Source organism: Protopterus annectens, chromosome 6.part1 (genome assembly GCF_019279795.1).
Source record: "Protopterus annectens isolate FY-2018-M chromosome 6.part1, PAN1.0, whole genome shotgun sequence".
In the NCBI taxonomy this organism is placed as follows: domain Eukaryota; kingdom Metazoa; phylum Chordata; order Ceratodontiformes; family Protopteridae; genus Protopterus; species Protopterus annectens.
This window is the reverse complement of record NC_056738.1, coordinates 383,794,036-383,866,124: the sequence shown is the minus strand read 5'-3', so window position 1 is coordinate 383,866,124 and position 72,089 is coordinate 383,794,036.

Below are 72,089 nucleotides of genomic sequence, written 5' to 3'. Positions count from 1 at the left end.
TAAGTGTGACACTGAAGGAAAACCTCTTGACACCTGTAACAGTAATACCTCCCCTGTGCATGTATTGTGCATATATCAGCACAGTTGGCAAAGGAAAGAGTCAGTATGCTTTGTAGTGAATGTGATAGTGCTGTACTTCTGTAATAGCTATCATGAGATAGGCAGGTGTTTGATTCACAGTACTGGCATGTGTGAGAGTGTGTGTGTCCATATATGTCACGTAATGGTTGGGAATACATCCCACATGTTTTTCACTCTCCTGAACACTGTTGTTAACATCAGTACAGAGTGAAGTGTAGAAAGAAAGGCATAGGCAGGTGGTTGAACCTCACACATGTGAAGTGTCTTTATGTGTGTGACATAGGTGTATATCTTTGTGAATGCCACAGTGTGTGTGTGTGTGTGTGTGTGTGTGTGTGTGTGTGTGTGTGTGTGTGTGTGTGTGTGTGTGTGTGTGTGTGTGTGTGTGTGTGTGTGTATGGCTGTCCATGTGTATGGCTGTCCAGTCCCTGGAGTGAGGCTGTATTTTACCATAGTGAAATGTTAATGCCCCCTCCCCCCATCCACTCAATGCAATCTAGTATCCCTGTTGATATCATCAATCTTAGATGGGCATTCTAACCACCTGTTAACATGTACACCCTGGGGTGTGACTTGTTGTTACATAGCCTACTGATGAACCCCCCCTCCCCACATACACTCACTGCACTGTAGTATCCCTGTCAATGTCCTCAATCTTAGGCCATTCCGACTACCTGTACATGTGTAATCTCTGTGGCGTGTCTTGCAGTGGCGGCTGGTGACTTCAAATCAAAGGGGGGCTGAATGGGTGGGGTCAATGGGAAGGGGGCGTGGACAAGTAGAAAGGGGAGGAGCTATGCTCAAAACCACAAAAACTAAACTTTAATTAAATATGCTGCCCTGGATGCCAAACCCTCATTATGAGAGTCCAATCAAGACAAATGAAGTATAAAAGGATAAAAATATTTCAATGCATTGGCAGCTTGACAGCTTACTTAATATCTAGATGGAAACAAAAAGGTTGAGAGGCATGAAAAAATAAATTACTTTTTAAATACATTACTGGAATGCCAGTCAAAATCAAGTATAAGAAAAACAAGCAGCACTCAACTCAAACCGCTTCTCCTTGCACTGCAGTTCTAATTATAATTTGTATTGAGTTTTATTAAAGTACCAAGTAACATGCTGAAAGTAGCAATCTCTGTGATGCCCCCACTTGTAAAAATGTTTCTTATCCAAAAAATACCTGCTGCCTGACAACTATCTACTTGTTTCATGGGGAAAACATAATCAAAGTAAAAAATGAAAAGCAAACAAGCTCAAGATACATTGCTTAAAGGATTACTGTACAGGTTATGGACCACACATGAATGGCATTCTGTTTAGTTTATGGGTAAAGCCCTCAGAGATCACTGGAAGTCTCCAACAAGTGTAATGAGCTTCTTAAAATAATGTAATCCTGTCCTTTATTACAAATACTGTCATATGCATTTCAATACCCAACGCTTATACATTATCTAGTTAAGTATTCTCTGCATGGCAACAACAGAAAGGCTTCATTGTTGGCAGGCTTATTAAAGCTTACTTGCATGTTATGATCTCAGTCAAGCTTACCTGATGGTCATTAAAGCATTGCTACTTAAAACACAGAGCAACAGGCACTTTCTGAGTAATAAGCATAAATCAACAGTACAAAAATATGACAGAAACCAGACCATTCTGCAAAATCAAGAAAAGATGAAAAGCCACTGTAGTACTTTACCTTGGATGGGGGGATACCCTGCACATTTACACTGCATAATTGCTCCTTGCCTTGCTTGGGCACATCCAGAGTCACTACATGGGGGAGTGGGGTGCAACAAGTATGTCACAATTTAAAATGTCTCTGGCTGACTGTGATGGCCCTGACACATTTGTCATACCTCTCACCCTCAGAGCAAAGCCATACATAGAAGTGGGACAAAGGCCCAAAAATAAGGACAATTTTTAAATATTGCTCTTATAAATTTAGAAAGATAATAGAATAGTAGGTCTTGCATTGGTATGAATTTTCTGAAGGATATGAAATCTGAAACTCAAATGTCTGTCATTATTTTCTAACTTCAGTCTTTAATGATTTACCACTAATTTGCCCAAAAAAATTTTTTTATGAAAAATGGACCAAAAATGTGATGCAAAAATATAAAATAGCCACACAATACAGCTGGAAACCTGTCAAAGAAGGGACACTTTTTTAATAATAGTACTGCTAACTTGAGCAGCTGACAAAATAAAAGAATCTACATGCATTTCTGAAATAAAAGTAATCTATAACTCTGATTATTACATTTATTTCTTAATTGTAAACCCTCCATGTTTTCTTCCAAAATTGCTATTTTGCGGAGGGATTATTAGGGGAAGAGTAACATTTTGAGCCAAATTCGGGGACAGTTGAGAGGTTTGGCTATGCCTAATTCTATAAAGCAATTTATTTGCATCTACCTCTCAACCTGTTAATGCAATAAATCTGGACAAGGCCAAATATATTGGGGGAACATATAAACAGTACTAAAAAATGCTCTTGTATAAAATGAGACAGTTGATAGAACAGGTCTTACTTTAGCATGCATTTTTCTGAAGGTTATGAAGTCTGAAACTCAGTGTGTCATTATTTAGTGACTTAATTCCTAAATGAGAAAACCACAAATATTATGAGGAACAAGCCAAAAATAAGAAGCAAAAATCTATTAATTCTGTGAAAATCTGGACAGTTGGGAGGTATAGTTCAGCTGGGGCTGTCTTTGAGTTTGCCGCCCTTCCCCCTCACAAAATCATGGTCGAATGGAGCCTTCCCCCCTGCAGCCTTTCCAGTGATCTATTACTGAGCTATTTCACTCCATTTACCATAAACACTAATGTGCATACTGCTTTACTTCTATGATGATTTGGATTTCATTTGAAAGTTTTATTTTGCATTTTACAGCACAAACACTAAGACATCTGCTAAACAAAGCAACACAGTCTCACAATGAAAACAGGCTTAGCATTAAAAACTTCTCTGCCCTTGAAACTCACATTCAATGAAACAGCATTGAAACCCACATTCAAAGAAAATACATTTTGCCAGTGGCAGATAAAGATTAACTTTGGGCTGTTTTCAAATCATAGGCCCCTTGCACATGAAACATACATGTGCTCTTTGATACACCTTCCTGATTCTACTAAATTATATTCCTTGTACAATACAGTACAGTTGTTAGACGGCATTTTAAATTTACTGTTTTGAACATTTTTCCAGTAAACGATGGAACAAAATGCATGCACCAATGACAAAACTACCCAATTCAGAACATTTCCATCATAAAAGTCTACTCAACCTTCTACAGTCCACCAGTATCAGTAAATATGCACAATCTCTAAAGTAGTAAAAGTCATCTAAATAATTCCACATTAAAGAAATCTGTAACAATGAAGAGGTTGCTGCTAGCAAACAACTTTATATGTCACTGTTTATTCATCTACAAATAAAGTGCCTGTTGCCCTTGAGGAATAAATTGCCTATGTTGCATGCATTGAAAAAAATGATAAGCTAGTAATATAGCAATAGGGACTGTATGGCAAACTGATAACAGGTTCAGGTTCATAGTTACTACTCTAGGTATCTTTGCCAAAAAGGACTGCAGCATCCACCCACTTTACAACACAGTACAGTATCAGCATTGCATCTATCTACTGTGGGAGTAGAACCCACAGCCTTCTGCATCAAAAGCAAGTACACTACCTGTTGTGCTATTAATGCAAGCAGAATAAGCAGCACTAAAGTTTTGTTCCCCTGCAGCTCTCGGCTCCTTGTAAAATCTACTCGACACGCAGTTGTATCTCTGAACTTTGCAGCACAAGAAATCTGGAAAAAGCTGAAATTTATTGGGGGGGGGGGGACAAAAGCCCAAAAACCAGGGACACATTTTAAACATTGCTTGTATAATGTTGGAAAGTTGCTAGAATAAAATGCTGTGTTACCACCATACATTTCACTGCCACGTCTTTAACCCAGGGGACCCTGTGCAAAACAGTCAGAGAAACATACCACTATGCCAAATCAGCTGTTTTGTAAAAGAGATGAAGACAAATGTAATTGGCTACCATTTAGTGAATTCAGTTCTCAGCATAGCTGTCAACCTCTTGGCATAAAACACCTGAACAAAGCCAATAATGGGGGGAATACAGCCCTCAAACATATTCAGTGAATTCAGTTCTCACTAAAGCTCTCAACCTCTTAGCAAAAAAAACATGTGGACAAAGCCAGTAATGGGGGGGGGGGTACAGCCCCCAAACATTCAATGAATACAGTTCTCACCATAGATAACTCTCAACCTTAGCATAAAATACCTGGACAAAGCCAATAATGATGAATACAGTCCCAAAAATAGGGACAAATTTCAAATATCCATGTTATAAACTTAGACAACTGCTAGAACAATTTCACACAGAAGGCACTCCAAGAATCAAACCAGAGAACCTGCAGCTGTTAGGCAGCAATGTTACCAGTGCACCACTACAGACTTTGCAAGGAAAATGTAGATACAGAAACCACAGATTTTATGAGGAACAGAACAAATATGAGGCAAAAATCTGCAATTTTCTTTAGAAATGGTGGTGGAGAGGGAATTCAGGTCCTTGCCACCTGCATCCAAGGTACAGGGTTCAAGCTTGAGTATCTCTATCCACCACCATTTGCCCTCTCTAACCACCACACACACACACACACACACACACACACACACACACACACACACACACACACACACACCAGCGACCACCTACCTCCTGAATGAATCCAGCCAGTGACCAAACCCGCCTGCAAAACAGTGACCACCTACATCCTGTATGTCTCAACGAATGAAGCGACCTCCTGAATGAATCCCACACACACCAGCGACCAAACCCACCTGCAAAACAGAGCAATCAAGTGACCAGACCCGCCCGTGAAACGGAGCAATCCAGCCCATACAATATGTCCCGCGAGAGCAGCTCACCTCTCTCAGTCCTCATTGGGTCTTCCAGCTCACCTCTCTCCTCATTGGGTCTGCCTGAAGCCGAAGCAGTCCAGACCTCCTCTTCTGAGTGGTTGTCACTGCACTGATTCCTGGGTGCACTTGCAGCAATGATTGCTGGGTACCTGTGTTTCTCTATCTGGACTGCTGATAAAGGCAGTCTGAGTCTGGACTCGTGCTTTTTTTTTTTTTTTTTTTTTCCAGTTTTGTTTTTTAGTTTTAAAGATTTTTTTGTGTTTTTCTAGGTGGGAGGGCTGCAGTCCAGCAGTCCGATATCACGAGCCTCCCCTGGTGTCTTGCAATTGCGTAGTACTATAATGATGATTTGCACATAGGCAGGGGTTCTCATCCGAGCACTGGCAACTGTGTGTGTGTGTGTGTCAGAGTGTGTGTTACTGTGTCTATGAATCCCTGAGTGTGTGGGTGTGTCTGTGTTTGCATCCTGCCATGGCAGTGGGCATTACTTCCTTTCCAATGAGAAGCCACTATTTCCACTGGCCTTTACCCTTGTCATCCGCTATACCACTCTTTTACCTCCTCCCCGCTCCAGGTAACTATACCTGTGATGTCACCCACTATGGATGTGACAGCTCTGAACACAGTAGCTTACTACACAGCTATCATGCTCTTGGATCATTAGAACAGTAAACTTAATTGAAACATTGGAGGTTATAACTGTGATGTGGAAGCTACAAAGTGCATGCAGGTATTGTCATACAGACCTGTGAGTAGTCAACATGTACATATGTGAAACTAACTGCAAACATTAACATCCCCTGGCATATGCAACTACACCTGAAAGAGGAAGGCAGAACATCAAGATCAACATGCTGTTCGTGTTGTTACACATGATACATACTGTCAAACGTACACAATGCATTCTAAAACTGTAATACATGGTATGTCTGCTACCTGTCAACACTACTCAACAATATTAATCTACAATTGTCTACCTAGTATGTTCACCCTGTGCATCAGACCATATGAGCATGTCCCTGCATCGATAGTGTGGATGACAGGGATGCGGCACAGGCATCATCATATGCACAGGGTGATAATGTTTGCAAGAGGCCTAGGCTGTGCCATTGGATGACATCATGTGTGTGTGTGTTAGGGCCTGTGATATCATTGGGCGTGTGTGGATGTGATGCGTGTGTGTGTTGAGGTGCCCTACATTTGTTTCTGGTGTGTGTGTGTATGCATGCACACAGGTCTGGCATGTGGCTGGCCTACACAGGGGTATTATTGACAGCTGCAGACTGTACAAGGCAGGTTTCACAGTTCATGGTGTCTGGCCATGGCCACATGACCTGCGCCTGTCAGGGGTTGCACGGTCACTACCAGGCAGAGGTCCAGATTGGGTACTGACTGATGACACATGTCCACTGGAATCGTGTCCCTGTTGGGATCGTCCAGGACCATGTGCACGTGGCCTGCTGTGTCCTGGTGTGGACTGCACAGCACCAGCTGCACTGTTGCTGCTACTGCCACTATGGGAGCGAGCATGTGCAGTAGCATGTTCACTTAAACCTTCAACAGGTGATGTAGCTGACCTAGGTCCACTTGCTTGATACCTCACTCCCACCAGATGTTCCAGCACAGACATTCCATGCTCGAGGATTGACATGCCACAGTCAAGGACTCCCAACATATCACCCAATCATCTATGCAAATCATCTGCAGGATGATGGTGAGCATTTGCAATTGCCTGGATGTTGTCAGTTAATAAACAGACAGCAGATGTCTGAAGCCTCAGACTTTCTCTGTTGTGCCATTCAGCACATGCCTGTGCCTCTATTACAGCCCGAAACATGCATCTGGTGACAACAGCTGATGTGGTTTGTCTCACAGGGGCATGTTGGCCAGTGGTCCTCCTATGAGCAGCCCTGGCCACATGCCTGTGTGGGACATCATCAGTCAGTTGACTGGGATCATGGTGTGCGGGCACACCTTCCATAGTCTCCACACTTCCCTGTTCCATGCTACCACCCTCCAACTGTCCTTCCTCTATGGCCATTGGTGATGGGGTATGTGTAGGCAGGGTAACTGTGTGTGAGGATGAGGAGGATACAGGTGGAATGGCAACCAATGGCACAGATTCAGCCCCTGACAACCCTGCCTGTGCCTCAATCATACTTCCATCATCACTGCTAGAGTCTGTGGGGACACTAACATCAGGTGGACTGCAGGAGGGCAATGCATCTACATCAAAACCTGTGAGGGGAAGACAAGAACTGTACATTACAAGTTATACCACACAGACACACACAGACACACACACAGACACACACACAAAGACACACACAGACACACTCAGGCACACAGACATATGCTATGGCACCCAATGGCATGCAACATGCAGGTGATATGGCAGATGGCATTCAGCTTAGGCAATTATAGTGGTAGTTATCATACATCCCTGAGTTGCACACAACAGCATGCATGTGTTATAACAGATGGCATGCACCTTACACAATTATAGTGGTGGTTAGCATACATACCTGTATTGCACCATTTGTGTTAGTAGCTTATAACCCCATACCTGCAACCCAATGCATGCACTATGCACCATTGCATTGCACTGCCATGGTGTGTGCAACATACACCACATGTTAACAGACCATCACTGACCTTTGTACATCTGCCACTGATGCTTTGTGTTGGCCACTGCCCCTATGTGTAAGGACATGAGCAGAAGGATATATCAACTGAATACTATGTTTGCCTGAGCCCTAGCTTGCATATCTCCCCCAAAGCAGTGCATGTCTGTTCAACATTATTCCGCCTACCCCTGAGCTGAGTCTACAGACATTGTGCATGTGGCTTTACACACATGCTTGACATGGCTGTCCCTACTTTGCAATGGTGCCACAGACCAGCACAGGTTTACAGTACACCGGCCTGATGTGTGGCGTATGACCTTGCCAATCACATGTAGTATGGCATGTCTTCTGCTGATGTGTTGAATGACATGCATACATGTGTAACACAATGGTGTCCTTTCCAATCTACAGTACGGTAATGGTGTCCCAATGCAGGGACATGTTATACTAACATGGGCCTTCAGCTGATGCAGTGTTGTCTGTCCACCCTACAAATATGCAGTGACATACTGCACATTGAGCTGATGTGTATAGCCATTGCAGGGCATCATGTGGCTTCACTATTGCTATACAGTGTGAGTTACTGACACAGTCCATAGCCATGACTGTGTTCACATACAGTACATATCTAATGTGGAATGTGACCCATGTCACTGAGGTGTATACACACTAAACCCTAATGTGGAATATGTGACACAGGTCACAGAAGGGTATACGAATGACACCCCTACACATCTGCAACCATATTACTGATGCCTGGCAACTACGCCCACACATGGCTAACTTAGCAGTACTCTATGTCTCACATGCCATCTGTGTACCTCACACACATATGGAGCAGGCATGACAGTGATGTCTGAAACCAGCAAGGTGAATGCACTGTATCTGTGGCCTGATGTGGCTGTTGTGCAACACATGTATGTATTTGGATACTGTATAGGTTAATGCTTTCATGTCGTGACACACTCAAGATGTTCAAGACGTGTTATGTGGTTGTTTCATGTTATGCCTACACAAGCTGTGCACAGCCCTCTATGATGTTTAGTGTTTCACATCTGCAATATCACCATTACACAAAGGCCATAGTTGTATTATGTCGAGCCAATGTACAACAGGGTAAACACACATGTACATCACTTCTACTGTGTGTGCTGCTTCATGTCTCTGGCCATCCTCTATGGCCATGTGTACACATGTTCTGTCCAATGGTTGTGATGGCCTTCTATTTCACATGCCAGTGTTATCCCATATGACATACACCCATAGATGTCATATGCTCCACTGAGGACAGGGTTATGCAGACAAAGGGTGGTATGTATGGGATGTGAGATATCATGTTTTGCCGGATAGTTGAGCAGTGCTGCAGTCAGCCCACTAAATGTCATGGACATGTCAGATAGCACATTACATTGTGTGACATTCATAGCAAGGGTATAATCCACAAGGGGGTATCCTGTGGGCCGGTCATACTCCAGCTCCAACGCATTTAGAGTGTGTGCACACATATGCTCTCTGTACAGTACTGTTTGTATTCCCAACATGTGTAATGCTGATATGTAGTATCTGTCCCTACAGTGAAACACACCTCCACCATTGTATTCACAGTTGTCCACACATCTGGCAATGACAGTTTGGAAGGTTTAGTGTAGGTTTTCATATAGTCTTCAATTGTTTCACATGGGTAACCACTGTGATGCATTGCAGGTCTGACCAGTGTCTATTAACAGGACCATCATAAATTATGTGTATGTGTGTTATGGCAGATATCATGCAATTAATATGATCTGTGCATTATCAAGCCTGGTAAATAGTAACAATCTCACCTGACACAGGCTGCTGTCACTGCAAAACATCAGCGGTACCTAAACAGGAGTGTCACAGCAGTAAGATCATTATCCACACCTGTGTGATAGCTACAGGGTGCAATGTCCATGTTAGCACATAAGCCAGTACAATGCACTATACTATGGAGTATGCACATCTGTGCATACATAGAGTAGCAGACTATAGTATGTGGCATGTGTGCATACATGCCTTGCATATGATGTTACTTTACATATTGTACAGTAACACATGTAACTATGTGAAATATAGTTGTGTTATATATGCAGTACTGACTTACCAGGCAACTAAAGGCTCGGTGGTTGAGAGGCACCCACCTCCACAATACTAGCTAAAGTTTGTGGATGGAGGTCTGCAGGTGTCCCCAGGTTGGCCAGTAGCTCCTCGTTACATGTGAGTGGGGGCTGGGTGAGTGGCCCCCCCACCTGATGCACCTTGTTCCCTGGCGATTGCATTAGCATGCTGTTTTGCCCATCTTATGAGGTCAGTGCAGTGTTGGCGCACCTGCTGATAGGTGCGATTGTGACCGCCAATATCATTTACCCTCCTGCGGAGTTCCTCCCACAAGGCATCCCGCTACTGTGCATCCTGTGGCACATGGCTGAAGAGTGTTGAATGGTTATCGAGGAGGTATGGGATGAGGACCTCATCCTCCAAGCAGGTGTATGCTGGCAGCCTGCTACGCAGCATACCTGGAAGACATAATGATGGAGACAAGTCACAGTAACTCACAGAGAAGTACAGAAGTACAACTGAACATACATGTGTATCACATTTATTAAGATTACAAATAAGTCTTTGCATGTCTACATTTTACTAACACCACTGACATGTTTAAGTCACACACATTTGACACTTACTGGTGATGTGATGTTATCACCATATATGTGTGTGTCATGTGATGACATTGCTCATACTCCATGTGGATGTTGTCTTGACGTGGGCATGTCTTGTGTTTGCCTGTACTGGTGTCTTTACCTATCAGTACATGCCTGGATGTGTTTACATTAATGCAATTGACCTTAATGCTGTGTATATGTCACATATATAGTCATACATAGCCTTTAGGGACATGACCTGTGACCCTGCAGACTTGCTCACAGAATGTTTTACATGTATGTGTTTTGCCATATACATCTACATGGCACTGGACAGCTGTGTAGAATCCTGCCATGTATTGCCTGTGTTGCACATGTGAAACATATGGTACAATAGCTAGCCTGATGGTATTTTCAGGGTTGGATATCAACTATAGCATGCATGGTCATAGTGAACTAGTAGGCTATATGCCCTGGGCCATTTATGAGCCTAGGCAGACAGGTTACCTAGCTATAGGCAACAGACAGGTAAGTTTCAGTGGCCAGTTCAAGCAGTGCCTCAGAACTGATCCACAGGGTTACTGATATATTTGGCATGCAGTGATCACACCATGTCACATAGAGGGGTGATGTGCAGCTTCACTGGACAGGGATGCATAGTATGGCAAGAGTATGTAAAGTGTATGGGACAGAGATCTGTCAGGCATGTTGTGATCCTTGTACTAGAAAGTTGGATGTCCATGAAGTATGTGTTTATTTGGGATCAGGATGTGTTAAGTGTAGCATGTCCAACATCTCTGGGTTGGATATGGCTTTATTCAGGGTAGGCTGCACCCTACATAGTGGAGCTAGGGATTGGGAAGGGCAGTGTAGGCCATCTACACATGGGCAATAACCCTTAAAGGAAATATGTGATCTATTATAGGTCACATGAGTGTTGAGTATGACTGAACAATTATCTCTATATTCATGGATGGCACCATGTCATGATTAGGGGTGCCACATATGACTACCTGACTGGTGTGGCGAAGTAACTATCAAAGGAAAGACTACTGTCCAGCTGCATCCCATACACACACGGTTGCCATTACGTTGACCGCTGCCTAGGTGGTAGTTCATGGCTACAGGCCTTTTAACATAGGGGATGACAATACAATACTTAGCTGTCAGATTGTGGCCATACATCACACACCACACATCTGACACACAAAGACCCTTCTGTATGTTGAACGCAGCACACATTGAGTCAACAATTGCTCCTAGTTCATAGTCATTTGCAAACATCAATAGGCAGATGTTTTCTGTGTTAGTCTGTGTGGTATAGATAACAAAGAGGGGGAGTACCAGGAATGAACCCTGTGTTACTGTGGCTGGCACTGGTTTGATGTGTATTAGTCAGGCACCTTCTGTGATGTTGGTTCTGCCAGCAGTCCAGTTGCCAACCACTTCTGTGACATAGGAATATATACCTAGTTTACTGAGTGTAGCTGGAACACAGTATGGGTGATGGTGTTCTAAGACCTGGCAAGGTCATGATATGCTATGTGAATCAACCTTACTGTCATGTACAGCTGTACTGAGTACATCAAATACGTTGATCCTGGTTCATGGCCTTACAGACCAGACTCAGCAGGGTAGTAGTGCACTATTTCCCATTATCAATGGTGTCTCCTCCTTTGTGGGGTGTGATAACTGTTGCTGTGCACCATTCAGTGTGTACACAGCCTGACATGGAGCTATGATTAAACATAGTGTGTATGTGGAGAGCTGATTGTTCTTACATTTGTGTAGGATACTCCCTGGGATGTTGACAGGTCCCATGAAAGCTGTATGTATGGCTTTAGAGAGTGCAGCTTGTACCTGCGTAGTTGTTATTACAGGGGCTCTGTAGTGTACATGGATATATAACTATGTGTACCTGTTGGGGGGGGTGGGAGTGGGTTTAGGTTCTCCAAGACCCTATCTGGATGAACAGGTGCTAGTTCTGTAGGTGCAGTACTTCCCATGCCATAGTGCTGTGCAGCACGGCAGGTCTTGTCGTTGCCATTATGATTAATGACACAGTTATAGAATGCTCTGTGCTTGGCCTCATAATATGTGGCTGATTAGTTTCACAGTAGCTTTGTGTGGTTTTATATGGTGTATCTGCATCTTACTGAGGCTGACCAGGGATCACCTACACTCATGTGTGTTCACTCTTGCAACAGTTACTACCTTCTGTGGTACAGTTTAAAGCATGGTACCCCCAGTTTGCCTTCTTGTTTGTGTTTGGCTGAATCTTGGTTCTGTTTCAATGGCACAATCACTGCACATATGTGATTGCTTAAGGTTCATTTATATAGGATTCAGCATTAGCACATGCATTGTCCATCTGCATGGGTGCCATGACATTCACCACTTTGCTCTTAGGAAGCATAACATTGGCTTTGGAGACTGACAATGTGTAGCATACTGTTAGCCCTGTTTTGTGTGACTATTGTGATCCAGGTCATTGGGGTTGATGGAATCCAACATGCATTGAGCGCAGGTGTTGGTACATGAGAAGTCTTCCCAGTTCATAATGGAATAGTTGAGAGTTGCCATTATTATGTTTTTCTGTCTCAAACCTAATCTTCCCCATTACATCACATTATGACAGTTGGGAAATCTGCGGCATGATGGGTGATTTGTCACAAGGTGCAATTTGAATTCCACTTTAGCACATAGGTAGTTGCTCAGCATAATGCAACTGATGTTATGCAAGTGCAACTAGCGTGGGGGTGTCCATATCCTTCAGGAATATGGACACACATGCGGCCCTTGTGTTCCAATAAAGGATAATGGCCAAGAAGTGAGGTATGTGTTATAACATGGTCATGCAGGTGTGCTCTCCGGAGCATTGAAACATGTCTCAGCTACTGCACAAATATGTTCTCCATGTTAGGGATTGACATATGTGTGTCTGTATAGTGTTTCTGACATGTATCATTGAGTAGCAAGACCTGCAGTTTATTGCTTGGCTGTCCCTGTAACAGCAGTGGACCTTCACTTGAACTGTGCATTATGAAGGCACTATAGGGGAAGGATGAGCCCTAGGCAGTATCCAGATTTCCATGGGTGACAGGTGCAGGCCTTTTCTGGCAAAACATCATGGTCTGTAAACCATGTTATCCCAGGCAGACAGATACTGGATACCCTTTGACTTGCACCACTATATTAGACAACTGTGGAATACAATCCTTTTGTCCCTGTACTGCAGTATCATTCTGGCCAATGGCAGAATGCTGCCCAGGCCTTGGGACATACCTGCATGGGCTACAAGACCTGACAGTTCCTACATGTGTTTCCATGCAGTCCAGGCTACTTCATCACAGGTCCTGCACAACAACATGGAATATGCCAGAGCCATGTGTATAGTTCAAAAGGTGGTCTGAGTGTATGGGTATGTGGCTAATCATGGCAGACAGACAGCTGACAGTATGTATGCCCTTGTATAGGTTGGTGTGTAACATAGTGCTAGAGTTTGCATTCACAAATGAGTACTGCTGGGCATGTTTCCGGCCACGTGTTCTGAGGTGTGGCACAATTAAGCAAACAATGTCATACAATTTGTGTATTTCATTGTCTTTCTCTTCCAGCATGGGAGGTCACTTGTTTGGCCAGATACTTAGAAGCGTTTGTGAATGTGTGTGATTTCTGGTAGTGTGTGTGGGTGTCCTTACTGTGTTCTGGAAAGGGTATGTGTTGGTTGTGATGATGAGATGCATGTGTTAACCTACACCTCATGACTGTCCAGTCTAGTCATGGCAGTAGACTGGACTGCCTTCCAGCTTACCTCTGTAGCTGCATCTCAGACAATGTGTGGGGTGTGGTGTTAGGTGGGTTTGACAATGTACATGGCATAGAGATTACATTCCCCCAGGATGGCCACATACACAAAGCTGACATTAGTAAACACCACTACCTGACAAGTGGACATGCCTGTATGAGCATTCAGTACTACAAGTACCAAATACTGTATTTAGTTTACTTATTGCTTATGAAGATGTTTTAGACAGTGATGCTCACATGTAAATATTTGTGTTATGGACGTGACAACACTGGCTATTACGGAAACATTGTAGCTACCTTTAGCAGCAATCGTCCTCTGAGGAGCACATCACATCCTGATAGTTGATTACAGATGATGCAAGTGTCTACAGGTCTGTTTCCTTCTCTGGGTATATACTCACATATCCACCAGGACCATGAGCTCTGTTGGGCACAGACACTCACTCCCAAAATAGAGTCATGTATCAATAGACTCTGATGCCACTATCAACATGATCAGGATATAATCAGATAGTGTAAGCCATCACCTATGAAGCGGCTATTACACATGGGCAGCAGTCTCCTACATCTTACACTCCTACTGCAGATGTTACACTGGAGTTAAAGATGATATGCAACCTGTTTCATTACCAGTACTGTGCACTACCTTATATACAGTATATGCAAGTGGCGGTTAGGTTGGTAATGAGAGGTTAGGCTACACAAACCTGGTAGTTCAACCAGTGTGTCTCTACTCTCAATATCCACTCTATGTAGGTGTGCACATAGCCATTTGGTGCAGCCCTGTAACAAGGGTCACTACACATTTGAATAACATGTACACATGCACAGCTGTTATTGCTTGCAAACGATACTAGAGAGGTCCAGCCCTGTAACAAGGGTACTACACATTTGCATAACATGTACACATGCACAGCTGTTACTGCTTGCAAACGATACTAGAGAGGTAGATATTACATGTGTTATGTGCATGGATAGTTACCTAGCTCTTCCAATTATCTTTGCTATCATGCTGCTAAACTGTCAGATGAATACAAGTGATATGTATCCTGTTATTGAGTATTGTAATTGTCAATAGACATAACAACTGTTTGCATAACATAACAGAAATGCTATGTAGAATGGAATACAGATCTGCCTAAAATACTGTACATTACACAGTTATTGGCACAATATTTCACAATGCAAACCATATTTGCACAGTAAGCCCACCTTTGGCATGTTCATCTTAGTTATACACCCATACATATGTCTACTGTTACAATATATTGATATATACTATCCCCTGTTATAGCACATACTTGTTGGACCAACCCTGACACTGACAGTGGCTGGAAGTGAATTGGTGAGTTCCAAGCCCATATCATCCCTTGTGGTGTATGAGGAATTTGCCTTGTGACCTACAGCAGTACACACATAGAATACTACAAGCATTACTACTGCTCAACAATACATCGCTACAAGATAGCTATTTCCACTATATGCATTGATTACACTGTAATTCTTACAGAACAGGTACTACATACACAGACATACTACACGTTATACATACCTTCTTAGTAATTGGAGGTGTTATTGACTAGTATAATACTCGTTTTCGGTTTGTCTTTCAGTGTTCTGTACTGTCCTACAGGTAGCTACAGATGGTTTGAATGTGTGACAAGGCAACCTTTTATAGTTACAGATCAGTAATGTGCTATCCCGATAACCAATTGATGTTCCTAAGTAGCTAATTACATGCACATCAGCTGCGCTGCTGCTGCCTTAGCCAATGCCATGGCAACAGTGGAGTATAACTGAGGACTCCACTTAGGCGTTGTCCCTTTGCCTTAATTGTGAGGAATACAGCCTGGAAGTGTTGTTTGAAATCTATTGCAACAGCTGTATGGAGACGAACAGTAATATACTGTGTGTAATGCCTAGAGGATTTAGTCTAAATGTGAGCACTGCTGTTATATTTCTGAACATTGCTACTTGTGCAGGGTTTGTCTGTACCTAATACTTCTGCATATGTTTCAGTCTGGCCACAATGTTTGACCAGCTCAAGGCCGCATAGCTATGCATATAATGTTAGGGGGTTTACAGTGTGCTTACCAGACATATTTAGTTTGGTGTTAATGTGTAGCATACTGTACTGATAATCAGTACTCGTTAACACTTCCTGGTGTACGAACCTTTCAACCCTCTGAAACGGGATTAGTTCATGCAAACCCTGTAAAATCAGCAGCTGTTCAATTGTATAACAGCAACTATTTCACATAGGGCCATGTTAGTGTGTCTGTGTCCAGGTATGTTAAGGTTTCAGCAGATGTTGTACAGTAGTTGAATAATTGGTTATGGTATGACAGTATGTATTGATGTAATTATTTTGGTTGTGGGGTAGATGTTGGTGGGTGTACATAGCACATGCAGGTGTGTAGGAACCCCTTTTATACAACTTCTGTATGTGTGTAGGTCTTCTTTCCCTATGTGAACACCTATCCCTTAGTGGACTAATACTAATGTAATTGCAGGCTGATTCATTAAGGCACTGTTAAATGCTTCCTGTATAGCATGCAGGTACTGTTAGTCCTTGAATCCTTTTGGCAATACATCAGAATGTAATAAAGTTTTGCTAAATGAAAGCTGTCTGTGTATTTCTGTCATGGATATTTGCAGTCATTGCAGTTGTGTTGGTGACTGTGTCCATAGAACATATTTGTAATAGTGTATTGGCATATACTCTTCATATGTTATGTTCATATTGTTTGGGGGGGGCGGAATGTGTGATTTCTATGGTTTATGTTATACTCAGATATGAACACTTCAGATGCTGTCTACACACATGTATGTATATGTGTGTGTGTGTGTGTGTGTGTGTATATATATATATATATATATATATATATATATATATATATATATATATATATATATATATATATATATACACATATATGTGTGTGTGTGTATATGTATATAATATATAATATATATTATTACATACTTTTATCTGTACCTCCATAGATGTGTAGATGTTTTTAACCTATCTATATATCTACATATATGTCGATCTGTATATATCGACATCTCTATGTATCTCTCTCTCTCTCTCTCTCTCTCTATATATATATATATATATATATATATATATATATATATATATATATATTGTATATATCGACATCTCTATGTATCTCTCTCTCTCTCTCTATATATATATATATATATATATATATGAGCATACAGCTTTCATTGGGTACATGGCAGGTTGTCCTATTTCAACACATTCCGCCCTTTTGTGTTTTAACCTGTCTGCATACACAACTGGGATAGGTGCATCTCAGGTAGCTTAGTGGTAGCCTACTCTGAGGATGGAGTACATGGTTGCAGGTTCTAATCCTAGAAGGTATTATTATTTTACCTCTCAGAGTAGGCACTGGTAGTGAAAGTATGAATAACGCACATTTAAGCTGCCCATGGTCTGTGCAACGGTTAAACCTGTGAAGGGCTTCTCCGTTTACCATATTTAAGCGCTGCTTACCATCCCACAAACCCATGGAAACCTGCTTACAACTGTTTTAATCCACCTGCATCCAAACAGCCCTTATTCTGGCCTTCAGAATAACTTAACAGCCCTTGAACCTGGGACCATGAACACCACAGTCACTGACTTTACCACTAAGGCAATGAGATATGTACAAATGTTATGGTGTTTAGAATATACATTTTACTACAGGCATTTCTCACTACTGAAAACAAATGTGACAGTCAGTTGGTGTGCATATGTCTGATACATGTTAATGTTCATATGTTTGTGAAATTAGGTGTTTCAATGTGACATGACAGGATGTATTATGAATGAGAAAGGTTCTTGTTTTGTGTCCTTTTCATATTGTACCCAAACTCCATGTATACCCCTTCAGTTCACTTATTGAACATCCTACCCAGGCTCTCCTTGATGCATGATTTCATTACTCATCATTCCTCCCCCACCCCAGTCTTCACATACACAACAACCATCCCTTCTATGGTGAATTAGGTTAATATTAATAGTTATAATACCAGAGCTGCATGTGTTTTGTGTACACTTTAATTCCTTTGGATTGCTTCTGTCACGAAGTATGTTCATAGATGTTTATATATATGGCTATTGATGTAACTGTATAATATAAATATATATATATATATATATATATATATATATTTTTTTTTATATATATATATATATATATATATATATATATATATATATATATATATCTTTATATTTATATCTATGTGCAGACATCACTGACATATATATATATATATATATATATATATATATATATATATATATATTTCGTATTAATTTGTAACAGTAATACATATGTAGACTTGTATGTGTTGGTTCACAAACTACAGTACATTAGTACATTAGTGACTGTCCCATTTGTGGTCATTACAGTGGAATGCATATGGTATAAGGTGTAGTCTAAAAAGTGTGAAACATGTATACACCTCAGATGGCTTAGTGGTAAGTCCTATGACTATAGTGTGCATGGTCCAGGGTTCAACACATGCGATGCTTTAAAAATGTTTTTTACTCCAGAATAAGGCTCATTTAAGCAGTTGTAAGCATGTTTAAAAGTGTTTGTGTGACATTATAGCAGCGGTTAAACACAGTTAAACAAACTTTGTAACGTATAACCTGTGTGCGCAAACACGGCCACATCCGCTAACTACTCAAGATATATACATTTCAGTGAAGTAACATCTCACTATGTGCTTACATAACATTACATTCTCTGTTGACTTTACTCTCCAGCACACATGGGTTTATATGGGTGTTCCAAATGTTTATTATACAGACGTTTACTACCTATATATGCAAGCTGTGGTTAAGGTATACTTTTTAACATGATAAACATCCCTGACTTTATTGGGATTGGGACCTCGAATGCACAAATACTATGCAGATGCTGTAACCATTACACTATTGACATTAAAGTTGCTTCCGCCTATTTCCTATTTGGATGATTTCTATGTGTAAGCTAGGCTAAGCAAAGGGCGGAGGCCCCCAAACCCACTGAGCTTCACCTACTCTTGAAATAACAACATATAACAAATGTAATGTGAGACAATACATTACATTCCTAACTACATTAGGCATAGCCTCTCACTGACACACTTCAAGGGAAACCTTGTTGTATGAATGGGTAACAGAATATACACCCCTGGGATCATGTGTCCCAGAACCATACAGCCAGGGGGTGGGGGAGCCCATCCAGTTTGATAGCTGCGAGACCTGTTGGGGAAATTGAATGGTGTTGAATTGTTGCATTAACATGCCCTCTTTAGATCACTAAGTGCCCCTATCATCCTCCACCACCCCAGTCTTCAACAGCTTCCTGCAACTCTGCCTGGAATTGCTTCATTGGCTATGCTTGACAGAGTCTCAGTTACTTCATCAATGGTGCGGAGAAAGCCAACACACTGTAGCTATGCTTCTAATTGCCCTTGGGCAGATAGGTAGTAGGCTATCTGTGAACCTCTAAAGTGCAGGCCATCACAGCCATAATATGTGAACAGACTTTCAGATCACAATATACAGTGAGAAATCACCATGTAGTCAGGAAACAGTTAAGTACAGCAAAAACATACAGAACACTGATACTTAGTCACTCCATAAGCCTATCTTGGAAACTAGAAGACTTGTATAAGTTTAAGGCTTTCTATTGCTTACCAGTAGGTTACCTACAGGAGAGATGAGAAACAAGCACAGATGGGAAACATGCATGCAACAATACCATACCGGCTTATGTGTCAGTCTTAGGCTTTGGAATACTGGCCAAGGCTATTGGCGCCCTCATGGTGCCTTTTTTAGGAGAGTCTCAAAGGTGAATACCAGCTCCATAAACAGCACAATAGCAGAATCAATGAGGGTTATGCTACTCAACGCCAGGGGTTGTGATCACAACATACATGCACTCACAGCACTCCTCAGGATGGACAACTTCAACATCTGTGCAGTAACTGAGACCTGTCTTAAGGCTCCTGAGAGCACACCAGCACTACCAGACTACAACCCATACCACACATTTCAGCCACAGAACATGGACTGACACAGACATGGAGGGGGTGTATCCATATTCATCAGGGATACCTAGACCTCCAGGTTAGTGGGGCAGCATGATACCTCTGAGATCATCCATGTGCAGCTAAAATCAGCCACAACTGCAATGTAAACTGTGGCCTGCTACAGGTCACCCTCCATGACCCAGGACCACCACTCCACCTACCTGGAGACAGTGGAGACCATGACAGTCCTAATGCACACCCTGGCATTGGTCGATGTCAATTACCCTACCATTAATTGGGAAACTTACTCAAGTACTCACTTTCAGGCCCAGCGCTTCCTGGAATTTATTACCTCATATGCCTTGTATCAGGTGATAACCTCCCTAACAAGGGGTTGAAACATACTAGAAGTGGTCATCACCAACATGGGCAACAGGTGCACCACAGCGGAGGTTAATCAGTCACTGGTTAGATCTGACCATGAACTATTCACTGTTTCCACACCCAAACATCTCCCCCACCCATGGAAACCACAGTGTATACCTTTCTTACAGCTAAATTTACACTACTAGTGACAGGGGTGGAGGGTTTCACAGCCCCCACGGTAAGGGGAAACACTGCTCAAGATACAGACAGATTTACAAATGCAGTCTATAAGCACCTACACAGATGTATGGATCATGCCATCGCTGGTAAACTAAGACTCACTCTTTCTAGACAGGGACACCAGTCTGGTGGACCCCTGCAATAAACAGGCTATACTACAGAAGTAGGACAGTGTTCCAGACAAACAGCAAATCCCACGAAGGGCAGACATCCGTGACCCTTATTAGTATGATATGTAGGTCCCTCATGACATCATCCAAGGCTAACATCAGCAGGAAAATACGCAAGGATTCGAAAGATAACCACAAAGCCTTCTTTGGCTATGTCAAGGATCTAAGTGGTGACACACAGATTTGCACTGTGCTGGTGAAAATATGCTGACCTTACTGATATCACCAACATCCTTGCAGATACATTCAGTGCATACTTTACCCCCTAAAGAGCCCACAACACTACCCGAAAGGTACAGTATCCCACACATCAGAGACACACAGGTGGAAATGGCCCTCTCTAACAGCAGAACACAGCGTCAATGGAGGCAGATGTTGTCCCAGACTGCATCTTGCAAACTGTACAAGACAACCTGACCCCCCACCTAATTAAGCTTTTCAACCTCAGCCTCTCCACAGGCAACATGCCCATACAATGGCGCGTGGCAATGGTTAATCCACTCCATCAAGGTGGAATCACAACTGACCATGGTAACTACCACCCCATAAGCCTGACTAGCCTGGTCTGCAATGGTATGGATCGCATCCTCTTGGCACTCATTAACAAAGACATTGGTAACCTCCAAACATGTGACTCAACCCAGGTCAGCTTGGTTGAGTTCAGTTCATGCCTACTGAACCTGTTTGACGTCTTACATACAGTCACCAAAACGTTAGATGATGGGAGAGGTGGTTCACACATGCTACCTGGACCTCACCAAGGCTTTTGACATGATGCCTCACTCAGGTATTATTGATAAACACACCAGCCTGTACATACACCCATACATCACAGGTTGGGTTGCCAATGGGCTTACACACAGAACCCACATGGTACGACTAACGGTCTCCAGGTCCAAGTCTTGACCAGTCATGACTGGTGTCCCATAGGTCTCAGTCCTGGGAGCCCTACTGTTTGGCGCATACTTCTCAGAGGTACAGGCAAACACAGGTGGACTACGGCAGACCATGTTTGGCAATGACTGCGAACTGGGAGCCATGATTGATACTCCAGCTGACACAGACATCCCTCAAGGGGCCTCACAGAGACCAACACAGGGTGTCAACATCATGGCCTCCAGCCAAGTGCCACTAACTGCATGGTGATTCCATTGTGGAATATTAAGCACCCACATATTAACACATAAGTGGCAGCCACTTTAATACGGACGAGGTAATGGGGTATCTGGGGACTAAGGTAGATAGTGATCTCCCTTTTGACAATCATATCTCCAAAGTAGTTAGGACATCCTTATTTGCAGGCCATCTGATTACTAAAGGGTTCCCATCTAGACATACTGGGGTTATAGTGCCCCTTTACTCATCACTCATCAGTCCCATCATAGGGTATAATACCCCATTTGGGATGTACCTCAGAAGACACTTCCAACAGCTGGAAGGTCCATGACTGTACCTCATCAAAGGGATTACTGGCCTCAAACATATCCCCTATGCAGCCAGACTGAATAAACTCCTGCTTTACTCAGTGGCATCTCGTTTACCCAGAGATGATCTCTGCTGGCCAACACAGCCATGTCGAACTCAGGCTTAATGGATATGCTCCACCTATGGGAATCCATGTCACAGTGAGCCACACACTGTAGTGAGCTGAACCTTGCCACAACAATAACTGGAAGATGCTCTAGGGATGGATTCCTGTCACAGACACTCCCCATAATTTGGAACAACATCCCTAACTACACTATACAGAGCCCCTCACTAATGCTCTGCAAGAGAAACCTTAAAGAGTGGATGGGGAACAGTAGATGCACCCCAGGGATCCCGCCATTGGCTCTGCTCCACAGAGGGACAGCTAATGAATCAATGGGATGGCAAAAGCTGACACATTTTGGCTAGGCTTATGAATGGCCTCTGGCAGTTGGCCAAGTACCTACCTATGAACCTATACATACAGTATCAGCACATGCTGATAGCTTAATTTACTGTTCAGGTGTTGACTTACCTTGTGCCAATGGCAGTTGTGTGTGCAATAGTTGAGGGCTGCCTATGTTGGATGCACACAGTAGACTGCCTATACATGACAATTTACAGGTAGTCTTGTGTGTGTGCCATCCATTTTTACTGTGTGTGCAGGTGGAGAAAGGTGTCAGTCCCTAGGTGCCTACATTGTCAGTGTGTGTGTTATACGTTCCCTCCTTGCCAAGGCATCATGGGCATACTGGGCACACCTCTGTCTGCCTACTGGGGCTGGCTCAGGGTGTTCATGGTCTGAGTAACTCTGTGCCTTTGGGGTCCTTGGCAATGGTGGTGGGCTTTGAGGGCCTTCACCATTCCGTCCCTGCTGCAGCTGTTTCCACAGGATCTTATTGTGTAGCATGGCACATACTATGAAGATGTGGGCACACGTGCCTGGAGAGTACTGCAAGGCTCCACCAGATATGTCCAAGCAACGGAACCGTGATTTCAGCATCTCAAACACACACTCTATGATGATTCTGGTTTGTACGTGTGCCTCATTATGGTGTTCCTGCATGGGTGTGTGTGCATTTCTGATGGAAGTCATCATCCACGGTTCATGTGCATAGCCAGCATCTCCCACCAGGTAGCCATTTGGGATGTCCCCCTGGCAAATAACTGATACAGCTGTGAGGCATGCCAGATGTGGGAGTCGTGATAGCTTCCAGGGCTGCCAGCACACACATCCATGATAATGCCCTGGGCATTGCATATGGCCTGGCAGTTGATGGAGCAGTATCCCTTGTGGTTCATGTAGCGCCTACCCTGTTCACCGGGTGGTGACTTGATGTGTATGTGCATGCAGTCTATTGCACCCAGTACCTCCAGGTATTCTGCCACACAGTGGAAGAGATGCATATTGCTGGCCAACTCCTCCTGCGTTTTGGGGAAGTATATGCTCATTGGCATGTGGTAACATGGCATCCAGGAACTGATGTAGTACCCTGGATGCTGATGCCTGTGAGATCCCCATGATATCCCCAGTTGGTCTTTGAAAGGTACCTGTAGCTAGTATTCTCAGGCTTACACATACCTTCGTATCCACTGGGATGGGTTCCCCTTTGTTTGTTCTGGCTCTGAGGCATGGCCGGCACAGCTCCACAAGTTACTGTAGGATGTCCCTGTCCACCCTGTAATGCTCTACTATCTCCAGATCATGTAGCCCCTGGTAGGTTACCCTGGGTCTGAACACTCTCCTTCTCCTCTGGTGCCTGAGGTGGTCATGTGCATCATCCTCCACACCATCTTCAATCTCCAACACATGCTGGTGGATCAAAGCTATGGCAGCCCCTAACATGTACATACTAAAAGTTCCCCGTCTGTATACACCACTGGTGCAGAGTGTATGGGAATGCACAAATGTGTGCGAGGTGCTTTCACACTTTATACTATTGTGCTATGGATGCTGCTGATGTCATTGGGTGTGTATGAGCTATTCCAGCTGCAGAATGTCTTAATTATGGGTTTTACAATGAGTACTGCAAGTGTGGGGCCTTTACTGTGGAGTTATGCTTACCTGCCTTGATTAATCTGTTGCCCTTTAATTCACTTTTAAACCTGGGTCCCCTCCCATTATCAGACGTATCCACCTGCCGTCTTTCTTGTTTTGTACTTTCCCTACCCAGTCATGGCAAAATGTGTCTTGTAGCTGATATACTGCAAATCGGCTTTGTTCTGCTTTGACACTTTACTGTTTTCTTTGCAGTACAGCCCCTCCTCTTTCCTGTTTTGCAGGTAGCTGCTTGCAGCCTTGTTAGCTGTTGTCAATGGCCCACTATAGGCTCCTAGGTGTCCTAGTCATTTGTACTCCAATTTCCCTGCTGCAGCATTTCCTTATTTCTTTCCTATATCCTTCCTGTTTCAGCTACAATGCGCACCGTGCAAATCTGTTTACCTGGTTTACACGCATTTTTCATCTCTGTTCACATGCATACTTGGTTACCTTGTGTACTCTCAGCTAAGCAAAGCTATGAGCAGTTTAACACACCCCTATCCTGCAGCTTTGCCTAGCTAGGGGCAAACCGGTTTAGCAATGCTCCAATGTGCTTACAGCAATGGCGACACACCCCTCTCTTGATGTCATCTTTATCTCAAGGGCACACCTTGGTGTTATAACGCTATGCTGTGAGGTGCATCCTTACACCAGTGGGGAATCTGTGATTCACTATTACTCCTCTCATTTGCATGGCATTGCCTACTAATTCCTAGCTACCACACATAACACTGTCACAGCCCCTTAGCAACCCTTGCGCCATAGTATGGTGTAGCATGCTTACCATTGACTGTTATGGGGAAATCATGATATGTGTTACATTGCAGTTTTATTCTATATTTTTATATTTTCCTTGTGATCCCCTTTGCGCGCCACTGTCCTGCTCTTCCACGTCGCGATAGTGCGACTATATATATTAAATGTTAATTTTATATTTTGTACATTTTTTTTATGCCAATGGCTATATATTTAGCCATTGGCATATATTAACAATATAATACATGTGTTTGGTCAGCTGTCATGGCTCCGATTTTATGTTTGCAAAAATGTAAACCATTTCCTATGGTTTACATTTCTGCATGCTTACACTACACCTGTACCACTTCCTGGATCGCTACATACCTTCATTTGCATGCTACACTGCTGCACATGGGGAAATTAGCATACAGGGCCTGGGAGTTGTGCGGGCATAGCGTACGCAGGTAGTGCACGTGGGAACAGCTTGTACCTGGATCACCCGGCGGCCATATTTGGTGTTAGAATGCTGATGCTACGCCTGCACCTGGCGCAAGCTTTATGAATCCCGTTTTAGCACAGTATATTAAAAAGTTCTCTGTGTCATACATTTACAGCCAAAGACAAAAATGAATATTGGAAATAGGGGGTATATTATACTATTGCTATACTTGTGGAAAATATTTGTTATTTAAATTCTTTTCAAAAGTTAAACTAATTTAAAAGTGATTTCAGATCAGTGGAAGAACTGACACAGTAAACACTAAAAGAGGTTTATGGCAAATGATAAAGCCAAAAAGAGAGAGCTTGGGATGGTATCTGTATTTTCTGTTTATATACCTAACCTTCAGTCTTTAAGACAAATTCTAAACCTGTAGAACTGTACTCTGAATGGATGAAATCAACAGCATCAGCACAATGTGTTTTTACCAAACTAAAAAAAAAACAACAAACTGTTACCGACAAGTGGACACTAGTCATTTTAATAAACAAATGTTAAGCACTTTCAACTGAAAAGGTTTTCATCATAACAAAGTATCAGCACAATAAAACCAATTTAAATATTCTCAGTTAAAATCACATGACACAACAGATGCAATCAAAAATAAATACTTGGCTTAAAACAAACTCACTTACACTTTTTAAAGTTGAATTGGTGCTTTAAAGCCACTTTATAATTGATGTTGCTGTTCATACCTGGTGGGGTGTAAGCATTAAACATAATCTACCACTTGACTTCTTTGAATTCAAGTTCTCCCTCTCTGTCACCATTAAAATCTTTAGTTAGATAGTCAATAACTGTATAAATGAACTTTTTAAAACCTTGACATTCTGCTGAATATTTGGCTAAAGCGTTGATATAATTCTTAGTTTTAATTGCATACTGGTACTCATACATTTACTTCCTAAGCTCCCTTATAGTTTTTCCAATGTAATATGATTGGCATGAACTGCACTCAGCCAAATAAACTATGTATTTGGAAGTGCAAATAAAACAGGTACACTATAAGTTGTTTCCGCCCCACAATATGTAAAATATTGACTGTCAGAAATGTACCTGCACATGGCATAACCCATACATTTAAAAGTACCTCTTTTATTGGTCAGTGTTATATTTTGTTGCACTTCCATTAATGACTTGATTGCATGCTTTTTTGTTTATAAATAAAAGTTTGTCTCCAACAACTTTCTTAACCTCCTCATTAGCTGACAAAATTCTCTAGTTGTTACTTGTAATCCACTTAATAGCATTACTATCAAGTGTAAAAGTCAAAAGCATGGAGAGAAACCAACTTTTAGTGATTTGAGTACTTGCAGGCAAACAATACTTGGTGTCTCCTACCATAAACCCCCTAACTACATCACTGGGATACCCCCTAAAAAATCTGTCATGGAGTGCTTTGGAAACCTATCCAACAACTCACCATTAGTATTAAGACCCCACAATCTGAGCAGTTGGCCTTTTATAATGTATTTCAAATAAGTGAGGTGCATACTAGAATAATAGAGTATTGCATTAATAGAACAATTTTGTAACTAATAGTGGAATATAGCAAACAAGTTTCCTGCTTTTTATGTACTTCCACATCTAAAAATTGAATTCCCATCTTACTAGTTTTGATAGAAATTTCAAAAAACTAGTACTTTCATTCATGTTCTGAATAAAAGTTGCACAATTCAGTCATAACACCCTTCTAAATGAAAAATAAATCATCAATAAACCTATAGTAATGTTTCACTGACTCATATCCAGGTAGGCTAGGCAAAGTAAAGAATTCCCAATCTGCCATCACTAAATTGGCATAATTGGGAGCCATACGTGCTCCCATTGCCACTCATTTTTGATAATAATATTTTCCTTCAAAAGAAAAAACATTGTCCATTAATACTTGATCTATACACTCTACAAGGAACTTAGTTTCACCCAAGGTGTATTGCTTACTTTCTTTTAAAACAAAAGCCACCCATTCCATTCTCAATTCATGTGGAATAATTTTATACTGAATTTACATAAACTGTAACCAATAACTCCTCTTTTCAACTCATATTGTCTTAATTATTTCCAAAAACACACTGTCCATACATACATACATACATGCAAATATTTCAGGAATAGGCAATAATGTCCTTCTAGCCTGCCAATATATCAAAACTGTCATTCCTATAACAAGTAACCTAGTTGTTCTTAAAAATATTTAAACTAGTACTTGCTTTAATATAATTTGTAGTGTATTCCATGCATCAGCTACTTTTTCAGAGAATCAGTACATCTCTGATTACTATATATCTTCTACATAGGATTCCTTATGATTCTCTACTACTTTTTGATAACCTCAATCATTACCAGAAGTAGTTGTTTCTAAATACCATGTATACCTGAATAATGTCTACTCTTAAATATCTATATGAGACAATGTGCAAGTTCAGATAGTTTACGTTTTTTCATAGTAACTTAAATTTTCACATCCATGGATGCCCTAAGTACATTTCTTCACTAAATATTTTTTTTTTATTATTTCAAATAAGATGTCTTAAACATTACATGAAATAAAGATAAATAACATATTTACAATTCTAAAACATTACTAACTTCAAACCATTATATAACTATTTACATTGGTGTCTATGCAAATAACATTGAAATTCTATATTATATAAAGTTAGAAACATAAGATGATATATCTTCTTCGATATTTTCAAGTATTTCCAGTACTTTCATCCAAGAGTAATAGTAAGAAGTAGATCTTTTAGTTCTGTTCTTCACTGTTAATATTTCCATGTGAGCAACTGTTGTTGTTAAAGTCTCAAATTCCTTGAACGTAGGCGAAGCCTCATTTTTCCAGTGTATAGTTATGATTTTACGTGAAATTGCCAATAGTGACCATAGGATTTTAGTGTCTTTTTTGGTACACAGTTTGGAATAGGAGAGTTGAATAAAATTAAAGACTTTGTTAATTGAAAATTATCATTATAAACAGTCTGAAAAAATAATTAATGGATTTCCAGTACATATTGAGACATATACATTCATAAAAACATGCTGCCAATCTGCTTTTATCTTGGTATGGCATCTCCAACATTGGTCTTCAATAGAATACATTTTGGCTAACCTATGTGGTGTATAGAAACTTCTGTGTAGATATCTCCAAGTGAATAATTGCCAGTATTTTGATAATGTAGAAAATTTGGAAGATTTTAGAATATTACTTTTTCTTCTTCAACTGGAGGATGGTTGTTTATTAAAGTATAATAATCCCAGTATGATTTTTCATGATAGTTTTTGTTTTTTAACAATTTTATAGATATTAGACAAATAACCTGTACCCTGATAAGGCTGTTTTGTGATAAGAATAAGGTATTCAATGAGTTTTGGAGCTTCATGTCTAACTGAAGGTTGCATTTGTTCTATTTTATTTATAAGAAAATGCCTTAGATTTTGTAAAACAGCCAATTGTCTTTATTTATATTATAATTATAAATTATCTGTTCCTTTGTTAGAATTTTCCCTTTCTCTATAAGTTGATGCCAAAAGAGTAATGTTTCTTCTTTAAGTATATTTATTTTAGATATTTGGAATGTATCTAGAATATTTGGTGTAAAAGCTATAGGAAAATAAGAAAAATCCAAGAATTAATATTTGGTATTTTGTTTATATATGTTCTGAACACTGAAAGTGTAGAACTTACATAGTTTGATGGCAATTTATTAATATTATTCCTTTTCCTAAAAATAATCTTTTAACATCCATATAAGGGTGATGGTATTACTGTTAAGTTGTCTTGTATGTGATTATAATTGATTTCTATGTAAATCTGCTCATGGGCTTGTTTCCATATAGGTGTGTATGAATTATTTAACCATAGTGTTATGTTTTTAATAACAGATGAGGTAATATATAAATCAATATCCGGTAAATTAATTCCACCATCTTCCCAATCTGGCAAATGTTTATTTAAGGCTATATGGGTTTATTTGGAAACCATAGAAAATTTAAAATTAGTTTATTGTATCTTTGAATAATATATTTGGGAGGTGGCAATGAAAAATTTTGTATTAAGTATAATATTTTGGGAAATATGATTATTTTAATAAGATATAATCTGTCTGCTGTTGAAAAGATATATTTATTCCAGTAACCAATTGTTTGTTCTATTTTGTCTAGTATTTTATTATAGTTAAATATTAGAGAATCTGTTAATTCATTGAGTAGATTTATTCCCAGATATAATAATTTACTTTCTGTTACTATATATTTGGAAAATCTTTTGTTTATATTATTTTTTTTTTACAATTACAGGGCATAATTTTAGTTTTGTTTTCATTAAATTTTAAGCCTGAAATATTTTGAAATTTATTCATGGAGTTAAATAGAGCATTCAAAGACTCATTTGCATCTGAGAGAGTTAATAGTATGTCATCAGCAAAGAGTTGGATTTTAAGGTTTAACATTTTATTAATACAAATGCCCTTTATGTTATTGTTTGATCTGATTTGATTTGCAAAGGGTTCTATGAGTAATGCAAATAACAATGGTGATAAAGGGCAACCTTGTTTAGTTCCCTTTTTATTGTTATAGGGCCTGATCTATATGATCCCAGTTTAACATATGCAGTAGATTTTTCATATAGTATTTGGATAAGATTATTAAAATTAGAAGGAAAGTTATATTCTTTTAAAACAAGTGAAAGAAAGTTCCAGTTAACTGAATCAAAAGCTTTATTAATATCTAATGAGATTACATTTAAATTTAGGACTTTATGTTTGCTATAATCTATTAATGTTAGTATTCTTTTAATATTATCTGAAGTATTTCTTCCTTTAATAAAACCTGTTTGATCTTTGTGAATTAAGAAAGGAAGAAAGTGTTTGATCCTATCTGCGTATATAGCCATAAACATCTTGTAGTCTATATTGAGTAATGATATTGGCCTATATGAGGAACACTGTTTCTCATCTTTATCTGGTTTGATAATTGGGGATATCAATGAATATTTCCAAGAGGGTGGTATATTCAAATCTTTATTGGCTATATCATATACTTTTAATAATAAAGATATGGCTTGATTGGGTATTAATTTATACATTTCTGGTAGCATATTGTCTGGGCCAGGTGCTTTATTTGTCTTGAGCTTTTTAATTTGTGATTTTAATTCTGTCATATTGATTGGTTTGTTTATAATGTCTATTTGTTCTTGTGTTAATTTAATATGAATATTGTTTTCTAAGCATTTTTTATATCCTTAGTAGGTGTATCTTGAGTATTTATGGAATTATCAATGTTAAATTGGAGTCTGAATGCTTCTAAAATATCATTTAGTTCCGTAACTCTTTTGTTAGTATTGGGAATAAATATTTCTTTTATTTGCTTAGATTTAATTATTTTTTTGTTCTATTAGTTAAGTATCTCAGGTGTGCTGAATTAGTAGAGTATGAGTTTATTTTATCTTTTCTAAGTTAATCATAATCTTATGGTGTAGCAATTCTGTATACTTCTTATTGATTTGTGTAAGTTCTTGAACTTGAGTAGCATTACCCTTTTGTATTTCCAGTTTCAATTTATCTGCTTTGTTTTGTAAGTCTAGCATATCTTTATTCCATAACTTCCTTTTATTTATGTACCAGGATAATATCTTCCCATATGTAACTGCTTTTAATGAATCCCAGACATATATTTCTGAAATATCTTCTGTGTAATTTATTTCTAGAAAGTTTTTGATTGTTTCTTCATAAAATTCTTTGAAATCTCTCAATTTTGTGATATAGGAAGGTATCCTAGTAATGGGATTTGAATAAAACGGTGTAAGCTCTATCTCAAAGACTATGGCATTATGATCAGATAAAGGACAATTTATGATTTTGACTTTGTCAATTTTTGTTATTAGGTCATTGGCAACATATATTCTATCAATTCTAGAGTTAGTTTTATATCTATGAGAATAAAATGTGAAGATTAGTGAGTCTGGTTCTGCAAATTCATTTATATCTTTTAAATACAATGTATCTATAAATTTTGATAGTGCTTTAGAGATGGGTTGTTTTCTTCTTTTGGATTTAGAATCTGTATCTTTTTCATTCATTATACAGTTGAAGTCTCCTGCCAATATCAGGCTACCCTTAGTTAAATGAATTATCTCTTCAAAATGCTGTTTAACTGTTTTTAATCCTAGTCCTGGGATCCAATATAGATTTACTAACGTATAGATTCTCTTATTTAACTCTATTGAAACTAGACAAAACATACCTGATGTATCTTGATGAGTAGTAATTATTTTAGGTGTTATAGTTGAGTTCTAAGTAGTATAGCTACTCCTCTTTTTGTTTTGTATTGAGAGTTTATTAGTACTGGGTAATTATTAATATTTAATTTGTTTATATCTCTATCTAATAAGTGTGTCTCTTGTAAATAGACTATTTGTGGTTTATGTAAGTTTATGTACTTGAATAGGCTTCTCGTTTTATTACTATTATTTAGACCATTAACATTTATGGATAAACATTTCATTTCCTAGTTTTGAGTTTGTTTTATGTGTGAGTTTATGTAAATATTGTTTATTCTTAGTTCCATCTTGGATACAGTATTCAAAAGTTTTTCTTGTTTAATTTTTGCATGTTTCTGAGTGACACCAAAGTGATAGAATAAAAAAAACAAAGAACTTCCAAACTTGTAATTCTTAACCTTAAAACCACTCCCTATTGCTATGAGGTAATATACCTCTTCGTTTGGTTAGTGAATCTAACCAAACAAACTTTCTACCCTCACAAATAATATTTGGATCAGTTTCTCTTATCCTCTTAGTTTTAAATAAAGATAATTGAATAATATATTAAGATAATCTAATCAGCTAAAATATATACATATATTCTTTACTCATCTTATTGTAATTCAATAATACTTACTTCTAAGCAGGTTTCAAAAGGTACAAATATTTAGATTAAGGTAGTATCATTTCAAAATAATTTAGGGTATTAATAAACATCATGTTAAAATCTATAACTGTATATTTCATACATCTGTTGAAAACTATTTACTGACATTACTGTATAATACAGTACCATTGTTGTGCAATTGTTTTAGACTACTCAAGTCCGAAACCAGTGTTTAAATTAATATTTGCAAAGTCATATTGGAATAAAAACATGAATAGTTCTGAAACCACATCATATTTCATGTTTAACATAAACTGATATTAATATTTCTTTAGTAGACATTAAATATGTTCCTCTGATTGCATTTTTCAGCTTTTCAATGACAATTCCCATGGCTGGAGACAACAAGATCACAATTTAGACAGCTCCCTTATCCAAGAGACCACTCATAATGTTGTTACCTGATTGAGTGTCTTGTTGCCAACACTTCCATCAACCCTCAGAGGGACCCTGCACAATGAAAACTGACACAGTACAGAGGTAAAACTGCAGCGCGCTTGACCACACCCTCAAAGCAAACATCTATGTATATCACACATCAACTCCCACAGCTTAGACTGACACCCAACCAGTGAGTCTATCTGCTGACAACAAGTGCTGGAGATACAATCCTGACCTACTCAACACCAGTAATTCAATCCTATGACTGAACAAAAGTATACTGGAGAACACATCAAAACAATGGAGGCTGCCAAGATTCAAACCACCATGTACGAAAATATTACAGGCCAAAATTCCCAACCCATTTTGCAGCAAAGAGACAAAACGTATTCAAACCATGGGGTAACACCTTTACCACGGCAAACAGGTGTCCAAGAAGCTTGTTTTTCCTCCAACATCGGAGGACAGCCACGATGATCCATGCACTGCAAGAGTACCATTTTATCCTGGCAATTGCTTCACGACTGTATATAGAAACATTTAATCCAAATCATTAACTGGCACCACAACAATATTTCTCAGAAAAGCTGTTTTACAGCCAATGACCAGACAGAACGCATCATTGAGAGGATACATTTATCAAATGTCAAGTGCCCCAGCCATAATACAAGTGTCTCCTCAAATCAATCCCCAACGAATCTACTGCCCACCAAACTTGCAGACCAATACTGGCATCCTTTCATGCAGTCACATTGAAACACAAAAATACAGGTCCGCTGATCAGGAACAACCAGGCTCTCAACTGCCAGACAACACACCCGTCTGCAGAAAGGTCCAAGAATCATAGTTGCATTGTCAAGCATCCTTGTCCACACTAACAGTAACATGATATACCCGCATACACTAGTATTGTGTCATTCTTGATAATGTAAAAAGCCAGGCAATATTATAAGAAGGGTGAAGCCACAGCCAGGCAACATAACAAGAAGAGCACAGCCGCAGTCACCATTCAGATGAGCAAACGGAACAGCATGAGCCATCTAAGGATGGATAGCCCGTTGAGTACCTGCCACAATGCATGCCCATAATGCATGGCAACCCAGTAACAAATTAGGGTGTGGGCTAAGCCTCTCCCCTTCCACTCAAATCAGATCCAACACAATATGTGTGTAGAACACAGATGCTTCGACAAAGCCCAAAGCCACATGGGATATAAACATTGTATAATTGACACACGGGTCAAATCCACTGTTGTTATGTTACTCATTATAGTTGCCTATACAATCATTGCTTCCACTTTCTCCATCTAGTATACCATACCGCCATCTAAATGTTTGATTTGCCAAATGCACATCCAACCTTCTTGTTGCATCCCACCTGCACACCGAGGGCATACCTTGGCAGCAGGACATCAGTAGTATTCTGCAGGAGCACCAGCGTGGGAAATGGCAACCCTCCCCAAAACAAACCTGTCAGTTGCTTGACATTTACTAGTTTCTTTAGAGAATTTGTAAAACAGCAGTGATTTTATTTGCTGATGATTAATTTCTGCTTTTAAACTCTGCTGTATAAAACATAGTAAGGGATAGCTAAAATGTCTGGAAATCTAAACTGATAGAAAGACAAGCAGATATATGTCCTTATCTATCAAGGTGCTAGAAGACATCAGTAGCCATAAACTGAAAGTGCTTCAAAAATAAATATCTGTGTATATTTATATGGACCTTTTATATTATTTATGTTTCCTTAGAAGGAATTTAGGTTTCTGTATCTTTAAATGTGAACCTAGCTTATTTTCTGACTAGACGTCAATTAGAAAGAGTCAGGGGATGCCGTACACAAGTAAATGCGACAAGCAATAAGTAACTCAAGTTTCTAGTGATGTTTGTGGCTGTTAAATTGTCTCGAGAACCAAGCAGGAAAAGGTATGTGTTTTTCTTTTTCTTTTCCCTCCTCTTATTTGGTGACAAACTCATGTAGTGGCACGCAAGCACTCTAGTTTACGGAGTAGTGTTCACAACTGTCAAACTTTGCATTTTAAACATGCTATGCCTTATTTCTCTACAAAAGAAAAGACAACAGGATATCTAAGCTAGTCACAAGCATCTTTCAACTCCGGATGTCTGGAGCCACAACACACATGACTTATAGCCTCAAAATATCACTTAAAACATATTTTTTCACTGGACTATATCAGTATGTGCATATGGGTCAAAGGCAGAACATCTTTTAAGATTATTTAAAGTAGTCTTATGATACATCCTAACTGAAATACTTCATTTCAAAAGCAACACATTTCTGCCCAGCATTAGCGTTTATCCAAACAGGGACACTTTTAACTTATAAAAGTAATACTATCAGGGATGTAACTAATAATAAGTTATATAGCAGCCATTACTATACCTATTAAGCAATATAACCATATACTGATTAAAGTATTATAAGTTAATGAAGATTTTATAAAAAGAAGAGAAAAATAAAAACAACAAAACATAAAGAGAGAAAATAAATAAATAAATAAATAAATAAATAAACTATTTGGGAACATTATTATGCATTGATTACTCTGATTAAGAATATTAAACTAATAGATGGATAATAATGAAAAATAGAGTAATGTTTAAATTATGCTTAGTATATTGATGTGATTTGAGATAAATGTATTTACATTCATGCTAATTTTGACATTTAAAATATAATTGAAAACAGTACCTGTTTTGGTGTAACTTGAAGACAGTAAGAACTTTTCTTTTGTTGTTAGTATTATTATTTAGATTTTTACAGAATATAACATATGTAAGATTATTTGTCCTTTAGTTTTTTTTTCTTTTGCTCACCAGTTTTCCAATTATTTACTTCAGCATTTCTCTTCGGTGTACTTATTGTCCAGTCCATAGATTCTTCATGTGTTAGGATGTTGTTGTTGGTAAGGTATTTTATTGCTGAATCTACTGTTTCAAAGATTTTTATTCCATTTGGTAGAAAACTTTCAGTCTTGCTGGAAATAAAAGATGGACTTTCAGTTGCTTTTTCTTCAAGGTTTTTTTATTGGTAGAAATTCTTTTCTTTTGAAACCACCTTTGTAGAATAATCATTGTCAAATCTTATTAATGAATCATTGTATTTGATGGGAGAATTTGCCCAAGCATTTCTTAATATAAGATCTTTATCTTGTGTAGAAAAAAGTCTCACAATTATAGATCTCGGCTTGTTCTTACCGGAGAAGAAGCAGTTCCAGAAGCTGCTAGTGATCTATGCCCGCGTTCTATACCATATGAAAGAGCTTCAGGTATTTTTGTTACATCTGGTATCCAGGTGGTAAGAAAGTTTATCATATTGTCCCCTTCAGATTTTTCTGGTAGACCATATATTCTAATATTATTTCTTCTTGTTAGGTTTTCCATATCATCAAGCTTTTCTAGTAAATATGTATTCTGTTGAAGTAAGAATTCAGTTTGTTGTTCTTCTACTTGGACTCTAGTGTCAATGTCACTTAATGACTGTTCAATAAGTGATATCTGTCCTTTCTGCTGTGTAAACATTTCTTGAAGCTGTTCCAGTTGTTGTGAGCACTTTTCTTTAAAAGTATCTATTTTATTGTCCATCTTGTCGATTTTTATTGTAAGTTCCTGTATATTTGTAATGAGAGACTGCAGGTCTTTTTGAGAGAAGAGTCTTGTGCTGTATTCCTTAGATGACTCATGCTGTAAAGCTGATATTGGTGCTGATTTTCCAGTAATTAATTTGACAGGAATTATTCAAGTTCTGACAATAAAATTTTTCTTATAGATGCTCAGAGTTATTAGAAATAAGTTAGTAATAAAAATTTCTTCAAATTAAATATTATTTTGTAAAATTCCTGTCAGGAATTGTATTGAGGTAAGAGAGCTGAAATGAAGTGCAGCTATCAGTTCAGCATCCTAGCCATGCCCCCTAAGTACATTTCTGAAGTACATTTCCAGTTTAATATTGCTTGTTTTCTTATAACATTCCCATATTACTTTTCTCTAGTTTGGGCAATGTGTGCCTAGATCCTTTCATAATTTCTTATTTACTAGGCTTTATAAATCTTTTTATACAACCTATAGTTTTATAACTATCATTAATCAATTGGTTGACAGGGGTGGCCATGGTGGTGCAGCGGTTTGTGTTGCCACCTCACAGCAAGAGGTTCTCCGGTTCGATTCTCGGATGGGGTGCGTTCTGTGTGGAGTCTGCATGTCCTCCCTGTGGTCCCATGGGTTTCCTCTGGGTGCTCTGGTTTCCTCCCACATTCCAAAGACATGCAGTAGGTGGATTGGACACTCTAAATTGGCCCTAGGTGTGAGTGTGTGCGCATGTGTGCCTTCTGTGGAAGGTTGGGCGCCTGGCTGGCAGCTCGACACTGTAAAACTCCACTGCCAATCATGAGCGGACAGATAATCCACTGTGGCGACCCCTAACCGGGAAAAGCTGAAAGAGGAAGATTAATCAATTGGTTGATATGATTAGAAAAACTCAAAGCAAGATCTACCCATATAACCAGGTCCTTAAGTGAATCTACACTTTCACTCTCTGTGTGCCGTATTAAATATTCACTTTTAGTCTATGTCTTACAAGTATCATATACTTAGTTTTTGATGAATTTGTCATCATATTATTCTCATGTGCCCAAATGATCAATTTAGTCAAGTCCTTTTGCAAACATGCCATATCTGTAACACGTGGAATCAGTTTACCCATTTTCAAGTCATCTGCATACAGACTGTAAGACATTTCAGATAAAAAAGATCGATTTTAAATATACAACCTAAACATGTATGGATCTAGGACAGTGCCCTGTGGGATACCATGACTAGAATTCACCTGTTCAATTGCTGTAGGATACTTGCCATGTCCTATTTTTAAGCCATGCAGCTATCCATCTTATCAAGATTACTTCACTCCATAGTTTTCTAATTTATTCATCAGTGTTTGTGGATGATCCTATCAAAAGCTGAAGTTAAGTCTATATAAAACACATCACGGTACAATTTTTAATTTACAGCTATTATATTGTTATAGCACATCATATTAGAGTTGGTACTACATCTATTTTCAACATATGGATGTTGATATATGACTTCAAGTTTCAACCTTACCAATTCTGACAAAAATTTATCCAAAATAACTGTCTGCATTATTTTTTTTGCAACAAGAAAGTAAATGTATGGGCCTGTATGACTGAGTTTGTCCTATTCCCCTTCCTCTTAAAGATAGGTTTAATAAGTGCATATCTCCAATTTTGAGGAATCTCCCCTACTTAAATCACCTAGTGAATAACAGATATAATGGTACTGTAACTTCATACTGAAGTATTCTCCAGTCATTATTGCCAATTCATATCCTTCCTTGTGCTTTGTATTGGTCCATATTGCAGAGTTCTTTTCACAATAATTTAATTTAGCTTCTGTATCTGAAGTTACATGGCTGTTACTAGGACAATTTATCACCCATTTTGTGGAACCAAACTGTTTTGCATAAGATTTTATAAGTATATTTATAATCTGTTGTGTTTGGGAATACATTTTAGAATCTAAATGCAGTTTATCAATTTGTATGCCTCTATTCCTGCCACTTGTTATATATCTGTAAAATGTTTTTCTATTCTGCTCAATGTCTTTTTACACATTTTCTTCAATTTTTTTCTTGATCCTGTTTCACACTATCCTTGAGATTAAATAAACTCCTTGTAGGCATCACGCAAAGCCTACACAGAGTTTACATGTGTGCTCAGTGGTACATGGCGAGCAGCAGCGTGCAATGCATATTCATGCCATGCACCACATTTAAGGAAGGTCTCATGGGTGGCAATAGTGTTGCTGGCCAGGAAACTGTGTAAGCGAACATGGATAGCACTCCTGTTTAAATCAGAGCACTGATGGTCCGCATTTTTGTGCGGAACTCCACAATGATCACTAGAGCTTCACAGATAGCTCTCAATCTCTTAGTGCAAGACATCTGGACAAAGGTCAACATAATGGGGGGACAATGACCCAGAAATAGGGACATGTTTTACATATTTGCTCTATAGAAATGTACTAGAATAACCAGGGGTTTGTGTTAAGATACATGTTCTGAAGGATTTGAAGTCTGAAACTCAAATGTATGTAATAATGATTTACATCAGTCCTGAGGTCATCTCAGTGATATGACATAAAGCCGTAAATTTGATAAGGAACACATCTGGACATTTTGTGAAAATCTGGACAGTTCAGAGGTATGTATGTTAAGTATATGGTCCAAGCACAGTACAGGACAACATATCTACAGTGCAGACTATTGCGATATCCCATTCCTGGCATTCTGTACTGAAGCTGTATAAATGATCTGTAATGGTACATGAACTGCCATGTAAAATAAAACACTCGGGGGAAGTGTGTGCATTGGATAGGGACACACAGATGAATTGTAGATATGAACACAGGGAAAGAGGACACGTGAAACAACCTAATGTACAGCAGATGAGGGCATGTCAATGGAACATGGTTGTAGCATCAACGCCAATCACATATCTATATGGTACAGTAGGGACTGCACAGTGAAAATGTCTATTATGTGACTATCAAACAAGGTGACATAACAATGGAGAGGATGTCTATGTGAGATAATCATTCTTACTTGAAGAATGCAGAGGACATTTATCAGAGATCTGACATACAAATGGGGTTGGGTGCATACTGTGAAGCTGTGCAAACTGATTTGCATGAATATGAGTGTAATCTCAGCAGAGGTCTCCAGCAAGTGGGACACAGGTAAAGGCTCATGGACAACATTAAAAGCACCAACCACATTCATGGACAATATCAGAATAATACCACTAGTAATCCCATGCCTCTGACATAACATATGTGATTTTGAGTGATAAGAAATGATTCTGTGCAAACACGTGTACAACTATAGCACTCTGTGAGGGTAATCATGCACACTGTCCTGGCACTGTAACATCTGCTGGAGGTGTTAGGAGGGACACTGCAATACCTGTATGTGACATTATGGGCAATACAGGCTAGTTGCTGGTGTGCATGGCTGTCACAAATGTTATCCATGCCATTAATGTTGTCAAACATCTATGTATGTACCGTGTGCATCACCCGAACAGGTAGCACAAATGCATCTGGTGTAACAACTTGATGGGTGTTTCGCACCATCAGACAGTCATGTTTATGTCACAAAAAGAATACCTAGGTCTAGCCAATAAGCTGTGTAACAGCTCACTGTGATAAAGGTGGTACACTTCAGTTACACATCAGTGGAAGATGTGTAGGGAGGTACATGAAGAAGGGTGCATTGTACTCAATTATTGGTGTGATGAAGGCTGGGAACTATGGAGGTATTATGGCTTTTGATGTGCATGTCCTTCACATACTCAGTACTTGTGTTACATACAAGGGAGTAGTCAGCACTGTGACCACATGTTGGTGGATGTTCCACTTACCATCTAACCCAGGACACAGGTCACATACCTATTAGTCTGATTATAGGGTGCGATGTCCACATTATACTTGGGATGTGTGTTTTCCTGACATAACAAATCTCCCCATGTTTTCTTGTGATTGCAGGTGTTGTCATGGCTGTGGCAGCAATCTTTGGTATGTGTTGATACTGTCTGTATTATGCTAATACCACAGTTGGGGTCAATGATTGCCCACAATCTATAGTCCTTCAGGCAGCTGCTTGGACTCAGGATGTGTATGTTATCTGTGATGTCCAGCACTTAAATAATGGACAGCCATGGGCCTAGTAGACAGCCCTGATGTGCAGACCTGATCACTGGACCTGGAATATAGATCACTTCACACATTTCAACATAGTGATATGCCACGTATGTGATACACTGGTCTATCTACTTGGTGATATAGCTGTTTATGGCCACATCTGACAGTGCTGATTGAATACCTCAGTGTGGATTTGTGTCAAATACCTTGGCCTGTTCAAGTTCCACAGGATGATAGTATTGTCATCATGCATGCTCTCGATGACCTCTTTGAGCTGTAACAGATATGATGTAGGACTAACAACTCACAGATCTCTGTTGCACACAGCCAGGATATTACTAGTGTCCATTTAGAAAAGGTCCATGATGACATGTTGGTCTACTGCACAGCTGAGGAGAGTCAGGCTTTGACTATACATGCATGCATCAGGTGGTTTCTCACCAAACTCAGATGGATGCATGTTGATGTACACCCTTCTACGGGAATATAGCCCATGTGGGGGGGGGGTGTTGAAGTGTGTATTCAACCATATCTGGAAGGTGTGCGTGTGTGTGTGTGTGTGTGTGTGTGTGTGTGTGTGTGTGTGTGTGTGTGTGTGTGTGTGTTGAGTCATGCCATCGGTGATCTGTGATATTGTCACGGCCCATTGATTCTGTGTGATAGACCTGGATGAAGGTAAGAAAGTGCATAAGGCCTATGTTGATCTGGCCTATGGTTTTGACACAATCCCCCATACTCTCCCAGCTGGGTATTAACCCTTACATCACTAGATGGGTAACCAATTGGGTCACTGACAGAACACATACTGTGAAAGTTGGTGAATCAACCTGTGCCAGTGGAGCTGGGATCTGTGCTTGGCCCTTTACTGTTTGGAATCTATTTCTCGACAGTTTGGGTTAAAGTACATATCCTTTGGCTTGCTGATTCTTGCATATTGGGTGCAATCATTGAGTCCAACGATGAAAACATGCTACAGGAACTAACACAGCTAAATGATTGGTGACAAAGCCACACAATCTGCAAATAAATGCAGAAATGTGTATTTATTTTGTCCTTCTGAAAAGTGGAATTCCATGCTAATTACAGCATTAACACCAGTCCTGCTATGCTGAAACCCAGTGATGCAAGCACTCAGAACACGTGTAGATAGCAATCTGAACTTCGACCACCTGATACTGAGTGCAGTGACAGGTCTTTTAGTCTTTCCATGCATGTCTTGTTTTGGAGGACCTGGATTCTCCTGGTCACAAACCTCTGTGTTTTCTCCAGGTGCTGCAACTGTCCAGTGAGGTACAGACAGAAGGGAGCATGATACTCAATTAGTGGTCTGATCAGGGTAGAGTACAGCAGAGATATGACCTCCCTGGTCTTGGATGTGATGGCCTTATTTATGAGATGCATAATGTAGAATGTCTGTCTCACCACTATGGACACATAGTGATTGAAGTTAGACTGCTATCAACATGTGTTCCCAAGTCTTGCAACACTGTGTTTGAACTTAGAGGGGTGTTATGTATATCATAATTATCAGGGGCACTTCATTGCCAAATGGAACAATGAGACATTTTTTGCTTTAAGGTTCAGTCCGTGAGTTTGATACCAATCATTTGTCTGTGTCAGCCCCTTCTGTAATGTGCTAACATCATTGGGGGACTCTGTATGACTGCATCCAGTTGACAGTCATCGGCAAACTTGCTAAGCCACAGGCCATCTACCTTTGCCTGAGCTTCACAGAAATTGTTTCCAAACAGCTGAAGGCCCAGCACAGATCCTTGTGGTATTCCAATGGTAAGTAGAAAATAAAAAAAAAAAAAGAGAGATAAGGGTTGGGGTGAGAGGAAAAAAAAAGAGAAAATTAGTACCATCACATGGACTGTGACATATGTTCATAGGTTCATAGGTGTGTACTAGGCTAATGGCCCTTGAGCCTTTACAAGCCTAGCCCATAGGATTACCCTGGCATCGTGTCACCCGACCATAGTTTCCAGTACCTCTGTCGAGTAAAGCCATTGGCATTACTACAATTATGCAAGTCTTTTATCTTAAGTATTACATTTAAGTATTCCGCCTAACAGATCCACACTGTACTACACACTGCTGAAAGTAATCCTTGAAATGTGTATATATTGCACATATGAGTGTTCCAGTTATACAGGTTACAGTCTACAGCAGGGCATTTGTGCCACTGGTATAACGTTTTTAATTTAATGTAAATATTATTGAAGAACTAACAGTATTGTATATTGTATAGTTGTGAATTGTGGCATTTGAACCCACAACCTCTGACTACAGTCTAATATCAGACTCATATAATTGGTTTGTGCTACAGACTAATGCATCCATATTTGCTTTTACAGTTGGGATATGCATGCTCAATTTTATACAACTCTATAAAATACCAGCCTTTAACTTTTAATGCTACAATAACACTTCTGCTGTATGCATACCACTTGCTTCCCTCAGTCTCTCCAATCAAGCAATGCAGGTCTGCACATAAAAGTCACACTCCCTGGCAGCTGGGAAAAGAACCGAAGAGCATTATGCATACCAGTCTTGCCTACATTAAGCTTTCAAAGTCTTACAAGTACTGTCTTTATTCATACTAACACAGCTGTGGGATGCCCACAGTCTCAAATTCCTCCAACCAACAGTTGAGAGTATCCCTTTTAATCCTGTGTAGTTTATTAAAATTATGCCTACATTGCTCTCCAGTGCACAGGATTCCAGTGGCACTGGATGCAGCCTGGGCTAAACGATTTCATGCTTCAGACTTGTATGGGGAGCCAGAATAGTCCCCCTGCAGAAACTTTTGGCTGTGGTGCTTTATCAGCAGTCCAATAAATTTCCTGGACTCCTGGACACCTCACCTCTATGCCCTAAACCTGGTGCCTTCCCCAGTAATGCCAGTAATGTCTATTAGCAGAACTAGAGCAATGGAGACTGATGCTTTCTCACCAATTCCAGTTATTGCATTTACTGGTAGTGGGCAAACCTGAGCAATGCGTTTGCGTGATGTTAAGTGGACAGCGGCAGTGCCAAGCAGTGAGGAATTAAATAATTGCAATTGGCATTAGTTTGAGGGGTGTCTACTGATATAGCCTGGAAATATATATATTGGAAATTGGAAGGTAACTCTTAGGTGAGTTAGGTTTGCAGACATGCACTGGGGACATACATGTAATGACACATTTGTTTTCACCTTTATACACTGAGAAAATTGATTTTTACATTGTGGGATTCAAACTTAGGCATAAGGGACAAAACATTTTTTCTATTGTTGATTTTCCATCTGTGCCACAGAAAAAGTGCTGCTCAGACACTATTAAGAATCATACATAAATACAGGTGACAGTATGAGCTGTTACACATGTATATGTGAGACCTGACAAGGTCATTGGATATAGATCCAGTTGTGTGTTTGGCAAATGTGAAGCCCATGCAAGTCCAGATAGCAGAATTATACTTACAGAACTACAGAACAGAGTATACCCTCAGTCATACATCTGAAAACACATTCAGTTGGATTCCCCCGGTCCACACCAGTTGTAAATCAGCTGCTAGCTGCTTGACAATGCGGAACACCGGTCAGGACCGGTACCCACCACAGCTGGGATGATCCACAGGAAGGGCCCGGTGTGTGTCTAAAGTTGCTGCTGATGTCCCCCGGGAGGGGGAAGTTGTGGAGAGGGGCCGATGCCTTGTCCAGCTGTGGAGCGTACCCAGCCTTGCTTCACTACCAAGCCCAACCAACCCAGCCCTTAGAGCCAATCCTTATCCTGAAGTTATGGATCTGGCTTGATGACTTCTCTTACCTACATTATTCTAACATGGCAGAGGCTGTTCACATTGGAGACCTGCTGCAGATATTAATTAACATTAACGGACGTTAATTGTGTCTCATTCCTCATACATATAATTCTTATCAGCTCCACTTTCTAAAGTGCTATAAGTGAAAGTGAATATATGGGAAGTGGAACAACAGTTAAAGGTGTACAGAATATCCTGTATTAGAACCCTGGACCATGTGTATGGCAGTGCTACACTTAAACCTGTTGCTACTAGAATGTTGAAATTTGACTTGTTTATTTTTCAGTTGATTGCTATAAACTATACTGTCACAACAGTAAGAAAAAAGGTTGCGCACTCTGTATTAGAACCCAGGACTATGTGTTAACTGCCACGCAATGCTGCTTAATGGGTTTGTGCGATGCCCAAAAAAATTAATTGACTGTATCCGGTTTCTATTTTTGGCTGCTTGAGTCCTGTCTGCAGGTGTTCTGTCTGCTTCCTGGGTGGTCCAGTTGTTCAGTTTCTGCACTGCTGTGCTTTGTGCAAATGAGATAAGCACAGCCAAACCTGACATTTATTTTCTCCATTTCTGTGACTGTGCTAAGCACCACCGCATCTGGAAAACACTGGCCCTAAAAAAAAAAAAAAAACAAGAAAGAGAAGAAGAAAAAAAGGGACAATTATTTTAAATGTGGAAAAGTAATCTATGACACACACTGGAAAATGTTGGAATACATGAGATACATCTACATAGGTCTGGATTTGAACTCTCACTCCAATTAACCTTCAGAACACAGGAATGGTGCCTTATCCCTCTTTGCAAAACAAACAGGTTTTTGTTAGAATGTCTGTTACAATACAAACATTTATATCCTGGCAGAACTGGTTTCCAGTCATTGTTCTCTAACCATGTTTCACAAATAATAACATCAATTTTGAAGGAATGTAGCAACCCCCCCCCCCAAAAAAAAATTTATCACTAATGCTCGTAGGATTAACAAACAGCACAAATACAGCAAATATTGTTATCTGTGACCTGTTAAAATTCTGACCTGGCAAAAATCCTGTTTCATGTTAGTAAAAAATTGCAATGTATTTGCTGCAAACATTCTCTTTCCTTGTCTTGGTAAGTGCACACTACATTTGTGCCTATAATTAGGCTTGAATGCTCTACACACGTATACTTTTTAAAATGGGCCATTTTTTATCTAAGTATTTACCCCCCAAAAAATGTTCATTTGCATTGACCTGACTCTCCTTTCTATATGCAATTTATGAAAAATATATTCTAACATCTCTATAAACGTTGCTATCTAAGTTCCTTACTAACAGTCAGACAGTCTTTAAAGATGAGATCATTTGTATCAACATGACTAAAAACTGGCAAGCATAACACTATTCAATGTTCATTATCTTCTCTGCAAATGTTAAGTATAAGTTCCTCTGATAATTGAACCTCAAATTACTAGTTTATAATTTCTGACCAGATCTGAGTAATATTCCACTTCTAATTCAATAATATCTCCTCGATCAGTTGTTACAAAGGAATGATCTCCATTACTGTATTCATTGCTCATTTCATTTGCAAGCATACAATTCTCATTCATCTGTCTGTGTACTTCCACGACTTAAGCCATGTTGCCAACTTTAGTCTTTTGCCTCTTTCCTTAAAATAATGTTCTTAAACCCTTCTTAGTTTAGTTTTGATTTCTTCCCTTTAGCCTGCCCCTTGTCTCTTTTTTTCTACCTTCTCTGTTGGAAAAATGGTGCCATTTTCTATTCACCGAATCTTTTTTGATTGAGCAAATTTATCATCCCATGTAATCTGTGTGTTACATAACAAACCAGTGTCCTTTTTGGTATATATTCTGTTTGCATTATGCACATGAACTGATTTCTTTTTCTTCCTAGTTTTTTGTTGAGAACGTCTTCCTTTTTTATTTTCTTCTACATACTCTGAATCCTCTGACTCTGAACACTTGTATCCTGAATTACAAAGTTGTCATTAGCACTATCAAGCTTAATAGAGGTTCAATGATCTGTACTGTTAGAGGAAACTTCCCTTACTAAATGAGTTCTGTTTGTATGTTGCCTAATATTATTTCATCAGCTCAATTCTTAATATATGTAACAACAGTTTTCCAAGTTGTGCCAGTTGCACAAGCACAATTAGCATCAATAAGTTTAGATCTACTACTAATAATAGTAAGCAAATCATCCAAAGTTTGACATGAGGTACACAAGTCTCCAAGGTTAGCAGGTGATACTATATATATATATATATATATATATATATATATATATATATATATATGAGTTCCGTACTAATCCCAGACGCACGTTTTCCCAAATCGCTCATGGCTGAACATACTTACGTGAAAATGCTGTTCACCGAAGCAGCATTTTTCCATAAGTATGCAGTTGTGGAGGCCATACTACAGTGCAGATAAGGGAAGATTCCCTTTTCCCCACTGTAGTGCTGTCTCGGAGTGAGAATATTAAAGTGGGGGGTGTGGGGTGCACAGCCCCCCACATGGTTGGGTTTAATTTGCTTCAGTTTTAATTTACTTTTTTGTTTGACTAAGCAGCGTAGCCCCCCTGCATAAACACTTTTTCTTTTTTTTTTTTTTTGACACATTTTAACGAAAGTGCTTTTTCGGTAAAAGCGCTTTCATTAAATTGTGTTGCAGCTTTGTGCAATAGTCCTAGACCCATGTCTATATATATATATATATATATATATATATATATAGGGATCTACTTTACAAGACTGAAATCCCATTAACCCGACCTCCTGGAACACCGACTTTCAACTCCAGCCAAGTAACCACTTTTTTCCACCATGTTGACCTTTGCCCCTTACTCCCACAGTAGTGCTATCTCAGAGTTGGTATATTTAGCTAGCGGGGTGTGGGGGGCATAGCACCCCACATGGTTGGGTTTAATTTGCTTCGGTTTTAATTTATTTTTTGTTTGACTAAGCAGTTACTTACTGGAGTTGAAAGGCAGTGTTCCAGGTCAGTGATATATGATTGTCAGCCTTTTCATCCTGACATTATGAAAGTCAGGTAAGTAGGATTTTAGTCTTGTAAAGTAGACTTATATATATATATATATATATATATATATATATATATATTTATATATATATATATATATATATATATATATATATATATATATATATATTATATATATTTACATATATATATATATATATATATATATATATATATATATATATATATATATATATACACACACACGTATATATATATATATATATATGTGTGTGTGTGTGTGTGTGTGTGTGTGTGTGTGTGTGTACATGCATGTATATATACACACATAGCATTTCTATGCTGTGCAAGGAACATGCACTTTAGCAAATTATAAATGGCATAATCTTTTAATGAATCTATTTTCACTTACAGACAATTAAACTTTTTAAAAGAATAATCAAAATCAGTTATCAGAGAATTAAAAGAAATTAACATTTAGCAATTTAAGTTAGATTGTATGCGGAAATCATGCAAATAGTATGTAACTAAATATTAAATTAAGTACACTATCTTTGTACAAGGTGAAGTATTTCATAAAGTCATCATTCTGACTTAATATGCCAGTTATGCCAATCACACTAAAATACTGGATGTCCTTTACATCACTCGAGAACATGCACAGTAGCTTCAGCTCTGAATCACTCCTAGTCACTCCTCATTATAACAGTAAAAATCAAATATAAATCAAAACAAATCTTCTCTTACCAAACAGTTGCACAATAAATCACAAACCAACACTGGGTTGTTTAGATAGGATCTGGATTGTCCTGTCTGCAGTTTGTTTGAATTTATAGTTAGCTAAACCCCTTTGGATGGCTGGAGTTTGCCTGTCTATAATCTATTCATTTCTAACAACAAACATAAGAGGTTAAAATATCAAAATAAATCTTCATGTATACAAGCTATCCCTTTCATATTAGTAAAAATCAGAGGTAAAAAATAAAATAAAATATAAATAAAAATAAATCTTCTCTTACCAAGCACCTAAACAATAAATCATAAACCAATACTAGATTGTTTCAGATAAACTCTGGATTGTCCTTTCTACAGTTTTTAATAGTTGACTAGGCCTCTTGGGATGGCCAGAGTTTGCCTGTTTACAATATATTGCTTTCTAACAAGACAGTGAAACTCAAAAGCAAATATTTATATATATTAAAATAAATCTTTCTGTATACAAGCTGTCGCTTTCCTCCTACAAACAGTGAACATGAGAGGTAAAAAAATAACGTATAACTCAAAATAAATCTTATTTTACCACTCAGTTGCATGATAAATCACAAAACAACATTGGATTATTTCAAATTTACCAAATACATTTTGAGATTATAATATATGCAAAGAAGAAAATAGGTTATGAAAACTAAAAAGATATTAAGAGTTTTTGGGCAACAGAAATAAAAATACCATATTAGAAGTGTTATAGACGATAACACGTGATGTATATATTATTTTATTTATTATACTTTTTTTCTCCTCTTTTGGGGAGTGAGTAATTGATTAAACAGTGCACCATTTATTATTTGCATTTTAATAATGCTACTTTTTAAACCCCAATCTTCCTTGGGTGGAATTAAGAACTTGTGGAAGACCTGGCTCATTCTTCATTTTGGCATGGCAGGAAATGATAAGGAAGGAAGGAAACACATTAGCTGCTGAATACATTGATATTTAAACTCAAATTATCATAATACTAAGTAGTGTAAGCAAAAACACTGAAATGCAAATTGTTTAGACAAAATTAACAGTACTAGTCCTTGTTTTACAATCTGCTCTTTATAAAATGGAAAGTTTCTCTATGGCAAAACATATTCAGCAAGTACTCGCCTGAAGAAGCCATTACAGCTGCATTTCCACTATTTTAGTTTTTTGTGTGGGTGAAATTCTGATGCAGTTACTATATATATTTTATTTATGCAGGCTCCTTGCCATTCACCATATCTTGATGCCTGTATTCCATTTCCATATTTAGGCAGGAAGGAGACAGGGACAACCAATTATAGGACCATTCTGGCAGTATGGTCTACCTTTAATTGTACCTCTTACAGTGTACAGTGGCATCAATTCAGTTGGTATCCACATGCTACAATGTACACACCTTCAGATGTTCTGCTACACACTTTCGGATGATCTGCATCCATTTCCACTGTATTTTGCCAGCCTGAGTTAGAAACCATAGCCTTTACTGGTGACTGTAACTAGGCAGGATCTCATATCTCTTGGAATAGGCAAACCAGCATCTAAGCGGCTCATTTACAGCCATCTTTTTGGCTCCTCCGCTGTGTAGACCCACCAATTGAACCCAAGTCTCCAAGGTCATAGTGAGGGCTCTGTCCCTTTATACAATGTAGCTAGCCAGATATTAACATTTTAAAAGTTTCATCAGATAAAAGGGTAGCAGACTGAGACATAGACAGCAGGGGCATCACTTCACTGAGATTAAACAGGTGACTTACATGATAGATGTGCTGAGTTTCACATGCATCTCTCAGAAAGATTTGGGTTCACTCAGGCTACTTGTACTGGTTTTGTGACATCTGTTTGAGTGCATGATGACCATTTAATTGGGTTCTCATTGTCTGATCACATTTGTTTAAATGTATGTTGCTCATGGGTATTCTTATTGTAATGTATCCACTACTGCATCCCTGTCTGTGTAAGTCACCATGCAGTGTACTGAAAACTTTATCCTTCCCCCAGTATTTTGTAATCATGAAGTTATAATATATAAGTAAGTTAGCATGGTGCAAAGCTCCCCATATGGGGTAGGGAGCTTTCTTGACTAATGCAGTAGTAGCGTAGTTGACTCATGCTTTTTATTATTTAGATCAAGAAGCTGGTATGTGATTTTTTGTTTGAAACGTAGTGGAAGTGAATATTACTTTCTCTTTAACCTTGTATAACTACAAATGGGGGAATGGATGTTTACTTAAAGTTAAACTTAGTAAAGAAATGACATTGAACCTAAGGAATAAAGTTGCATATAGTTTTTCCTTTTCAAACTGTCAGGCAGTATACATCTGTGCCCAGGCCCTGTTTATGCAGGGAATAAAATTAATCTCTTATTAAACTCCCTGAACGCTCAGTCTTCCATAAAATTTTGATTTGTTGATCATGTCATGTGATACCAACAGCTGTGATGTGTATTTTCTGTCTGAATCTTAAATACTGAACATTAAGGGTCAGCCTGGCATACTTTCAAGAATATATCCTCATTAAGGACGATTAAGGTGCAATAGGGAAATTGGGACATTTTTATTGTTTTCTGTGTTTACTGCCTTAAGTTAATCATGGTACCTTTCATATCAATTTGTTCTTAATCACATTTATTATAGGAATGAATGCTCTGAGTTTTATAGGAATTTATTTTATAGGTCATATTCATACTGTTTTTACATTTGTTACATTGTTAAAAAAATAATATATTGGCATTAATCAATGGTTAGTTATTTTTAACTTTAATTTCAGGTATTTTGTTTCATGTGATGATGCATGCTTTCAAGTTAAACTTATTTCAGTGTGTCTGCTCCCCTTTTAGAATAAATTGTCAGTTTAGGCTGAGGTCACTGATGGCTTGGGTATTTGCTTGGGCTGAATGCCTTGGTATAAAGTGTTCTGGACTTGAATGATTCAGTAAGTAGTTATCTTTCAGTCAGATACAGACATGATGTGGTTCTAGGTTATAAGTCATTTCACTCTAGTATAGTTTACTTATATTGATTTCAGAAGGTTTGCTTCCTGTTTAGAATAGGTTATGCCTTTCTCAAACAGGTCATAGTCAGTGATATTTATTGCAGAACTAAGAAAGCTATGTCATTTGCATATAATAAAACAGATTAAAACCATTGGCCTAGGGTGGACTTATGCAAATTGCCTTTCACAAACTGACCATATCTAGACATGTTTAGTGTAAGACTTAAAAAACTGGGTGAATTAAAAATAATAAAAAAGACTGATGGCCTGAAACTTTATTTTTATTTTCTATTTTTTAAAGGTTGCTTGATGGCTTGCAGGAATGACAACAAAGGATATCTGATGGGAGTTGGATGAACAGACAGATGGGAAAGTCATACTTTCTGAAAAGAAGAAAACACCATTAGCTTTGAAAAGGCATTTTTTTTTATTTTATTCTCTGAACTGGTAAGAAATGGAATTGATCTTTACATTTGGCATGGTAGGGTGTATGTAACATAAGTTAGAGAAAACTGAGACAGAAAGCAACAAAGAAAGAGGAAAAGATGGGAGTAAGCAAGGGAAAGGGAAACAAAGATGATGTAAGGCTGACTTGAGCAGAATGTTTTGCACCAACAGGGAAAAGGATAAAAAAGAAGCAACTGCAAATACTGGTATATTAGAAGATGCAGATATAGGAATGTAAGCTGTAGTGGGTTGTGTTTTAAAGCAATGAAAAATTAAAACACACTGCTACAACAGAAAAGCTGAAACAAAGCACCGAATCTGCGTTGATGCAGGAACATGTGTGTATGCATACGCGTGTGTGTGTGTGTGTGTGTGTGTGTGTGTGTGTGTGTGTGTGTGTGTGTGTATGTATATATGTGCATGATTGTGTGTTTATATATATTTATATATATATATATATATATATATATATATATATATATATATATATATATATATATATATATATATATATACATATATATGTGTGTGTGTGTATGTGTTTGTGTGTGTGTGCGTGCAAGTACACAAGATGTTGCTGCACTGATCTGCAAAATATTGCTTTTGGTTGAGCCTATTAACTGACTGAAGGTGAACAGACTTAAACCTGGCTTATGATATAAATAGGACCTGCTGGGGAGATAGGTATGTATCCCAGAGACTACCCTGTCTATGGAACAGGCTCTCCATGCATGTGAAGCAGAGTTCCTCCCTAACCCAATCCAAGTGCAACTTGGACAATTGGACAGGAAACCAGAAATTCATCCCTGGCTTGGCACCTATGTCTCTAATGGACACAGATAACCTGTAAATGGTTCATCTCCAAGAGCCATGCTTACACTTATCAGGAGTATCAGAACTTGTCAGAAATTTGGAATGCATGGTGAGGCTTAAAAAGGCCCTTGTGGTTGTTAGCCTAGTAAACACCTATGAACCTAAGATATTCTTCTCTGCAATACAGTGACAGGAGAGAAGAAAGGGTGGTATAAGAATCCTGTAAAGAAAGGAATATAAGACACACTGCAGTACCTTTGCTAAATGCTAAAACACTACCATACTCAAGGGAAAATAATTTATTTTACTAAACTTTAAAATATAACATGAACTGGACTTTACATTTTATATAATATGTATCTCTTAGAATCACCACTACTCTCAAGACAAAACATTTAAATGAAAAATACTTATTCTTCCAGCAATCTGATATAATTTATTAAACTTTTTCCCTAAAAAACAAAATCAAGGAAATACCATTAACAGAGAAGAAAGCATATAAGAAAATGGAGCAGTCACAACCAATACAGTTTTCATAATAAATAAAACAAATTATACTTAATGTAATTACATATGAATAGAATAATGTAATGCACAATGAGGCCTTACAATAAAGACAAATATTAAACTTTCTTATCTGTTATGTATCTATATTCCTCTTACATCCATACTTTTCAAAGTGACTGCTAAATACACCAAAGATCACACTTTGAATGCATCACAAGGGTGCTTGAATGACACAGCTTGTGTATTCTGCCATCATATAAACCAACAGGTATTGCTGCAAAACACACACTGCAGTATAACAGCGCATGAATAATGTAATGTCAAGTCTACAATACCTTATTCACTATATATCCAAGCCATTACACTGGCTTCTATTATACTCTACCCACTTCCCATAGTGACTGCCAAATGTAATTCTGCCAATAGAAACAGAAAAAAATATCATATTACACATTCCATGCATGTAACGGATGCCTGAAGAACACCACAACAGTATTTAACATGATATCACTCAACACTGAATTGCTAGCAACTAACACTGCAATATAAGTTTATGGCTTCAAGTCATTAAAAATCTTATCAATAACAATAAGCTATTATTTATGTCACCAGGAAAACATCTTCCAACTTTCTTATTATGTCTTGCTTTTCATAGTTAATCATAGGATCATAGGAGGTTACTAGGCTAGGCTAATGGCCCTGGGGCCCTTACAAGCCTAGCCAAGAGTTTATTCCCAAAAAAAGAAACCTCAGTCAGTACCTGTTGCCTCTGTCAGTGAGGAACACAGGTGGAACCCCCGGGACAAATTTGTGGTTTCCCATCCGCTCATTAAGGCTGCACTTGAAGAGGGTCAACGAGGTACTCTGTTTGACGTGTATGGGAAGTCTATTCCTGAGACAGGGCAGCATCTGGGAGACAAACCTGTCTCTTCAGCAGGTTTTGCTGATGTCACATATTAGATTTAGGCCTTCTGGGCGGGTAATGCGCGAGGAGTTAGACTTACAGATATGGAGCATCTCTAGTAGAGCAGGGTCTGAGATTGCCTTGTAGGCGAGACACAGATCACCTCTGAGTAACCTGTATGATACCTAGTAGAGTGATAGTGCTTTGAGCCTGTCTGCATAGGATAGGTGTTGGAGGCCATGGATTCTCTTTGTAAGGTATTTCTGTGGCCTTTCCAGTTGGTGCAGGTGTTTGGAGAGGTACATACCAAACGGGGTGTTATACTCAATTACTGGTATAATGAGGTAGGAGTACAGAGAGGTAATAACCTCTCTTTTTCTGGATGCAATCCCTTTACCTATGAGATGAACCAAGTAAAAGGCTTTTCTGACCACTGCTGCTACATGATGGTCAAATGTGCGATTTCTGTCAACCAATGTACCCAAGTCTGTCACCACACGTGTGCTTAGGGGGTTGCTGTTGATGTGGTAATCAGCAGGAGTTGTGTTTTTGCCAGATGGTATGATAATACATTTTTTTGCATTTAACTTAAGGCCATGACTTTGGCACCAGTCATTTGTTGCTGTGACACTCTCTTGCAGTATGTTAACATCATTTAGGGAGTCAATGACTGCACCCAACTTACAGTCATCTGCAAATCTGGTCAGCCGCAGGCCTTTTGTCTTTGCCTGGACCTCTGAGAAGTAGGTGACAAACAGTAGCAGCTCCAGGACAGATCCCTGGGGAACACCACTAGTGACAGGTCTGCTGTCGGAGGTGGTGGCACCTATTTTGACCTTGTGAGTCCTATCAGTGAGCCAGTTGGCCATTCACCTGATGAGATAGGGATTTACACCAAGTTGTGTTAGTGATTTAATGATACCTGAGTGGGGGATTGTGCCAAAGGCTTTGGCCAAGTCAAGGTAAGCTGTATGTACTGACTTTCCCCCATCCAGGGCCTTGGTGACAGTCTCAAAGAAGTCAACCAGGTTCAACAGGCAAGATCTGCCCTTGACAAATTTGAATTGGGTGGGATCAAGTGCTTGGAGATTGCCTATGTCCTTGTTTATGAGGTCCATTATAATACACTCCATGGCTTTACAAATCAGACTTGGAAAACTAGTGGAGCAATAGTTTCCAGGGTCAGTAGTGGCACCAGCTTTGTGCAAGGGGATGACAATGGCAGTTCTCCACTCTGCTGGAATGAAGCCTGTACTCAGGCTGTGGTTGAATACGGTGCTCAATGGTGAAGCTAGTTCTTGCTGGAGATGGTGCAAAATACTGCCTGCGATACTATCAATACAACCATTACCTCTAGTGATAAAAACTAGATGCAGCATTCAAGACATTGCAGTACAAAAAACATACCTTTCTTTATAAAGTAGTAAGCAAAAAAAATATTTCAAATCAGGACCAGAGCCAGCATTTGATGACCAAGGCATCTGCCTAGGGCACAGTGCTGGCTAGAGGGTCCCACAAATGTTGCCAAAATATTGGTCTCAACCACATCCCTGACCCAACTTTCACTCAGCTGTTCTTACTTACATCTCACCTTTCCTAACCCAATTTTCTTCATATGCTTTCAAGAAGTCTGTTGCTCCCATTGGATCACTCAGTTGAGCCAATGAGAGAGAGAAAAACTGTTAGAGTGGCATTTTTAACAGTGAAGCCAATGATTGTGGGTGATCGGTTACCCTTATTAGCCCTGTCATTGTTTAAGTGCAGTTGAATGGAGGCTCTGTGATTAGCTGTTGCCATTGAGGTTCATCTAAAGCAGATTTCATGGTATTTGCTTCTGGGTTTCATGAAGTCCAAGCAAGAATTTTTGCATCTGTTGCTTTTCAGAATCCTCTGTGTAGGAATTACTGTTGCTTCTGCTTGTAGGCTTCTCTGTGCAGGAAGTACTGCTGCTGCTACTGCCAGTAAGGGAATTACTTAACTGTTTCCACTAATGCTGCCATTAAGGGGGTTATTTTACTGTTGCTATTATTGCTGCTGTTGTTGAGGAAATCACTTTACTGTTGTTGCAATTCTGTCATTTTCTTGCTTGTGGGCTCCATTACTTTGCTGCTTGCTGCCCTTGCATTGCAAGATAAGCCACTTTTGAAAGCCAGAGTTTAAGGTGCGTCTCTGCATCTGTGTGTGTGTGTGTGTGTATTTGTATGTGTGTGTGTATTTGTATGTGTGTGTGTGTGTGTGTGTGTGTGTGTAAATACTTGATTCCTGCATACTACAGTAGATATAGTGTAAAAGAAGGAATCAGTGGTAGTAAACACGAACATCATATGAGCCATGCTCTTAGAGTAAAATACTTGAGTTCCTTATGTACTGACAGTGTGTTTTTTATTTAGTTGTGACAAAATGAATTAATTTTAGCTTGTTATTTAGGCAAGTGGATGTAAAATGCAGTGTGATGGGCAACGATAGTTTGTCTAGTACTTAAAGAAGATGAGTAAGGCTATGAGCTGTTAATGAATTGCTTTACGAAGTACAGGATTTGATTCCAATAGCCTTCTTTGGTCTACTGTATGACTTTGACCAAGTCACATTGTCAGACAGTGCTGCTAGGCTGACCCTGAAAAGGGGCACTTACATGCAATGGGCTGTCCCAGGATGTTAAATGACTCATAATATGAACTATGTTCCTTGGCTATGATACTTGGTTTCCTAATTTTGACTTCTGAGAGTATTTTATTATTTAGCTGAGATATGGTCTACATGTTTAATGCTATTATTTTAACTATGAATACATTTTTAAATCAGCTTGTTTGTTTGCAGTCACGTGGATACAGTGTGTTAGACTGCAACCGTTTGTCTAGTACTTAATGCAGATAAGTAAGGTTATGAGCTGTTAATGAATTGCTTTACATAAGCCAGAGTTTGATTCCTATTGTCTTCTTTAGTTTACTGTGTAACACTGGCCATATCACTTCATCAGTCAGTGCTGCTAGGCAGCCCCTGGAATGGAACACTTGCATACAGTGGGCTGCCACAGGATGTTAACAAAGGCCTACATTTGTCTTTCGAAGTCCTGCACCTTCACATAGCTGCTAATTAATCATTCATTATAAGTCATTTGACTAGGAATGCAGCAAGTCTCTTGTTGTGAAATGAGTTGTCAAATGCATTCTCAATAACAGTGAGAATAAATGCGAGTTTACTGTTTATACTAGGTATGTTTACAATGCAAGATATCTTACCTTGCTTAGAAAATGGCTGTCAGTGTTTTTGCAGTAAGATTTGAAAAAAAAAACAGTTGTAAATTAAACCTTAATATCTGATCATTGTGAAAGTAAATAAGAAAACAGTATGCATACTGATTTGTTTGAACGGTGTTTTATAGTAATTGAGGAGATACAGCCAAGTAATGGAATATTTGTATGGCTGGGGGGGCAGACAGTTATGATGCAAAGGGCCCCAAGGGACCATGATCTGGCTCTGTTTCTAACTTTGACAAATTATGCATGCTCCATGAGTTCCTTCCCTTTTTTGAAATAACCATTACTCCTAATGATAAAAACCAAATGCATCATTCATTTAAATAATTCAATGAAAACATCAGTGCAATTTCTAGTACTACAAGAAGTCAGTTTGTTTGTGTCTTTCAGCTTTTCCCGGTTAGGGGTCACCACAGTGGAACTCTGGTCTGCTAATGATTGGCAGTAGAGTTTTACTTGCTGGCTTGCCGGGCCTAATGCACAACCTTCAATGAAGGAACGCCCATTCACGCATGTCGCCACACAGAAGACGCTCTAACTGAGAATCGAACGGGCAACGTCTAACTGTGAGGCGACAACACTACCGCAGCACCACCACCGCAGTACCAGTAATGATGACAAATACATGAGCCTCTAAGTTAAATACCTTGGATAAAACATCAATATTATTTTTTGCACTCTTTGAAACTTAAACAGAAAAATTCTATAATGTATAATTCCCACCAAGATACAGTTGATTGAACTCTCTTCATTTACAAATATTAAATCTACATTGCATAAAAGAAATATTAATACAGTTTGCTTGCATTCATTCACTAATACTTATGCATAATGCATAATTATTATATCTGTTTCCATTCATTCAACAATAATACTGAGTCTAATATTCATTTAAAGACATCAAAGAAAAACAGTAATTCAACTTTGTGTACTGTGCAAAGCCTGTATTGGTAGCAGTTACGTGTGTGCTGAAATAAATTCTGCAAATAAAACAGCAATGTACTTTTTTTTACTTTGTGAACCTAAACAGAAAATTGCTATACCACTATATAAAGCACTACTGATGAACACTCTTCATTAACAAATATCAAATCTGTGTTGCATAAAAAAGTCAGTTTGTTAACCCTAACACAGAAGGAGGAATTCAATAAAGCCTACATGGAGTGATTTTCCATGTAGGCATAGTGGCACAGACCTTACATGGAAGTAAGCAGCCATGCGATCCAGTAAACAGAGCAGAGGGGCATGCATGAGCATGCGGACACAGAGGTGTCTGTAGCATGCAAATCACCTCATAAGCAGGTGAATTGCATGCAAATGAGGGTGCTGGAGCAATCCAGCAAGCAGATAGGCAGTCCACCGTGTTGGTGTCCAAAGTGTACACGGAAAATTTCCATGTACAAGAAAATAAAAATTGAACAGGGTCTGTAAAAGGCCATTTAGTAGGTCGGAGATTGTATAGTAGGCACATATATGTGCAAAACTATGCCCTGTGTATCCAAAAAATAATGCAAAATAATATAAAATATTTTTTATTAAATACCTGTATTACATTTGCTCGGCGTGCAGCAGCTAGCAAACATGCTGTTATAAAAAAAAAATTAAAACGGTTATAAACTAAAAATAAAACATATGTTCGAATAATACATTATAGGGCCCTGCATGCAATATGTATAATGGTAGATTTCAGTGGTTGCTAAGGAGGCAGGCCCTGGAATAGTGAAGTATCCAGGTTTTGTGCATGGATTTGTATGCAAATGAGCTAGCATTGCAGAATAGCACAAATGGGCTACTGTGTCTGCAGATAAAATCTGTGTAGCCCCAGAACCATGTCGGTGTCCATAGAAGAGCTAGCTGGCATCAAAAGGGGGTGTGTCACAATATGTTTAAGTGTATTAGAGCTGAGTGGCGCCCGTTTGTGCAGTGTGCCACTCAGCTAAGCATGGGAATGTGTCCAGACTGCTGAGCAGTGTTTATACCAGTGCCATGGGTTTGTGCGCTGTGCTGCCGAGCAAAGCAGGAAAGGCAATTTAAAAAAAAAAAAAAGGGAATAGCCTGGGAAAGCCAATCATGTATAAATTACTGATAACCCCTGTTCCACTTACAGTGGGCCATTAAATCCTGTCAATTATGTACTTTGCAGGTGGAATACATCACAGTTAGCCAATCACACAGCAGCAGAGCACTATAAAATATGTATACACCCTACAATCTGATTTCTCCTCACATACTCTGCACCATTGGAGTATAGACTTGGAAATTTTAACTGACAGAATGCTAGGGACTGCTGCTGGTCTGCTACATCTGTATGTGCAAGACACTGAGGTCAGTGCTGATGCTGCTGCTGCTGACAATAGGCCTAGACTGAGAAGGAGAAAACTGTTCAGGCCCAGGGTAACCTTCCAGGAGCTACATGAGCTGGAGATTGTAGAGTGCTACAGGGTGGACAGGGACATACTACAAGAACTCACTGAGCTCTGCCATCCTCAACTCAGACCCAGAGCCAACAGAGTGGAGCCCATCCTAGTGGAAACAAAGGTACATGTAGCCCTTAGAATACTAGCTACAGGAACTTTTCAAAGACCAACTGGGGACATAATGAGGGTCTCACAGCCATCTGCATTCAGGGTACGCCACCAGTTCCTGGCTGCCATGCAAACACATGCCAGTGAGCACATTTATTTACCCCGCACCCCTGAGGAGAGGGCCAGCAGTATTGATCTCTTCTATGATGTAGCACATTACCCCGAGGTACTGGGTGCCATAGACTGCACTCATGTACACATCAAAGCACCACCTGGTGAGGAGGGTACAGTCTACGTCAACCACAAGGGGTATCACTCCATCAACTGCCCAACTTTTAGGTCGTGAGCAATGCCCAGGGCATTATCATGAGTGTGTGTGTGCTGGCAGCCCTGACAGCTATCATGACTCCTACATCTGGCACACATCACAGCTGTACCAGATGTTTTCCAGGGGTACATCCCATATGGCAATCTACTGGGGGATGCTGGCTATTCACTGGAACTGTGGATGATGACAGCCACCAGAAATGCACACACACCTACTGAAGAACATCATAATGAGGCACATGCACAAACTAGGAACATCGTAGAGCGTGTGTTTGGGGTGCTCAAGTCACAGTTCTGCTGCCTCGATATATCTGGTGAAGCCTTGCAGTACTCTACAGCCACATATGCACAGATGTTCACAGTATATGCCATGCTACACAATATGATCCTGTGGAAACAGCTGTGGCAGAATCATCACAGGGAAGGGACACACAGCCCTCCACCAGTGCCAAGGCCCCAAGAGCACACCCACAGGGGGACTCAGAGGAGAAACCCCATGAGGGTGTCCCTGTAGGCAGATGTAGGCATGCCCAGTATGCCCTGGCCTTGGCAAAGAGGCAATGCATAGCACATGCACTGACAACCTAAGGTCCTAGGGACGGACATCTTACCTCGACTCACATACATAGTAAAAAGGATGCCAGTCACATCACACAACCTGTACCATACCATGTATTGGCTGTATACTGCATGCATCAGACAGAGTCAGCCCTGAAACACTGTTGTCTTAACTGCTGCATTCACAAGGTAAGTCACTCTCCTTTACAACAAATGTATAGGGTACTAAACTATGGTAGCATATGTATGGACATGTTGCATGTATGCAAGGGAATAGAGTGGGCTACTTGGCTACCTGGAGAGAACTAGCAGCTATGTGGGACAACAGGTACTCTGTCCAATACTGGCTGACCCATAATATGCATTAGGCCACAAGGCAGCAAAACCTACTGCAATATGCGAGGGAAATGCCAAATAGTGGGGTCATAGGGCAGACGCACGACTGTCAATGCTAGAGTCCCCTGCCCCCAACACAGCCATATTCCCATACAACTGCATTAACAGTATGTTTGCAAGGATATAGCAGCAGACCACAAAATCTCAGAACTGCCCAAACAACCTGGCTACATGTTCTGTTTCCACAATATGTAGGGGCCAAAGTGTATGTCTGTCTGCTGTTGATAGTGTCAGGAATTAAACTTTACTTTCTGGTGGCTGGTCTGGCTCAATGGGCTAATTACATTAGCATGGCTCGAAGCTGGCTGCAAAACAATTTTGCATGTGAGGTACTCCTATGGTAGGAGTCCCACAAACTGTCAATATGTCGCAATCTGTTACAGCAAGAATGATGGAAAAAGCCAGAGACAATGGAGGGACAGAGGGACAAATCTACAGACATTATACATGCTCTGAGTAACCTAGTAGGTGGCTAGTATAACAGCAGGTTGTAACAAGTCAGAGTAGCAGCAGGATGTAAAGGCCATCATGTAACTGTGTCAGTACTTACAACAATTCAGTGGGCACCATTTAGTAGTGTATTACCAGAAAAACACAACTGTCTGAGGAGCAGAGCAGACTTATGGGGAGGAACGGTGGACATCCTGCAAAACATGACTGTAACCCTGTGTGTGGTGTTACATCATGTACCCCAGTCATAGCATACCTACAACCACTTAGAGTAGGAAATATGGACAAAGCCATGAACAGGAGTGGGCCGAAGGCCCAAATATAAGGAGAAGGATTAACTAGTGGTCAGACAAATGTAGAAAGTGCAGAGAACAACAGTAATGCAGTAGCATGGCTTCCTTGGTGTGTAAGGAGTCAATAACTCAAATGTCTGTCATTAGTTCCCAATGTCAATCTACAATGATTTGCCACTGATGTACCAGAAAATCACAATGCTATGTAAAACATACCATACATATGATGCAAAACCCAGTACAGTCTATTACAATCCGTAAAGTCGCAAGGTATTAGTCATATATTACATTCAGCACACAGCTGGGGAATCCCTTTGACATAATATCAGGGAGGTGCTGGACTGTTGAATTAGCTAATCTCAGCCCATGTCTGATGCCTCATCTGCCTAAAGAACTGATATGTGAAAATATCTCTGTGCATACAGACAGCTAAGTACTAACTCCACATATATCTACATAACACGGTTACATAACGCACACACACAGCTACATCTAAGTTGACATGCCTGTGAGATATATATATATATATATATATATATATATATATATATATATAAATATATATATATATATATATATATATATATATATATATATATATATATATATATATAATATATATATATATAGAATATATATATATATATATATATATATATATATAGACACACACACACACACACACACACACACACACACATGTGTATAGGTGTGTGGGGATGCAGGAATGTCCACACCTACATGCAGAATGCTGGGGTCATCTGCACCTACACACACAACTGCTGTCTGATGGTAAAAGACCACGGCCACATAATGACATGATCTACCCAACCACAGAACCCTGTGCCTGTGGAATGTCACCCTGTAGACAGACAATGGTGAGCAGGTGGTGTAATGTGCAATGGCTGCAATGCAGGATGTCGACAGGCCATATTGTCACTAGCCAATTTTCCACCTAGCAAACTGCAACCGGCCAGAAATGGTGGCACTGGTAACTGTACACACATAGCAGGGGTATTAACAGGAACCCCACTGCTAAGAGACACTATATACAATAACAGAATAAAGCAGGGCCATTCTGCAGCCCACAAAGGCTGTGTAAGACAAAGCCACTTTGCGTAGCCCACAAGTACTGTGGCTGCAGCCATATGTACATGAGATGTAACCGGTGGTGCATGCAATTAGTACTGTGAGCTGTATTGTGTAATAGTAGGTAGGTAGGGGTTCTAAATTCACATCACCACCTTGTGTGTGTGTGTATATGTATGTAGATATTCTTCTTACAGCAGTAAAGACCTGCCCATTGGGCCTATGTCTGTGCAATGGTCAATTGTTTTATGGCCCTGTGACTCATGCCCTCCTCAAGCGTGGCCTCCCTCTCAACACCTGCCAATGTCATCCATCTTAACAGCACTGGCTGACACTCTCAAAACAGATAAGCTCTGTGGCACATGTGATAAGTGCGTAGTGCTATAGTGCATACTACTAGATAGGTAGGGTTTCTAATCTCAACAGGGGCAACTCTGTGAGTGTGTGTGTGTGTGTGTGTGTGTGTGTGTGTGTGTGTGTGTGTGTGTGTGTGTGTGTGTGTGTGTGTGTAAATATATCCCCTTGCAGCAGTGTGCCTGTCTCACCTATCTGTGTGCAATGGTTATGCATTTTAAGGTCCTGTAATTACCTGCCAGCCTTCCCATTGGCCTCCTTTACAAGGCCTGCTGATGTCATCCACCTTAACAGCAGTGGCTGACAATGTCAAAACAGATAAACTCTGTGGCACATGTAATAACTACGTAGTGCTGTAGTGCATACTAATAGCTAGGTAGGGGTTTTAATATCACTAAAGGTTACTGTGTGTGTGAGTGTACAAATATATTCCCTTGCAGAAGTACACATGTGGTTATATGTGTGTGCAATTGTCATGCATTTTACTGCCCTGTCACTTGCTGCTGGTCCTAAATAGCCCACATCTACTGAGGCATACATGCTATCTGCCACCACATACATTTGTATGTACAGAATACCCAGGTGACACATATCAAGGGTAGCAGGCCTTGTCACAGGGTATGCATGCAAGATTACTCTGACTGCCTCCATTGTCCCTGACACACTGTTCTACACATATGCACCTAGGTAACCATATACATATACAGCAGTACCTTGCTGATGTCATATTTCTGCTGTGCTGCCATGCTGCCCTGTGCGGCTGTATTGCCACCAAGTCTCCATAGCTAAGCCACTCAGACCCCGGGAACAGAAACATACAAGTCCTGTGAGACACCTGTCATTCTGCAACACTACTGCCAATCTAACATCATGCAACAAAGGTACACAAACTTTGATGTGTACTCATGACACATGCCAGCATACAGCACCTGTCATGCCATAACACTTTGCACTAAAAAAAACACATGTAATGTAATACAGTCACACTGTGCATCAGACGCATATTTGCATGTTTCTGCATCAATGTTATGGATGGCAGGGATGTGGCACAGATATCATCACATGCACAGGGTGTGATGTGGGGGTGCCAGAGGCCTAGGCTATGCCAAACAGTTGACAGCATGTGTGTGAGTCAAGTAGGGGTGCTGCTTATCTGGGCCATGGAGAGGTGCTGTGTGTGTCTATTGGTGACCTGCATGTGACAGTGATGTTCGAGTGTGTGCATGTACACAGTCAAGCCAAGTGCTAGCCCCACACGTGTATGTTGGACAGTTATGGACTGTACATGGCAGAGTGGACAATTCACCATCTCTGGCCATGAACACGGGAACTGGCTCACCATGCCCAGGGTCAGATACGGTGCTAGTTGCTGATGGTGACTGGTGTATGCTGGGCCTGTGTCCCACATGGGACAGCCCAGGACTATGTGCCCATGGCCTGGCACATCATGGTGTGGACAGTGTACTCCCTTCTGTAGTGCTGGAGGTACTGCCACTACAGGAGCGTGCATGTGCACAGCCACGTGGACTCTTAGCAGATGGTGTTGCTAATCTATGTCCATGTGTCTGATGCCCTACTCTCACCAGATGTTCCAGCATGGACAACATGTGGTCAAGGACTGACAATGTCTCACGCCACTGTCTGTCCACTATAGCAGTGAAACAATTCAGGGTGTCACCAATGTGGTGGAGGGAGTCATGGATGTCAGAGTGTGCTGCATCCATGATCCTTAGCATTCATTTGGTGTTGCATTTGGAACATGTCTGTGCCTCCATGATGGACCAAAACATGCGTCGAGTAACCCATGATGTGACGCCTGTGACAGGTGATGGATGGGCAGCAGTCCTCCTTTGAGCACCCCTGTCAATCTGAGTGTGTGGGACCTCGCCAGCTCTCTGGCTATGGCTAATGTCTACACTCACCATTGGCATAGTTGCCACACTCTCCTGTTTAATGTCACCATAATCTGACTGTCTGATATCTATAGCCGCAGGGGGACTAGGTATGTGCGGGCATACTGACTGTGTGGGGGCATTGGGGGAGGAAGTGGGATGTCAACCCATGGGACAGATTCAGCCCCAACAACCCCACCTGTGCTTCACTATGGCCGCCATCATCATCAGAGTCTGATGAGACACTGACATCAGGTTGCAAGGGGGACACACTCCAATCCCCATGTTCACCTGTGAGGAGGAAGACAAAATAAGTACATTACTACCTGCACTATTATGTATGGTGATTCACAAACATACACCTACAGGTGAGGAGCCACAACTGCATTACACATACCACATCTTATTTCTGATCCCATGCACAACACACAAGCAGACTACAACATACACAGATGAGACCGGCTCTTTATAACATGCACTGCAGCTATGTACAGTTAATGTTGACAGTATTATACACATGTATGATAGTAAATATGCCAGTGTATGTGATAGACCTACACCTAAAACACAGTGCACCTGTCTTGAGCATACTATTCCAGTTCTAGTATCACTGCCTCAAGGTATGTACCATCTCCATAGTGTGTTTGAACAGGCATCTGTGAGTGATTGTTTCCTGTATAGCAGACTGCACAGACCTTCTCAAAAAGAAGTGCAAATATGTTACCACTCCTGCAAATATACAGCTGTGATTACCCATTCAATGCATGTCAGTTAACCCCTCTGAAATTGAACATACAAGTATTGTACTCTGGTTAAGCATAACAGTTGTGCCTAGGGCAACATTTCAGCTGTTAACATTCTTAGGGTATATATGATCCATACAACAAAAGTAGCACACTTACCAGGTACAGAACCTTGGACTCCGGCCAAACCTGATGTACCTATAGAAATGTGAGGGGAAACATATTGTCAACAATAGAAAATGTGGCATTGTTACAGGGTAATATGTGCGTATATCAACATGTACAGTAATGTGATACTGCCTACATTGCTGACATTCTGAGTATGTATGCACAACTGTGCATTAAAACCAAACCACCCCAATACAGATAGACCTGACACCCATGTACTGGCATGCAGAGGCTGCCATAATGACTGATACAGTATTACACTGATGGAAACAGGAAGCTTACCTGGATGCTGCTCTGCTGTGGATGCTGTGACATCCACCTCCATGATGTATGGGGTGATGGATGCTTGGGAGCTGGTGGTTGTTCCCAGGGTACCAGGAATTCCTCTGTGGCTGAGAGTGGTTGTTCTGCTGCAGGCCCTCCACCAGTGGAAGCATGGACTCTGACCACAGTGGCAGCCCTTTGCCATGTAGCATTGACCATATCTGTGGCCCGGTGTTGGACCTGCTTGTAGCTTCTGTCCTGCAGTCCTACATGGTTGACTGCTGTGACGAGGTCAAGCCACAGTGCTGCACATTGGTCACAATTGTGGTGAGTCCTGGACAGCAGAATGTGATGCAGAGTAAGGGCATCCATGTTGACATTATCTTCAGCCTCTGAAAATGTCGGGTACCTCCTTCGATATATCCTTTCTGAAAGACAACAAGAGTGGAACATATCACAGGACCAGATATGTTGATATTCACTATGTACAGAACCTGCACATCAAAATTGGCCTACAGTATCCACTGCCACCTCCCACACCATACCCCACAGTCTATCAATACACTATGTATGTCACCATCACCAACATTGTGGCAATAGCAGTTGTGTCCCTGTGTGCCGAGACAGAGTGTGCTGTATGTCTCCACTTCCATCAATGCCGTCTACTGTGGTGTGTCCCCCTGTGGGCAAAGTCCCACTACTATCTCATACGGCTACTTTCAGTCACATAGGTGTATGTTATTACACGTATATGGGGACAGACCAGCAACATCACTATGCCACAATGACAGACAGCAATGCAAACCTGCTGTTGTCTATCCTCTCTGTAGGCATCATACTTCTCCAGTACAAAGATGTTTGCCGAATGTGTATGTGTGCCTGATATATGTGGTCCTTTTGGCACAAACCTGTGGACATCTGGCAAGTGGTTGGCCAGTAATTGATGGTTGTTCTCAGAATATGGAGAATCTGGTTGCCACATGCCAGAACCCTCAGAAAACAGTTATGCTACAGTTACAGTAATAAGAAGTTATGTACCTACCATACTCATTACTGTATGACCAATATGTACACTCTGTTGTTGAGGTATGGCCTGTGTCCCCACAGTAATACTGGCTATGACCTGACTTCCTGGTGTAGGGAGTTGCCAGGTATGTTATCCATAGCTCTCAAGCCATGGCATATGAATATTGACTAAACTGTGATCTAGCCAGAGTACATCAGAGACAGTCATGGACACCTTTACAATGTCTGAACTATTCCTGTGTGACATTCACAGACTGAGAGGCGCTGAATGACAGCACATCATGTGATATGATAGCTGCGTCCACCCTTACTTACTGTCAATATGTCTAACACATAATCCAGTAGAATTCTTACAGGAACCAACCTTGTAGGAGGGAGTGAGAGGGCCACATCTCTGATGTAATTCACAGCAGGCACAGTTGAGAGGTATGCCTGTAGCTATTGGATAGCAGAATATCAACTACATGTCATTTCCAGAGATGTACTACAGGCCTACTGTTGTAATCCCTATTCCCCATAACTGCATCTTCACATCTGCATCTCATTATACTGGGACATGCACTACATACCTGGTAGAGTAGTGTAAACCTTTTGTGAAGAAATCCTGAAGAACAATGCTTGCTAAATGGCAGGCTGTCTTGGTATAGCAAGTTACAGATCTATTTCCCATAGGCAGTTGTTTGCCTTTTGTAGGTGATGCTCATTAACAGGTAATTGCCTGTGCACCATTCCATGGCTCATACTTGCTAATTGCATTCAGAACAGCTGGGTTGCACTTTTATTAGCCAATGACATGGCACAACAGTGCAATATTTAAGGCCTTCATGTAGGCCTTAGCCCCTTTCTTAGTCTGTGAGATGGACATTGATGAGGTGTGAAGTGTGCAGCATTGCACAGGGTAGGTGCTAATACTGTCCATTGTTGAGGTTTATGAAGTATGTCCACAGTTTTCCATGCTATGTTTGGCCATTGTCAAATGACTATGATTATCTGGCAGTTCAGTGTTAAACATTGTAGGTTGAGGTCAGTAACGGGGATGAGACATGTGGGTGTCAGACATCATACTCATCAGAATATGCATGCTACAGCAGTAGCTGCTGGTCTGTCAGCTCTGTATGTTTGTAGTGGCAGACTGTGACACATGTCCCTGTTATTTGACCTTTGCCCACCACACCTTTATGTATGGGTGTTGTGTGGATCCCTTGTTCTAGGGGGTTGTGAGGTACAGTAGGTCTGTAGCAGGTAACATAACATGCAGCTGCATATGTTGCAGCCTGCAGCTGCTGCCTTTTGCCTAGGACTCATAGTGGGTATTTGAACATGTTGGAGGACAGCAAGCTGTATGTGTCACTGAGGGAGCAGTGTCAGCTCTGTCATCACATCAGAGCCAGGTGAGGGGTACCCAAAACAGTCCAGTTGAGGCATGCTTAAGGTACATCTGTTATGTAACAGTGCTGATCAGACAGTAGTAGGCAACGTGATATGGTAGGCTATACGAATATGTGCAGTATGTCCCTACCTACAAGACTTTGACTTGCTAACATGTGCAGCAGTCAATTCAGTAGCAGCAACCTGTTTTGGTTAAAATTGCATGGCCAGGTCAGGTGTCAAAGGTATGATGCAAACGGATTTGTAGGCGTGGGGCAAAGGTACTGCATCCCAATGTGGTAGCTTTCTGAATTAGTTTGGGAATCAGGGGAAATGGAGGGAATGCATAAAGAAGTCCCTGAGGCCAATCGTGAACTAGAGCGTCTCTAGGGAAGTGTTCAGGAAGAGGGAGGAGAGAGAAGAAATTGTCGCACTTGCTGTTGAAGGGGGTGGCAAAAAGGTTGCAGCAAGGCTGACCCCATTTGCGGAAGATTTTGTCCACCACAGTCTGATTGAGAGACCACTCGTGAGGCATGAGAATTGCTCTGCTCAGCCTGTCTGCTATAACATTGGACTTCCCAGGGATGTGCGCTGCTATCAGAAACCATTGGGAAGAGATCGCCCACTGCCAAAGTCTGAGTGCTTCTCGACATAAGGGGTAGGACCTGGTTCCGCCCTGCTTGTTGATGTACCATACTACTGACATATTGTCTGTTTGAATTGCAATGGTCCCGGTGGGAAGAGAGTTCTGAAGAGCTTGCAACGCTAAAAGCACGGCCCTCATCTCCAAGACGTTGATATGTAGATGGTACTCGTGAGGCTGCCAGGTGCCTTGGACTGTTCTGCCCTGAAAATGCCCCCCCCCCACCTGATCAGGGAGGCATCCGTGGTCACCGTAGCAACTGGAGGAGGACGAACAAATGGTCTGCCCTGGTGTAATGATGGGGAAACCATCCACCAAGCAAGTTGGTTTTTGCATGACTGTGTGATCATTATCATGTGAGACATTGGGAGTTGCTGGAAGGACCATTGTGTGAACAGCATCCACTGAAGAATCCTCATGTGAAAACGTGCAAGGGGGACTAGTATGATAGCCGCTGCCATGAGACCCAATGTTCTTAGGACAAATCTAGCCTGAATATTTTTGCATCCTAATAAGACCTCACATGTCGTCGAATGTCTAACACTCTGTCTACTGGAAGTCTCGCTGACATGTCCTTTGTATTTAAGTTTGCGCCTATAAAGGTGATAGATTAACAAGGCGACAATGCAGACTTTTCGAAATTTATTGTGATGCCTAGTTTGGAGCAAGTTTGGATGGTGTAGTCTCTGGCTCACAGCAGGTGATGCCTGGTGGTTGCAGTAAGGAGCCAGTCATCTAAATATGGAAACACCTGAAATCCTTGCCATCTCAGGTGAGTGGTAACTACTGCCAAACATTTGGTGAACACCCTGGGGGCTGTGGTGAGACCAAAGGGCAGAGCTCTGAACTGATAATGACTGTCTCCCAGCCGGAAGCGGAGGAATCTTCTGGAGCATCTGTCCATTTTGATATGGTAGTACGCATCCTGAAGATCTATGGAGCACATCCAATTGTCCTGACCCAGAAAGGGTAAAATGGACTGTAGCGTGACCATCCGGAACTTTGTTCTTTGAACAGACCTGTTTAGTCTGCTGAGATCCCGAATGGGTCTCCAGTCCCCTGTCTTTTTTGGTACCAAAATGAACCTTAAGTAAATTCCGGATCCTTGCCGGTCTGCTGGGACTGACTGTTTGGCTCTTTTTCTTAGCAGTTTTGAAATTTCTTGAACTGCGTGATCCCTTAGATTGGGTGGAACATCTGGAAGGGATTTGTTGGCAATGTAGGGAGTGCGAAGGAAGGGGATTTTGTAGCCTTCGGATATGATAGACAGTACCCATTTGTCTTGTGTTCTACTTTGTCAGGCTTTTGGGTACAGCGATAATCTTCCCCCGACTGCCTCCGAAGGTGGACAGCTGGGCAGCACCTCAGGGATGCTGGAAGGGCTTGTCAGAGAAAGATTCTTTTTGGCCCTGATTTTGCGGACCCCCTCTGCCCCGAAGGCGGCATCTATTATTGTTCCCTCCTCTGCCCCTGGAGGGGAACTCTCCATGTGTGTCAGGCACGGCTCCCCGGTGTTTCATGGAGCTACATCTTCCCACTCTTCTGACCCTTGGGATATGGTCTTGAAGGAGTGGAAAAATGGAATCTGACAGCAGAGAGTCTTGCCTTCTTGCTCACACCTGGTAAGGGTATCCTTCACCTGTGGTCCAAAAAGAGCAGAACCATCAAAGGGGGTGTTGGTGAAAGATGCCCTGAAGGGTTCCGCAAAGTTACATAACCGCATCCAAGCATGCCTCCTCAAGGACACGCCTGTGCCTGCGGCTCTACTTGCACCATCGGCTGCATAAGAGATGAGCCGCATGGAGGAGTTTACTACCAAATTAAGAGTCGCCAGCTGGGAGGCAACCTTAGCCTGGGCTCCCGCAGCTGATGGATCTTGAAGGGTATCTCCTAGCTCTTTGAGGAGATCCCTTTGAAGGCGGGTAAAGTGGCACAAGTAGTTCAGCGACCTCATGGAGAAGGTCGCTGAGGAAAACATCTGCTTCCCATATCTGTCCATCGTCCTAGATTCCTTATTAGGGGGATGGACAGACGAAGAAGTTTCAGCCAACTCCTTTTTTGTGGCAGCTGCTACCACCATGGCATCAACGGGAACACCCTTGGTCAGAAATTGCTTGTCTTGTGGGGCAGTAATAAATTTTGTGGGCCTGTGGGGAGTTGGTTCCATTGTGTCTGGAGCTGACCAGGCCTTTCGAGCCACTACAGACATCAGTGGATCGAAAGGCGGAGACACCCAGGAGGTGGGGGGGTCAGGAACCAAACGCGTTCAGGAATACCGACTCATCCTCAGAAGGGTTAAGGGTAGTCCAGTTCCCCCTCTGCCTAAGAATCTCAAGGATGTCTGAGAAGGAGACGTCCTCAGAGGGGGATCTCAGGGACCCTTCAGACTCCTCCAAGTCAGTATCTGAAGTGACAGACTCAGGGGAGTCAACATGCTTCCTCTTGCATTTCCTCTTTCGAGGGGGCTCCTCTGAATGAATGGGGGAGGCCTCAGAAGAGGAAGATACACCCAATGGGGTGCCCTGGAGTGCTTGTGCCCCATGCTTGGGGTCTGGAGGAGGGGCAGAGGCAGGAGCAGGCACCATGGGGGGAGGAGCCGATGAGGCTGACTCAGATGCCAGCACACTCCTCATGACCTCGAAGGCACCTCTTCCCGATATCGGAGAAGGCTCTGGCTCTGAAGAGACCGGAATCCTTCCCAGCACCAAGAGAGATGGCTCCAAAGCCGATATAGGAGCCGAACTCACCTGCACCGAAGCTCCGAGAGGGAGAATGGGGTCGGACAAGG